This window comes from Vidua chalybeata, chromosome 3 (genome assembly GCF_026979565.1).
Source record: "Vidua chalybeata isolate OUT-0048 chromosome 3, bVidCha1 merged haplotype, whole genome shotgun sequence".
NCBI classification, from domain to species: Eukaryota; Metazoa; Chordata; class Aves; order Passeriformes; family Viduidae; genus Vidua; species Vidua chalybeata.
The window spans coordinates 76,735,720-76,807,808 of record NC_071532.1 but is presented as its reverse complement, the minus strand read 5'-3'; the positions used below and the strand labels follow the sequence as shown (position 1 = coordinate 76,807,808).

The following is a 72,089-nucleotide window of genomic DNA, read 5'->3' as shown; positions in this document are numbered from 1 at the left end:
GTTTGCAGAGATTCCCCTGGGTATCTTTGCATCCTCTTCACATATACTCCACAGCATCAAGGCTGGGGACTAGATGGATCCTATAGGTGAACTTTGCAAAATAGTGAGTATCAGGTATTACTTAAATTCTATCAGGCTGGGGAAGGAGAAACAGGGAATGGAAGAAAAACATGATATGCTTTCCTCAAGAGCGGTAGGGCAGTGACTACAAATGGAAAATGGTGAATTTTCCTTTGCAATGTCCATAAATCTGGACTCCCTTCCTTTACTCCCCACACCCTCTTGGGAGCGTCTGCTGAATTGTAGTTCTCTTGACATGGCCTTCAGAGCAGTGTGTGGCTTTCAGCCACAGTGTTTCTAGCTCTCTTTGGGATACAAACTTTGGGCTTCATTCAAGAAAGCACTTAGGCATGTGTAATTCTTTAAATTTCAATGTGACTATTCATGAGCATAGAGTTAGCACATATTTAATTGCCTTCCTGAATATGAGCCAAAATAGAGAGAATCCCAGGAGTGCAGGGGAAAAAAAACTTAGTTTTCATTGCTTTAATAGAGATGGTTGCTCCACTTAGAAGCATTTGCAAATGGTTTGGGAAGGTTTGGGACTTCCAGCATGCACATCTTTAGAGGGTAAAGCAGGCAACCAACCCTACCACAAATGTGACGAGGATCGCTGGTGTCTGCAACCGCCCCAAAGGGGACGACTCACGTGAGAATTGATACCTTTTCTCATTTTTTTACATGTCTGCCCAACAAGCCTCATGTCCAATGCTCTCCCTATCTATTTTTGAATTTGTCGGTTTTTATTAATGTCCTTTTGGGAAAAGCTCTGGATTTAAAGTATTCAATTGTGTAAGTAAAAATAGAAGAGAAAACTTTTTAAGTGCCTCACTTTTAAGACTCTGCTTTCCATTTTAAAAATAACTCGAAAATGATCAGAAGAAAACTATTCTTTTCATGCTAACTAAAACATGGTAACAAAATAGAGGCACAAGATCAGTAAGGATGGCACATTTCCTCCTAAATCCCACAGACCTCCTCTGCATTCAAATGAAATAGTTATTGAGTGGGAAAACCCATCAAAATCTTTAGTATTTAGCACCAGTTCCTGGCCAAATACCCCTTCTACTTTTCAAAAATGGCTCTAAAACCTGATGAGAATTGTCAGTGAGTAGCAGGAGTTTCCACTTGGCTTTTCAATTGTAAATAGTGAACATCTGAAATGGTGATGAAATTTAAAAGATTAAGCATTTTTCCAAGATCTACATTCATTTATCCACCTATTATGGTGGATACCTCCATACCTACGATGAGGATCATCTGGTCTTACAATAGATGTCTCTTAGATGACTAATTGAAGCTGAGAGATCATTGCTTAATTTTCGGACTCCAGTTTGCAGCACTGGCAGCAAGCAAAAAAAAAAAATCTCCTTTCCTCAGGATCACTTTGAGTGGTAGCTTGGCCCAGGCCAGCTGTGACCCAGAGATTAGCACAGTGACAGCTCCTGGAGGCTCACGGGGTTTGGGGTGGAGTCAGGTGTGGCAAGGCTTCCCCCCCTCATCAGCAGCGTTATTTTCACCGCTCGCAGTGCGAGGTGGCGGAGGAAGGAGCTTAACCAGGACACAGAGCGTGCGTGTCCTGCTTGTGGCAGCATCGGATGTGCCTGCTCAGCACTCTGGGCGGAGGGCGGGTGTCTGGCCTCTGCAGTGGGCTGGAGAGGGCATGTGGTTGATGCCTTGGTAGCGTGAGACTCCTAGGGGGCAAAGTCCTCTTTCTGTGGAGAGAGGCACAGGCTGGGATAGGGCTCTTCCTCTCCTATGGCGCTGCAGGATGCTGGAGGGGACATGTGGAATGGCTGGGATGTGATGGGGTCTTGGCGCAGTGCCTGTGTATCCCCCCTCTCCTGCCCCCTCTGCAGATGTGCTGCTCTTCATAATGTAAAGGCTCCTTCACCTAGAGGATCCCGGGCAATTCCCAATTTTGCAACGGGCAGAGCTCTTTGGGACATAAGGGTGAAAGCCAATAAGCCACGGTCCTTCTCTGTCCTGTAGGAAACGGGGTCAGTGTGCACAGGAGCGTGGGGCTGATGATGCTATGCAGCAAAGCACATTGCTGATTTTGCAATGCACTGCTCTGCCTGAGGTGACACGGGAACGTCTCCCTGATGGAGGCCAGAGGAGTGCTTTTGAAAGACGCATGAGAGAATGCCAAATGTAATTTCTACTTTAGCTGTTTCTGAGGAGGATGGCCCAGAAAGGGCAAAACACAAAGGCGACTCACATTCACACACAAGAACATTTTGTTATGTTGTATGTGAGGATGGTGATCGTGATAGAGAGAGGTAACAGAAAGTTTGCCCAGGAAAATGGCAATTCTAAAGCAAAGCTGTCCTGTGCAAAGGAAATACACTACAACTGAAAGAGCTATTTTCCAATTAGAAAACCTTGATGGTTCACATTGTTTGGTTTTTTTTTTTTTTTTTTTTTTTTAAATCTTATTTCTAAATATAAAGCCGTGCTTATAGTGGCACCTAGTGGCTACTATGCTTATGGAGTTCTCTCCAGGATGGCTGCAAGTGTAGGACAGTTGGCAACACCAACCTTTGTGTCCAAGGTTGACTTTCCAGTATTTTTCTTGTGCTGACACTTTTTATTAGAATATTGTCTGATGGACCAATGAAAAGATCAAGTCAGAGGAGTCCCAGACTTCAGGGTGAATGTTGGGTTAGAGCTCCTTAAAAAAAAAGGTGAAGTCCCTGATTCAGATTTTCATTTTATTTCAGAATTACAAAGGGCAACTTTAAAGAGAAAAAAATTGAGGGTGGTTCATATTGATGAAAGCTGGTGGCAGCTCAGATCCAAGTTCCTATTTTATGTGAATTTTTAATGTGTCAGGAAAGGGAAATCCATGTGGACAGGTTTACTAAAGGGCATGTGAGCTAGCTTCTGGCTGTGACCCTCCTCACATTCCCTAGGGTCCACTCAGTGGGACAGAGTCAGGGCATTTGGTGAGAGAGATGGGCTGTGCCTTCTCCTGATAGTGAACACCCTTAGTAGGACACTGACAGCCAGGCTGCTGATAAAACGACCCAGTAAATGCTCTCAAGAGACAAATCTTGTAGGAGAAATCTTCTCACAAGACAGAAAGAAGGAAGAGAGAGGTCAGTGTGACCCTATGTGTGTGGCCCAGCTGCCTGTCTCCTGTTCCTGTCCTCTTTTTGCAGCCACCTGACATGGAGGGAACACTCTCCTGCCTCTCCTCTTGGCTGTCTGCTGGCCCTGCCACCAGGGCAGCCTGCTCCTGACCCAGCTTCCCTGCTCCTGTCACCCCAGCTCTCCTCAGGCCTCCAGCCTGCCAGCTCCTCACTGCTCACAGCTCCTGGCATTTCTTTACCCCCCTCTCAACCTGCTCCCCAGCTGTGTTTGTCACTTTCTAGTGCTGTGGACATCACCAATAAAATATTAGGGTTTTGATGAGTTTTCCCAGTTTTCCCAGTGCAGGTTCCTCTTCTGGTTTATCTATCTTTGCACTACCTGGTCTCTCCACTTGCCCTGAGACCTACACCAGGAATTTAAGCTCCTCCTTTGGCCGAAGCTTGTCTCTTCCCCTGTGGCACTTCCTGCTGTCCCTTTCTGCAGAGCTCAGCAGGTTTTGCTAAGAAAACCAGTGAGCTCTGCTGTGAGCTACCATCTCTCCTGTTTGACCCACTCTTCCTTTCACACGAGCACAGCTTTGACTGGCACAGATATTCTGGGGATTACAACCTTTCCTCCTGTGAAGGTCAGACACATGTAGCCATGCCTCTGCTACAAAGCTCCAGCAGCCAAGGAACAGGGCCTTGAGCAGGGGCATGTCATGCTCTATATGGTTAATTAGCAAGGTCTTGACACACTAGAACTCTCTCTTCAGTGCTGAGACATACTCCAGGAATATTCCTAGCTGACAGAAACAATTGGACAAGGTTACCCAGGTGCTCTGAGAGGGTGGGTGTTGGACTCTGAAAGCAGTCTCAGGCACATTTTATTTACTAAGGTAGCTGTAATTAGTCTGATCAATGCTGTTATGATGAATGACTCACTCATCAGCCAGAAGATGAAACAATTCCTCACTGAATAGCTCTCTGCTCCTTTCCTCTCAGCAAACAAGGGCTGTACTGGCATGGCTGTGCACCTCCCATGAGACCTGCCCTTCCCTGACATGCCTATCAAAAATATCACACATCTGGGGTTAGCATTGAGACAAACTCACAGCAAAAACACCCACCAAGGAGCTTTAGACTCTTCATTCTTTCTTCAGAGTTTCCCAGGTAACTGTGAGGTGAGAAGACGATCCCCTCATACCTGCTCTGTGTCTGGCATGGTTCCCCAAGCATCCCCCACTGCCCAGTCTCACACTGTGGATGTGCCCTCGATGGCTGCTCCTCTTTGCTTGCCCTGCATGCAGCCACAAAAGCAAGTCCAAGGACAAGAGCACTAAGGGGGATGTTTTCTTTAGTGTGAGGACAGATAGAATTGCACACAAGAAATGTTAATGTTAAAACAAGTCAGACAACAACGTTGGGGAAGACTCAGAGAGCTCATATGCTGCAAAAGCCCAAGGGAGTTTTTTCTTATGTGCATACCTTATATTGTAAAGTATGAAATATTGTAGCTAACGAGTCCCATTTACCTGAGATGTTAATACATCCACATCCTGTGCCACTTTATCTTTTGACATTTTAGAGCTTCCTTTTTTTTTAAATGGAAGCCATAATTTTCTTGAGTATATTATAATGAATTCATTTCAACACCTAAAAGCTCAGCTATACTTTAATTGTGTGACATAGATATTGGCAATATGAAATCTGATTTTGCAATGCAAATGCCTGTCTATTAGCAGAATATTGTAAATTTGAATTGGACTCTGGAACAGCAGCTGTTTATTCAGTTCTCAGGTTTCTTGCGGTTTGTGGTTTCTTGTGGTTTAAACATTTGCAGGGTGTAGACACTAACGAGAGCACTGAATTGTTTATGGTGATCTTTGAAGCAGAATTGCAGATTTGTTATGAATTTTTGCCAGGCCAGCAGAAACATATTAACCTCTCCTTATGCAAAGTCCCACATGCAGAGTAACCTCTCTAATCCAGCACTTTGGGACCATGACATCATGCAGGTCAATGAGAGTTTATGCTGCTACTGTACAGCAGCTGGTCACGTCCTTTCCTCTGATCTCTTATCTGGAGGATGGGCTTTTCCTCAAAATACACCATTCTGGCATTAAGCAAAAAACCCCAACAAACCAACAACTCCCCAAAATTTTTGTAGTGCTCACAGCAGAAACCCATGTAAGAGCGCTGGATAAGGCAGCAGGTTAGTGGTCATCTCAGCAACTCATGATCTAGCTTTGTAAAGCCAGCTTTGCGCTGGGAGTGAATGAAGGGATCCTCCTCACAGGAAACATGTAATTGCCAAAACAATATTGCCCTATGGAGGAACGGGAAAAATATTCTCAAAAGCCTTTTCAACCCAATTCTTGATGACATGCCTTCTTCCTTTAGGTACATAACAAAAGGGAGCCCTCTAGAGTAAGTGTCATATGGAAAGATCTTGGTTTCCAGATGCTTTGCAGTTGTTTTCATTTTGTGCTTCAGCAGCTGTGAAGGTTCATGGAACATGGTGATTTGCGTTGCAACCTCCAGCTCAAGGAAAGCACAAGCTGCTCACATGGGCCTGGGACATCCTGCCAGAAGAAAGATCTCATCATCTGTGCCCTGTTTCTCTAAGCACCCATCAAAGACATCATCCATCAAAGGCTGGAAGGGTTGGGAGACCATTGTACTGCCTCAGACTGGCCATTCTCATGCTCCCTAAAATGAACAGGTGAATGAATGCTAGAGAGTAGACACCCCTCTTACCATTCTAGCTTTCACTTTTTGCACTTCTATGAATCTTTCACAGCTGCTGATGTCCCATGTAAATGCAATGCTTCTCCTTTTCCCATTGTTATCCGTCATCGTGCATTGGCTCCCAGTCCCACTTACCTCTGTGCTGCCAGTACTGCAGCACGGTAGGTGACATGACACAGGTGTTTAATTTCCTTTTTCTGTAATGACCCTTTTCCTCCCCCTGCTCTCAGACTCCTCCAGTAAACCAGCAAACCCAAACTGCTCAGCTTGTGTTAGCTGCAGTGGCGGGGAGGAGCAGAGGGCAGGGAGACAAGAGTTGGCATGGTATCAGTGGTGGGCCAAGGAGAGAGATAGAGGAGGATAAAGGGACAGCTAGAAGGAGTGAGATGAAAATTGAAAGTAGAACTTTGGCCCTAGCAAATCAAGTGGCTTCTGGTATGGTCTCTTCCATGTTGTTGACTGAATGCCAGACTCAGACCTGCTCTGTTCCTGTGACAGCAGCCCCAAGGTCAGGAGGGTGCAACAAGACCCTCAGTGCCCAGTAGAATGGACATCCTCCAAAGGGGACATGGCAGACCTTGGCCAGCTACAGCCCTCCTGAGCTGCCTCACCATCCCACCCATCCCAGAGGCACCACATCTGATGGGCCCCGCAGCCTCCTGACGTCTCCTCAGTACAGAATTACTGCTGTGCCAAGGCTAACAATGCTCCCTCCATTCCCCATGCCATTTGGGCTAAAGCACAGGTAAATTAGAGGCCTGCACCAAAAATTACTGGGTGTAACTCCCTGGCCTGAGTTGAAAGGATGATAGACCTGAGGATTGTGCACCTGGGAAACCATGAATTGCCTTGTGGAGCCTGTGGCTTTTCACAGTATTGCAAAGTTGTCTCTTTTTCCAGTCCCTTTTGTTTACAACCCCAGTGGCAGTGCTTTCACCATCTCAGTCAGCTGCATAGCTAAAGAGTTACACATCTGTGTATTCTCTGGTCTTTCTTTCTAACCCAGAAACACCATAGACAGTAAGAAATTCTTGCTCAGAAATTACTGTCAGGGAGGCAGTGTAATGCATTTTGATTTTAATGGGATTTCCCATTTCTTCTTTTTCAACTCTCACATCAAAGTAACAGAAACAAGCAATTGTTCCTTGGGTGCCAGCCTGTGGTGGCTTCTCCAAAACGTGTGGCAGCTTGGCCTTAGGCTTCCACCAGGACTGAGTTATCTGCACAGTGCCTGGCTGCAGGCTATGGAATATGTGAGAGAGTGAAGTTGTTTGGGTGAGAAAGACACAACAACTTTTGTTATTGCTGTCCTTTTTAATATTGGACTAGAACAAGGGTAGCAACAACAAAATGGATTTCCATTTCTTTCCTAATCAGATGCCATAGCAGAATCAGAGATAGTTATGTGAAAGCTTCTTCTCAGACTTCACTGCTGCCCTGGAGTGGGCTTTAGATTTCCATGTTTTAATTTCTCTAAAATTTTTATCCAGTTTTGTACTGGCTTAACTTGGGAGACATCCCTGTGCCAATATGCCCCTCTGCTCTCTGCAGGAGTGCCTGGTGAGCGTCATGGGCTAAGCCCATCGTGCTTTGTCCTCTGCAGGGATGCATCTCCTGTCACTCCTCACTCTCCCATCTGACTGAATTTCTGAGCTGCATCCTGGTTAACACACAAACACAGAGGGACTCCAGGCATGGGAACACGGCTCACAGGAGCTGGAAGTGCTCCACTGGTAGAGCTTATAATGAGATCCATCTGGAAGAGAAGGCAAAGAGAGCACTGGCTGGCAGGGCAAAACATTTTCAGGAGTTGTCATCTGGCACAGTGCCCTTACCTTCCCCTGATGGGAACAGCCTGTCTTCATTAGAGAGGCATGAAGGCTTCGTCTTGAGTCACCAATGGCATCAGTCTCCAAAAATACCTTCCTGCTGCTGGCACAGCCCTGGTTATTAGGTCAAGCACATTCAATACCCAGTAAGTAATAGAGGAGTTTGGCTGTGACACATACTGATTGCAAAAGGCTTCACCTGATGAAGAATTGCTCAATGAATTAATGAGTTGCTGTGAAGGAGCAGAGAGTGGCAAAAGATCAGATTTTGAGGTATTGGCTGCCACTTCAGGAGTGACACAAATCAGAGTATAAAATGGTGTACACAGACAAGTTAGACTGTTTCCAACCAGTGTCCTTGTCTCTGAACCAGAATGGGGGGGATCAGGTGTGACTGTCTTTTCTTTCAAAAAGGTCTTTCCATCCCAGCAAGCTCTATGTTCCCAACACTTATGCTCATTTTTATCCAAATACTCCTTCTCAGGAGGAAAACACTTTAAAAAAGATTTGGCAAAAACCCATCCAAGAACAATACACCACCAAACAGAAACTTTGGGACCTCACTTAGGACAACATTTCTACTGCTTCTTGAATTTGTGAGACTTGCTTCCCATGGCAGTGGGGCAGCACTGTAATGCCTAGCTAAGTAGGGATGATGGCACTTGCAAATTAGCATCAACCACTGTATTACAAAAATTGGTTTGTCAGATGCTCATACAGATGTTGTAGCTCTAGAGCATTTAAAGAAGCAAAGTGTAACTCAACAGCTCCAAATAGGCTTTTAGAGGAGGAAGCACTGTGCTTAAGGCTCACCAAGAAAAGCAGCATAAGCAACTCTTCTGAACAAGCAATGCTGCTACACCTCGTGATGCTTTAGCCTCCTGTGGTGCCAGATGTAGCTAGTGTTTTACTATTTCTTTCTTCAAATAGCAGTGCTCAGGGGGGATAAACTTTACTTAACCTAATTAATTTTAATCACAGCTTTCAAATCTCATACTGTGCAAAGAATTACAAATTGGAATACATTAATAGAAGCCGTGGTTTATGCTGCAAGCTAATCGGGAAGTATGCATTTATATTTTCTGCATGAGTTTGCAATTACCATTAAAATAAAATTCAGTTATGTCCTTTTAAATTACTAAAATGTGAAGAACAGATTGAGCTGGTCCCATTTGTTGTAGAAAATTACTTGAAAATGGACTAGATTTTGAAGAATTAAATGATTCTTAGTGAATAAGAGGTTTTAGAAAATTATTTCCAGTCGTCTAGAGTTAAGGTGCTTCCAGGCATTCAGGTTTAAACAATCTTTCTTTAAAAAATAATAGATTGTCTACCTACCTCCTGCTTCAGTATAGGTTCATGGAAGGAACAGAGAGAGTTCTCCCATGAAGCCTTGGCTATATCCTCCTTTAGGAGTAAACCAGAGAAACATCACAGCTGACCACATGCAAAATCTAACTCCAAAATACCACAGTACTGAGCACTAGGTTAGGAAATTTTCTTCCCAGTGGGGAGGTTCCTTTTCATCTTGTGAAAGACGGGTGGGTTGGGAATAAAAATATCCCCAAGTACTAAAATGAAGCAGCTCTGCATTATGGTTACAAACATACAACTCCTCCATGTGTCTTTGAAATTGCAATTCTTGTGGGACTGGGCAAAAAATTTTCCATACAACCAATGATTTAAGAGCCTTTGTCTCATTTAAAAAGAATAAATGCATGCACTTGAAGACTGATCCCTCTGGCTGCTGATGGCAACTGGGGCCCATTCCCCAGTGCCTGGCTGCGAGATCATTGGACTACTTTTCAGCAGTGCCCACTCTAGGAGCTGGAAAATTAGGTGTCAAATTTCTGTGGTCTGCGTCACCCCAAGGCCGAGGGCACCAATGACTACAGAAGAAATAATAATAATGAGCCCCTGGCTTTGCTGATACATTTGCCAAAAGACCTGATTTTTTTTTTTTTTTTTTTTTTTTTTTTTTTTTTTATGGGATTGTTGCTCCATATAAAAATGGTTTGGCCAACTGGCACTTGTCTTCAAAAGCAACTTGATCTTTTAGGAATGCAAGTCCCATCCACTTCAGTGAAATGTAAATTTCAGGGGGCCAAACAAAACACTCTGCTGAGCATGAAGCTCAGATCCCTAAGTAATTCAGTTCTTTGAGAAATTGTTATCTCATTAGAAATGGTCTCATTTGCTAGAAAAGTTGAATTGCTCTGACAGGAACTTTGTCCTGAGGAAAGTATAGGGGTGCAGTCTGACAGTGTCCAAAGCTGGTTTTAATATAAAGCTTTATGTCATAGTGATGATGTTCAACAGAGTACATCATATTGTAAAAATAAAATAAAATAAATTGTATTTATTTTCTGGCATAAACATGCTGCTGCAATTTTCTTTTTCTTTAAATTCAAAATCATGTAAAATGAGCAGTGCAAACTCTAGAGGGAAAACCACAGTGTCATCATAGTTTGTACAGACACAGAAACAGTTTATTCTTTTGTATAGCAAAAAGGTCAAAATGCACGGCTTTGAGGAAAACACAAGCAGATATATCTATTATAGATGATAACCTTTAACTAAGTTGTAAGCTCCATGCTTATTAAATAATTGATATTACATCAGAACTTCAGGAAATCCTTGTTTAACATGCTGAGTTTAAATAAAACGGTTTGTCATAATACTTTTTTTCTAAAACATAATAGAAAGAACAAACACTGACACAGAGACCAACAGGATGGAACATTTCCATATTATGAAACAGATCACTGTATGTAAAATAGCACTAAACCTCACTAAAATCTCTGGAAGAGGAAAATTAATCATGTTTTCATGGTGAAATATCACTTCAAACTTGTATTTGCAAGAGAAAGCTTGCCGAGGGTTTATACTCTTTAAAAATGCAGCCTAAATGCTCTGTAGAGTGCTCATAACCACAGAATGATATAAGTAGCTTTAAAGGAAATGATGAGCTGATTCTTAACTGATGTAAATCACCAGAGCTCTGCTAGAGTAAATGGAAATTTATTCAATGGACAATTTTAATTTTAAATAAGATACAGATTGCAGATCCACCAAACTAGTTTCCATATACTTTCTTTAAATTGCAATGAGAAAAGGAAAATTCACTTTTCCACCCTTCCAGTTTTCCGTAGGTGACTGTGAGACTGTGTGCTCATTTGGCAGAACGAAATGTAAAAACACACCTCATTTTCTTCTCTGTCACGCTCCAGTAAATTGCTGGTAAGTTTAAAAAGGTTGCAGTGCTGCAAAAAGGTAGTCAGAGGGAGCATATAGATGCTCTGCATATAAATGCAGAGATGCTTCACCTCCAAGTGATTCATCTGCATCTTTTATGCCAGGTAGGAGGATGAGAGTGGTGCTAAAGTCCCACTTCTGCCCTCTAAAGAGCCCTGCCCACTGCTGAAACAGAAGCTGGACTCCAGCAAGTGCTTTTTGAATTTCTCAGGGTTTAAGGTAAGCAGCCACTATGGATATGGAGGCCTACACCAGGGCTTATGATGGAGCAGGAGAGCCCTGCACTTGTCCTTCTACGCTTTGGCAGCTTCTGCAAGTACTGCAAGAATCCTCTGGTCACGTCAAAGCCTACTCTAGTGATTCATCTTTGGGACTTAGGTACTGTGCTGTGGTTTGGTTGGGTTTGTTTAAATGTGGAATTTTCTAAACCAAAAGAAACACACAAGGTATTTATGAAAATAAATACAGGTTAATTTCAGATACCTCCGAGATTAATGCTTCTTAATGGCTATAATCCAACTTTTTTTTGAGTTCAAGCCTGTCCAGCTATGATCAAGATCAACCTAGATTGTAAGTAGGCTCTTGGTAGTAGCTGCAAAACTTGGCCTCTCCCCAAGAGCACATTTTCCTTGTTGTTACATTATTAACAATGTCTGATTTTAGACACAAAAAACCCCCAAACCATTTTGCACCCATTAGAGATGCTTTGTGCATTAACTAGCCTCCATGTGATGTTCCTTCCCAACAATTCCAGACCATAAGGAGGAAACCACTGCAATTCCCATTTCCAAGTGGTAAAACAGCTTTCAGCACCACCAGCTGACTACTTACTGCATTTTAATTAGCTCCAGAACGTTCCCAGGCCACTGTGTTGAAATGAAATGTGCACACAACTGAAGACTTGCTCATTGGCAATCAGATGTTTAAGTTACCAAGCCTGCCGGGTTCTCTTTGCAGAGCAAAGCCACTTCTTCAGAAGCAGTGATATTCCTCCGGGGGCAAGGAGGAAAAAAAAAGTCCTATTTTTGCATAATCACCATTTTCAGTAGTACAAAATTCACTGCTCTTTGGGAAATGGCAAGACAAAAAGTCTTAGTAAATACGAAATCCTCAGTGCTCTGGCATGTTAATGCAAGGGAAAAGTTGCCTTGCACAAAAGAGATTATGAGGGATATTTGGCACCATTTCTCTGTCCCCAGGTCATTACTCAGGGTCCCATCACTGTTAAAAAGCAGAATTCCATGGTTTGAAGGGCTCTGCGAGCTGCATAGCTCAGAAAAAGGGCTTTGTCCTGCTGCTCAGCTCTCCTTCTGCAGAAGTCTCTCACCTCCAGGAAATCCAGGTTATAGCATGATGTAATTTAGTCCCTGCTGGCAGTCTCAGTATTGTTTAATTAATTTTTTCAAATTTATTGCAATTTCTTGCAGATCCAGCGTAAATGCTGTGTCTTGGCTGCTGCAAAGCTGACACCAAGAAATTTTGCAGAAAAACTACTTGCACTTATGATCACTTACATAGTGAAGTATATTGCTTTTGTGTACTAGTGTGCTCAGTTAAAAAGGAATAGCACATTTTTCTTTTCCCCTTTGCCTGAATTGAAAGGCTAATGTGTGTCTATCATATATTTATCTCTACATATTGGCAAATAAGGTCAATGATTAGGTAGTTTAAAACTCATGTGTGCCCATATCCAGTCTTAAAACAAAGATTACAGATAGAGGGTGACCTAAGACCTCTGTACTCAGCTCAGCTTCAATGATAGAAGAATATGGGAAAAAGAAACCAGAGCTGGGCATGAAGAAGGCATTGATCACAAAATTGACTGATCCTTTCAATCACAGTTAGGGTATAGGTGGCACAGGCTGTGGGCATGTTCTTCTTGGGCAGACATTGGCCTTAGCTGGCTCTCTGGCCAGAAGCCCCGAGGATGGGTAACAGAACCCCAAGCTGAGCAGGCACAGGAATTTCTGCAGGACTCAAAAAGGTTCTCCAGGAGAGGTCAACTCTCCCAGCAAGAGATGATGAATTAGATCTTCACTAACACAGCAATGATACACTGAGAGTAAACCCAGAACTGGATTGTGGCTGTACCTTCCTGAATTCAGCTGTGTGCTTTGGATTATTGCAAGAAATGCTGGCATTAATATTTTATTTTTATTTTTTTCCAAGTAAAGGGAGTTTGACCTGGTTTCTCAAGCCAAGTAGGCCACAGTTCTTTCAAAATGATGGGCCTCCAGGGAACCAAGTGTAACTGAGCTAAGTCAAGAGACTCCCACAATTTACTCTTCTGTAGAGCCCTAAAGGTTTTCTGCAGATGCAAGGGAAACATTTATTTATTTAATTTTGATTTGCTCACTCACAGGCATCACAAGAAAGAATTACATTTTTATTTACAGCTTTGCAATCACTGCTAGATTCATAAAGGAGAGATTATCTTATGTTTCCTGCGTTCTAAATAGCAGAGAAGATAGAATTTGAGCTTGGTGAGAAATTCTTTCTTCTTATGAGCACTGCATGTGGAGATACAGCTTTAGGCACATTCTTTTCTAACTGCACAGCATTTAAATGTAATTAAGCACAGTCACTTGTACCAACCAACATCATGAAGTGTATAACATAAATAGATCTCTGTTAACCTCTTCCATCAACAAAAAACGATAACCTTAATTTTAAAATCATTTCGCAGAATTTTTAACAAGTAATAATGTGTTTGGTTTAGAATAATTTACTCTCTCCTTGAACTATAAAGTTCTTTGAGGCATTACCCAAATGTGGTCTCTTAGGTTTTTTATTTCACTAGCAGTTATGGTCCTGGACAAGATTAGTCACAGTCAGCTAGTTTGTAGCAAGCCCAAAATTCACGGTCTTTTATTAAAGCCTTTTATATGTAGGAGACACCTTATCTCATACTAAGATGTAATTTCATCACCCCCCCTGCTATGCATACCCAAAAGATGTACCCATTCATTCACTGCTATCCCACTTTCACAACGACAGCTGACCTGGTATGTAATTGGTTTATTTCCATTTGCATCACCTTAATCAACTCAGACAGCTGAGAAATTAAAAATGTACCCAATCCTCGCTAGCTAAAAGGATATTTCCTGGATCTAGCTAAACTAGGTCTTATGTTAATGGAATGATAGGCAGGAAAGATGAATCTTATTCCTAAATTCTTACTCCTTTTTGGAAGGTCAGCTGTGCTCCCTTGGGCCTCTATTTTCCTGTAATCATGCATTTTGGAAAGTGATTTGAAGCCTTCAGGTGAGAAATGCTCTGCAAGTGTTATATATCAGTAATAAAATAGGCCTAATGACCACATCTTTTCCCCTTAAAGGCTTCCCATGGAGCCAGCATCACCCATGGAGATGGTTCTGTAGGATTTGCTGGTGTTTTTACCCTAGGAATCATTGCAAGATGGGTTCCAGTTACTGGTTTATCCTTATAAGCCTGTGCTGAGACTTGTACATCTGAATACTGGTAAAAATTCAATCACCAATGTAAATTTCCTTGTTATGCTCTGTGCATTGCCAAACAAGCTTTTGCCTCCTGATTGCTGCAATGACATTTTTTACAAGGCACTGCTGCCTGTGAGACCAGATGACAGCGCTAATGACCCATGTCCTTGTTCTCCACTTCCCCTGCTTACCCCTCTTGTTTCTCCACACTCAATTAAAGAAAAGGAATTGAGGTTAATATTCCCATCCTTGAAATTAAATCTACTCTTGCCCCACAGTGCAATTAATGAAAACAACTTGGATACAGAGCCTTTCATCTCTAGTTCACTGGTTTATTTACTAGGAGTTGACAATGACTCACGCCATTAATTTGTCTGCTGAGTGGCAACCACAGAGTGAATTAGAGATGTTAGCTGGGATTGTAGGCATAAACCTTGCAAAATGAGTGCCATGAGTTAACAATCCTGCTGCTCTTTGAGGTGAGGAGTTGTGGTGATACTGAGACTTCTCCTTGTGTCACAGGTCCTCCTGCAGCCTGCCTGCAGATGCAAAAAGGTTACGCATGTGCTGCTCTTGATAATACTAATTCCAGGGGTAATGAGATAAAAATGGCTATTATACATCAAACATTAGCCTTGGTCCAAATAACAGAGCAAGTTATGCTATGCACTCATAGTATGAGAAGTGTTAGTCAATTATATATTTGGCTATTAAAAGATTTTAAAGTCCAAAATAATGTTCAGCAGCAGAAACACGATAGATGGGTCAAAATGAGCGTAGGTATCATCTCTGATTTTCTTCACTGGCAGATGCTGATAACTGGGGAGTTCTTGAGGTATTTACAAATGCTAAAGGTATTTGAGAGTAATCTCTCCTGTATCCACCTGTGTAGCCTCACTTGTAAAGCAGAGACACTTATTTTCTGCACCATCCACTTCAGGATTCTGAATTAGGCTCAAAGCTTGATTTACCATGGAGGAATACGTGTCTCCCTTGCCTGAAGCAAGTGGGAGGAAGTATCTTTGTGAATACTTCTACCAGCCCTCCAGCTACCTGTTCCAAGGCTGAGTTCTGGGAAAATTGTTGGTATGGGAAGACTAGTCACATACTGAGAAGAGACAACACCATCCTTCTGTGACAGTGAAAAGATCTTGGCCAGCCCTGGTTCTCTGGGAGAGCAACAATATCTCAGACCAATTGACAGAGCAGAACAAAAGCAAATTTTTTGCAACACCATCTCTCTGTACAGGTGTGATGGTAACACGTGATTTACTTCCTTGCCAGCCAGTTTTAGACATCTGGAATAACATGCCAAAATGACTGCAAATTCATTTTCCTCATTGGCATTTTCTTCCATTTTTTCTTGTCAATTTTTGAGATTTCAGTATTTTGTTTGATTTCAGAAATTAACTAACTAGGTTTACTCTCTAAGATCCCAAAGCTCTGCTTTTCCCCAGCAGGTAATTTCAATATCCAGACTAGAAGTAACTGTTCAGGCCAGGGAAGGTTAAAAACTTGCAACATCAACACCAGCCATGAGACTGGTGTTCTACCTGATAAAGATATCCTGAAAATCACTCACTTCTTGTGAAATCTGCCCCCAAATAAATCAAGTAAGGGCTAAACCTCAGTAGAATCATCTTCTTTAAAAATATATTTTGCTATCTTCCTTAGCAACAATCTAAACTCTCTACATAGAATCACAGAATCATAGAATCATGTAAATTGGAAAAGACCTCAAAGATCAAGACCAACCACTAACCCAGCACTGCAGAGTCCAACATTAAATCATGTCCCTAAGTGCCACATCTACACAGCTTTTAAATATCTCCAGGGATGGGGACCCAGCCACTTTTCTGGGCAGCCTGTTCAATGCTTGACAGCCCTTTCAGTGAGGAAATTTCCAATCTAAACCTCCCCTGGCAAAACTGGAGGGCATTTCCTCTTATTACTTGTGAGAAGAGGCTGAACTTGGCTACACCTCCCTTTTCAGGGAGCTGTAGAGAGCAACAAGGTTCCCTATGAACCTCCTTTTCTCCAGGCTAAGCACACGCAGCTCCCTCAGCTGCTCCTCACAGGACTTGTGCTCTAGATACCTCACTGAACCTTGCTGCCAGAAACTAAACTTGTAGGAACTGGATAGAACACAGAAAAACTGCGTGCAATTGGTTATATTTGCATCTTTTCTCACTCTGGGACTGGGCACCAGGGAAGGAAAAAAAAAAAAAATCACCAAAATCTGAGTTTTCATATGGTTAAAACCAAATCAAGTTAGATTCTTAATGTTCATCACTTTTTGTACCTTTTGTGATTTACTGCAATAGGATTTTATTAAAAAGATATCTTTACCTGAGGTCCTCCTCCAGGAATATTTTGATAAAATCTTCTGCTTTATGGAGGGGCAAATTCAGTTGTGAAGGCCAGGTGAAGGCTGAGGTTTATCCAGGAGGTGCACATTACACGGTCCTAAAACCATTGAATTAAGGCAGCTGAGATTGAAAACTCAGTTTCACCTCTAGCGCTTTTTGGGGAGATTATGGCATAATATGCAAAATTATTAATAAACCAGGCACATTCATCTTCCTAACTGTGTTGTTATGGCTTTTCCTTCTTTTTCCTCTCTTCCTTTCAGGTCTGAGAACTCAGAGCCCTCAGGGAAGCAACCATGAAAGCCTTTATCACTTGTTTCACCACATGGCTCTTTTGGTTCACATTCAGAGAAGGGCTTGTGCCAAGGCTACAGGCACACTTCCCTGATCTAGAGATGTGAGATACAGCGCTCTCAATGACCCTCACTCTAATTTTTTTTCTACCCCAAAACAAATAAACAAAATCCCTCCTCAGCCATCTCTTTAGAACTAGGGTTTTTGATAAGCATACAACTATCACCCTAAATTTCACACCTCACAGCAGCTTTGGTGTCTGCCAGCGCGCAAGGACACGCAGAGGGGTGGCTAAAGGCTACTGATGAAAAGCAGCAGCCCTGTTCTCACCCACCAGCCCTGTAACCTCAGCCACGGCACTGTGCTTTGCTGCAAAGCACAGCAGCACTGACCAAAGGGGTTCCTAGTGCTGACTCTTCTTCTGAGGTCCCATCTGAACCCTTCCCTGACAGAAGCAGTTTGTTTCCAGCAGCTCCACAGGCCTCAGACAGCCCTCAGAGGATGAGCTGAATTATCTACACCTCCTACCTGATGAACAATTCCTGGCTGTGCCAGGAATTTGCTAATGATGAAGGCGATGTAAGAAACATGAATAAGAATCTGATTCACATGTGGTGGCTTTGCAAATATGGATATCCCCAAATGACAGGATGATTTATTCCCTCTTTTAGCCTAATCTTTGTAACTTTGCCTGTTTTTGGAAGGGAGTTTGAGTAGTCTCAAGCATCTACTGTATAGATACAGTAGCAAAGCTGCATGAAGTGTTCTTCATTTCTTAAGCACCTTTTTGGCCACCCTTCTTTCCACACTGCAGGAGCTAGCAGGTCAGTCATGTGGCTCTGTACATCACTCAAAGGTGGCCACAGTTGTGACGTCCACACTGCTACTCTTAATGAGAAAGAAAGAACAGACCCAGAGAGAGCTCTTTGCATATACATCTCATCACAGAATGGTTTGGGTTGGAAGGGGCTTTAAAGATTATCAAGTTGCAACCCCCTTGTCATGGGCAGGGACACCTTTCACTAGACTAGGTCGCTCAGAGCCACATCCAGCCTGGCCTTGAATACTGCTGGGAATGGGGCATACACAACTTCTCTGGGCAACCTTCTCCAGTGCCTCATCACCCTCTGATCAGAGAAAATGTAAAGATTATATAATCTCCAAGCTGCCTACAGAGACAAAATTTTTTCTGATTTTCTGGTATAAACTAAGATTTTGTTCCACAGCACATGCTAAGCCCATAGGTTATATGAATGCAAGTCACCACTCCGTCCTTTGCCCAATTACCACAGGAAAGCAGTCTGTGTACGTTTGCTCCATTGCTTTTCCTGTTCAGTATCAGTGGGAGGGAAAAGCATGACCAGGCAAAGGGAAGGCAAATGCATTTCCACCAGCACATCAGTGTTTATAGATTCACAGAATGGGTAAGGTTGGAAGGGATGACAATGGGTCACGTCGTCCAGGCTCCAAAGGTCTCCTAGACCATGCTACATCATTATTGTATTCAAACATCTTTTGAATATTTCCAGCGAAGGAGACTCTTTGCTCTCTCTGGGCAGTCTGTTCCAGTGCTCAGTCAGCCACCACAGTAAAGTTCTTCCTCATGTTCAGGTGGAACTTCCAGTGCATCAGTTTTTGCTATTGTCTCTTGTCCTATTGCTTGGCAGCACCAAGAAGAGCCTGGCTCTTGTCACTCTCCTTCAGATACCAATAGACATTGAGGAGAACCATTCTCAGTCACCTTTTCTCCATATTAAATAGGCCCAGCTACCTCAGCCTTCCCTTGTGAGAGAGATGCTTCAGTCCCATTATCATCTTCATTGCCCTCCACTGGACCAGCTCCAGTAGCCCCATGTTTCTTCTGTACTAGGAGCCCAGAACTGGACACAGCACCTCACCAAGACTGAGCACAGAGGAAGAATCACTTCCATAAACCTGCAATGCTTTTTCTTATGCACCCCAGGACACCATGTGCCTTCTCGGCCACAAGGGCATTGCTGGCTCACAGGCTGTTGTCCACCAAGTCTTTTCCAACCTTAATGATCCTGTGATTCTATGATGTGCTCTTCTCCACCCATTTGTAAAAAGAAATGGTTCCCAAGGGCATGACTCCCTTTATTCAAGTTAGAAGGGGAGTACTAACAAACTATGTGGAATTATGCAGACACAAGCCTGCTGTAACCTTTGGAGTATCTCAAATTTTTAGATACTTAGGGTAAAGCACACAGCTGCGAATAAAAATCTTTTCTTCATTAATGCTTGTTTAGCTAAAGCCCTAGGATTAGCAGTGCTCTAAATATTTTAAGACAGTATTTTATTAATAATTAAAAATTAAAAGTACTTAGTCTAAATTCTGTTTTGCTCTTTCATTAAATACTGCTCCATGACCAGATAGATGTAGGTTCAAAGTTAAAAGACATGTAGTAAACCTCTCCAAGTACAGTGGAAGATGTGAATTGTCCCTGCAAGAAGCAGGAAACTGCTACATGGGCACAGAAAATAACTGATGCACTCTCACACCTCTATTTATCTGCCTCTAAAGAACATGATCGTCACAGGCATAGAATATCACCCATCTAGTGACATTACTGAAGTAAATAAAAACTAAAGAAAGATTTTAAACTCTGATTTTGGAAAAAAAAGGCATCAATTCTGATTTGATATATGCAGCTCTCTACAGAATCATAGAATCAATGAGTTAGGAAAAGATGTCTGAGGTCATCAACCTATGACTGACACCACCACATCAACCAGACCATGGCACCAAGTGCCACCTTCAGTCTTTCCTTAGGCATCTTCAGGGATAGCGACTCCACCACCTCCCTGGGCAGCCCACTCCAACGTCCAATCACCCCTTCTATGAAAAAATTCCTCTTAATGTCTAACCTAAATCTCCCCTGGCATATCTTAAGGCTGTGTCCCCTGTCCTGTTGCTGGCTGCCTGTGAGCAGAGGCTGACCCCCAGCTGGCTGCATCCTCCTTTCAGGTAGGTAAGAACATGCGAGTACGTAACACCGTGTTTATATTTGCATATACATCTACACGCGTCTACTTTTCTAAGATCCTCCTCGTCAACCTGGTCACCAGGGATATCTCTATTCTGAGGGGTTGGGAGTGCCACACCTTTTTTCTTTCCCCTTGTTTTTTCAAACTTTCCCGGCCAGTTACAGCAGGGCACCTGAAAGGATCAAGCTGTTCAGAACACTTCAGAACAGATGTGAAGCACAATTCTGTGATCTTCACAGACAATGACACTTCTGGGGGTCAACTCTGTCTCTGGTATGGCAACAGAACCTCTCAAGCTGTAACATCTATTATGAACAAAAAAGACCAAGTTCCAGGGAAGGAAATTCTTCTGACCTTAACAACAGAAGACAAGCAGTTATCTCTTTGCACTACATCCACAAGGTAGATGCACCATTCTTAAAATATTTTTATACTCAGTTATGAGTAAGGCTATTCATCCTACACCCTAGTTCTGCATACAGGAAGGGACAAGCTCATAGCAGAAGAATTTTTTTCAGCAGTGGGAACAACTGCACGATGATTATCTTCCACCCAGTGTGGGATTCCATGAGAGATCACGGATGCTCTGGCAAGCGTTGGGGCATTACTACATGTTTGTGGAAGGCTCTCAGCTTTTATTAATTAGACTCCTGACAAAGCAGTAAAACCCTGTAACAGAAAGCCACACTGCTCATTCCTGAATCATATGAAATCATTCACCATTTTATGTACAAGTTTTGAATTACAATCTTCAACTCCTCATCAGAAAAAATAACAAACCAAAAAGCCTAAAAAAAGCATTTTTGGAAGAACTGCATAGTATACAGAAGCATACTTCAATTACAAAATATCTTACAGAACACAGACTGTAACAAAAAGCAGAGCCTGTTACCTTTTCTGAGAAGGCAGTGCCCAGCCCAAACTAGATGTTTCACCTCCATTATTAGAGGAACAGCTTTAACTGAACAGAGAGCACATGAAAAAAATTCCTGAACAGTCCAAATAGTTTAACAGAAAAATAAAAGTACATTTGTAAACAACTTTAAAACAAGAGCCTTATGAAAAAAAATAACAGCTAAGCTGTTAAACTCTCAGCCCAAACTGATGTGTTTTACCCTTATAGGTTTTTTCATGATAAACAAATTTGTTCATGTGGAAAACCTCAGTGAGAAATCTGGGCAAGTATTTTTTAAATTTCTGGTAAAATTAAGTAAATGACAATTTGAAGGCAAAAAGTCAAACTTCAGATTTCCTTTGAAGATTAAAAGAGTGATAAAACCAAGCTATTGATTGAAGCCAACAATGCATGGTAGCACTTATTTTATAATCTGACACCCTTTTTAATGTAAACCCTGAAAAATCATAAGCAACTGGTAGAAATTACTTTTGTATTATGTACCATTAATTTATCACTGCATTCACTTTCGTTATTCAAACCTTGCCATAAAGTGACTTTTCACATACAACACTGATTTACCTTAAGCATCTCTTTTACTACACAGCAAAAATGTAAAAACTGTCCTGAGAAATGATTTTGTGTATGTAATTATCAATGCCTCTGAAGTTGAGCATCAGTATTTATGCTGCTCTACTTAATGCTTCAGCATATGTTAAGTGAGCTGCTGATCACTGAGTGTCTCCATTTTGGTAGATAGACAGATGTATGTGAACAGCAATGCTTTGGATAACTTGTGCTATTCCTAATACTAGAGTTATTTTCTCCCCCAATTACATTTTGCTATAAATATGTGTGCCCTTAAGTTGATCCCAATATCAGTTTCAGCTAACTAATCAAATTATCTGTTAAGGTTTTGGGAATGAGAACCCTTCCTTTATTTAAATAAAATGAGGGAAAGGTTTCTAACTCCCAAAGGTTTGCCAACAATAGATTTATTGTCAAGACAGGATGTTCAGTAAGTTGTTTGTCCTCTTTGCTGTTCACAGATAAGCACAACTGTATTAATGGTTTTTATCAAGTAGGCAGGAAGAGAAAGAAAATAGTATGAGGTTTTTCCCCTTAAGGTTTTTCCAAGTTCTGCTCATGGGTATGAGCCACTATTCATTTGAAATAAGTGTATTTCAAATTTCAGATTAGTTCTCTTTTATTGATAAGGCTCAGCAGCTAAAATTCAATTTCCGATTTTAATTTTGCAAACAAGTGTTATTAAAGCCCCACCTGTAACTGAGAACATCAAGAACTTAGGTATGTATGTAAGGAGTAATTTATCATTGTATATAGAAGTGCCTTATTTTTGTACCAGTTAAAAGTTAGTTCATAATCCAAATAATCAATCTGCAATGTAAACAAGTAATTATTTTCTCCTATGTAATAATGGTAAATATCAACACTGAGCATTGCATATTCCACTTGAGTTCATTAAATGCAATTTTTCAGTCATAAAGGCAGCAGGCATTCTGTGATGAACTTCCTTTGAGCTATGTTCAAATGAGTGGAATAGCTGAGATTCCTCATGGAGATCTAAGCTATTTCTCTCATTTTCTGAATAGTTTCCACTATTTGCATACTCAACTCCATTTTATAATTTTCTATTTAAAATAAAGTAATTCCCCCAAACTCTTCTCTCTCTATCTAAAACAAACTTATTTACATTTATGGTAAATGCTTTTCACCAAATAAATTTTAATTAAAAAAACTCCTGAAACAAAATCAATAATGGAGCAAAAATATAAAGGGAGCAAGTATTTCAAGTACTGCATTAATTTTCTTTCTGAATTTCCTTCCAACGATTCTACAGGGACAAAAGTTTTAAAGGTCTGAAACAGGCTTTTACCTATTTTTGATTCTATCTCTTTTATACGAGGGACGAATTGTGTCCAGTGATCACCTTCCTAACTTTTGGCCACTATTTAAATGAAACTGCATGTGATTCACCCCAAGGAAGTAAACAAAATACAGCCTTTTACTTCAAATATTTTATGAATGCAAGATTACATGAAATATATTAGTCAAAATGCAGGGCCATCAAGCACTGAACCAAGAACGCTGGCATCAGTTTGCCTACCATTTTACATGTGGAAAAATACACTATGTCTACAGGTAAAAGGCATCACTAATGCATCATGAATTACTCTGGTCAGCCAACATCACCTCTGCAGCTTGGTGCATGTTTCAGTTTATTATGAAAATAATCTTCATAATAATAGTTTGAGATGAGACACTGGAACAAAACCATTCTTAAACAGGAAAGTCTTTTTTTTTTTTTTGCTCTTACTGAGGCAACACCAAAAACTAAAAATAAGTTCTCACAATTTAGCAGCCTCCTCAACACTTGTTAGACTAGCCTTCACACAAGGAGCATGCAAACAGCCACTCTTCTTGCTTTAAATTGAGGGCTATTGGTTAATTCAAGTCACTGTCATTTCACCCTATTCAATTAACCTGTTGAACGGGATTTCACCTAGAAAAAAGAAAATTAAATGATGTTAAGTGTAGCAGACACGTACAGATCACACCAGGAAGCTAACACTCATGAGCTGTCATAATAAGGGATAATAATAACAATTAAAAAAAAAATCAGTCTTTTCTGTGCATATTTTTCATTTGAAAGGTCCCAGGAAATCATGATGTGCCTGGCCGCTTCTGTTGCTGATTTCTGATGACCTCTAATTGTTTTTTGCATTGCTGATAGTATGTTGAGAGACTTTTGTTTTCATCTAACAGCTTTTTATGTTCTTGTACCAGACGGGATGTGTTTTGCTGGTCTTTTTCATCCTGGTCCAGTTCTGCTATTAGTTCTTGTCTGAAATGAAAAAAATAAAAGTCATTGTCATTTATATTCTATTTTCATTTGTGTGTAGATGACTTCATATGTTTCAAATCAGTATTTGATTATCAATATGAACTCACAGCTGGTGATATTCTGTGCAAAAGAAGTTGACAAAAGAATGTTACTCTTTAATGTAGTCTGGGGAAAATTCCCTTCCAAATCAAATCCACATTTAAACTTTAAAATAGCTGAAAGACTAAGCCTCAGTCTCTAAAAGTGTCCTTTAGACAATGTCTTTCATATGTAGTTTTACAGGTCACAGTAAAATACCTAAGGAGCAACACAAAATTTCATAAATATATTCAACTCTAATTTTAGATATCTATATGTACATTTAAATCACTAAAAGGCAACTTAAAATACAAAATTACAGAAATTTTTGTAGCTTTTTAGTGAAGTACTATTTTCTATCTGGACTTGAACTTACTAAAGCAGTGGAAAAGTAGAATCAAGGAAATTACTTCTGTAACTGGCATTTCACATTATTTATGCTGTAAGTGTTCAACATGTTTTTTTAGCAAGGATTTTAGAGGCCCAAACACACTGATAATCTTACTAAAATTTATTCTGCAAAACTGGTGTGGCAGTTTGTTTTACTATTTTGTTATGAGGTGACAAGAAGGCAAGCTGCCAGCAATATTTTTGCAACAAAATAGCAAAGGATAAAGTTAATTAATTGTTGTCATATGGTTTTTAATTACAGTTAAAGAAAATGTAGTAATTATATGAGGTTGAACTGATCACTACCTTAACCAGCATTCAATTCAGCCCTCACAATATCTTTTTTTGTTTTAACGCCTATGGACAATTACCTTCTGACTAAGAAAAAATAGTTTGGAAGAAATGTGAACACAAACTTCTTAGGAAAAAAAGCAGTAGGAATCTAAAAGTAGAGAATGAACAGTTTTGAAACAAATATATTTTAAATAATTTATTGACCATTGGGGACAACACAAGTAGAATCAAAATTAAGATATTAACCCTAGCATCATTATCTCCTCATCAAATCTAAAAATTCTCATTACATGTGAAAAAAATCAAATTGTTCACAGAATACTAAGCCCAAAGTGAATATGTGATAGAGTTCAATCTTACAGTAACATTCCCCCCCCCCCCATTCTGTATGCTATTTCTACTGTACAAAAGGTTTACACATACATTTTTCTCATTAGCTAATCCACAGATACCAAGGCAAGATCCCTATTAACAGCTGCCAGTGGCTCAGACACTGGTGGGTCACAACCTGATTATTTGGTCCAGTGTGCAACTATGACCTCTGAACTGGCCCCCAGCAACAGGAAACAGAACACAACAGAACTTGTTCTGAACTCAAATTCTGAATCAGCAATCATTTTTTGACCTAATACAACAGTATGTGCAGCTGCTTTACTTATACATGTAAACAATGCAAGAGGAAAGAATTTATTTCCAGTGCACAAGGAGAAGGCACATAACAGCTTTTAAGCATCAGGTCCTCAAGACATGGCAGAAAAATACAAGATGAACGTTGGTAATATTGTTGTAAATGCAGTGCTTGACAAAAGTCAGATACATGATTAAAACTAACTGCAAAATGAGTAACACTGACATATTACCCAAAATTCTACAATCCGTTAACTAAACAATTATCTATAAATTACTACTGAAAATACTTTAATGGAGAGTGTAGTAAAAGGTTCTTCAACAGTTCAGGTGTTTCATTTGAGATGATACTATCAAGCATTACCAGTTTGTAACATACAGAGATTTGCCACGACCTTATGTAGGACTTGTCCAGAAGAAGAATCTTGATATTGATTAGAACTTTCAATTACCTGCTTCTAAATATTTCATCTGTATTGAGCAGCTCAGTATTCCTGAGTTTAAGGTTGCAAAATAATTACACCCTATGAAATGTTACTTCATAAAGCCAGAAATAATAGTCACAGTGACTATTATTTACTTTTTATTTTTGTACTTTATGTATTTTTATTATTATACACAGAATGTGTGTATAGGATACACACAGAAGAAAAGAAAAGGTTAAACACATTTCACTTACTTCCTCTGCAACAGCAATGCGATTTCTGTCTGAACTTTCATATATTCTTGTGCCATTTTGCAGTGCTGTTCAAACACAGCCATAGATTCTTTGGAGTTTGGGCATGGTGCTAGAGGCTGAAAATAAATCAGACATGTTAAAGACTAATGAACTGATATCTTAGTAAATAGTGTGTTAGAATGTCTCTGCAGTGTATTTATAACAGTCTTTTAAAAACCAGTAAGCCTTTAAAAATAAGTGTTAAACCATGCCCTGGAAAATATTACTGCACCGATGTCAAAGTTTACTCAAATCTGAAGTTTTTAATCTGACACTTGTCACAAAAATCAAAGCAAAGTTTAATCCCCCACACAAAAATTAAAGTGTATACAACAATTTGATTCAGTAACGCTCAAGCAAATAATGTCTTATTTTGACAGTCAAACTCAGATTACATTTGGTTTAAGGGATCATGTTTCCCAGGGCTTGTTTTTAATAGCTTCATCAAACCTGAGTCAACTAATCTCAGATTACATAATATATTTTTTTTAGCCTTGGTCAAAAATTAGACAGAACATAAACCCAGGTAAATATGTGGCACTATATTTTGCAGCCCCAAAGTCACATGTTAGAATGAAATGCAAACTTGAGAATCTAATAAACTGTGTATTTATTACCTGTAATTGATGATCTAATGTGAGATATGCCATTGGGATGGAGTTATCTGACCCGTTGGTCTCTGTAAAAATACCAAGAAAACTTTAATGTATTTAAAAATACTTATTTTTTTTCTTACAGGACAAAAACAAGAAGTCTAAGTAATTTCACAATACACAATCTGAATGTGGATAAGCAGATGGAAATAGCAGCGTTCCAATCCCAAGGCAGATGAATCATTTTGTTTTTCTGATAGCTAAGAACATCAAAAGTATGGTCTATCACATCAAGGAAAAAAAAATTATGGTTATCAACCTACATTTCTAGAAGCCATGTAACAGCACACAGATTTGTGTACAGTTTTCTACAGTTTGCGATCATTTCTGTTTATAAAAATTTGCCATTTCATTCTTGTTTATGAAGGATCAGCCAGCCAGCCCATGCATCTAATGATTTTAAAATTAGAAGCTGTGCAAATCAGCTCTGCCAGAATAAAATAAGCACAACCTCCTGCTCAGTTTTGAAACCTGCTCCCAGTGAGGTCTCTAGAGTATCTTCCTCACAGCATGCTCTAGGACATCTTCTCTGCTCCATATAGATACTTTGTGGGTAGCAAGGAACCCAATAATCGGTCTGTCTCCTGGGCATGGCTGCTCTCTTCTTACACTGCACTTGCTCTGGATTTCTCTAGAGCTTTCATTCCAGATTTAGTAAGTTTCTGCATTCTTATCTTTCAGTAGCCCACAATCTGGGGATCACAAGGTTACTCTTAAGCTTTAAGAGACACAGGAGTAAAGACACATGGAGAAACTACTGATTTTACAGCTGCATAATTGCTACTAGAGGATTATATGGAGGAGGGTAGGTGGGAAAAAAAAGGGGCTGCTTACCCATACCCCAAAAGCACCTGCCACAGAGTAGTCGTGGTAGAGAAACTAAGGTGTTGCCCTCAAAGACTATGCTATTTCCAAGAGCAGCTTCAAAAGGAAACAGAAATAAGAGGGTGGGAATGGAGAAAAAGTGGTTAAGTGTATGCTTGTAAGGAAACTGGAAGGTGGTAATAACAAAAAGGAAAAAGAAAACAACCCTAAACCAGAGACTTAATCACCACGGTATCTTAAATGCAATCAACATGAGAAATCCTTCCCTACATTAGACTATTGCCATATATGGATATTGTGACAATGAACTGCAATGCTTCAAAAATACATCAATACATGTAAATGCTTCAGGTGACATTCCCGAGTGTTTCAGCACCATGTCACAGAACTGCAAACTCTCCTTGATTGACCAGATACAGCTGCATCCTTGTTTTATCACCTTGCTTCATTAAATTAAAAGCGTAGCATCTTTTATAGAACACCAAAATTATTTCTCTCCTCAGAAATTTGAACAATTCTTTGTGCATGGCCGACATAAACCTACCAAGAAAAAAATATTCATATGGCACATTATGTATGTACATGAGTATAAGGTGAGCAATTTCTGTGGGCCAGAAAATAGACTTGACTTTTAGCTCCAGTGCTGTGCTGCATTTAAGACCAAAAACTTGGCACAAACTTTTGTTGCACTGGCTTACGATTTGCATCTTTCCCAATGAACTCCTGACTGGGTAAGAGCTTGCTTCCAATGTGAGGCAGCAATTCCCATTAGTGCTCACTGCCTAAAACAACTTGGGGTCCATGCTGCACAAGAGGGCCCAGGGTGGGCTGCAGCAGTGGGCAAGGGCATGAGGAAGTTCTGAGTGACTGTGGTCAAGCAAAGCAACAAAGGACAGAAAGAAAAAAATAGAGAAGCAAAACACAGGAGTGTATTGTCCTCCCACTAACACAGGGCAAAAAAAAAAAGTACATCTTACATAATCACCGTATATTTGGTAAAATGCAAGTGTGCAAATATACATACATATTTATGTATATATACATATGCTTGTGCAAGAGTCAGTCACCACATGAGTTTCCATTTTGCAGTCTGTTACAGGAAAAGAGTCTGATCATCCAGATGAAAAGATCACAAGAAAAAGATTACAGAACCTGAGGTACTGTGAAGTACCACCTTGAGACTAAATTTAAGATTCTACATGTACATTTTGGTAACAAAAACCTAATTTTTATTTATATTCTAAAACGGAATTTATGGGGGTCCATTTTTTCCTGCATTCCAGTACTGGCTCTTTTCGTAACAATGCATTATGACTTTTAAAATCAAACAGAACTATTCAATTATCTTCATTCTTAATCCTATTTCATAACAAAAGAGCAGTGATGCTACAGTAGAAGTATTTACAACGTTTCTACAGACACGTGTTAGTGCATTTAAAACCAGCAATTTTGTGTGCTCATGTACACTCTGCATAAGCAAAATTACAACAGTGATAGTAAACAGAAGTAACCCACTCCAGCTGATACTCACCTACATAACATTTAATTCTAGATGTCAGGGCAAGGAAATCTTTAAATGTGCATTCAAAATACAAATGGACAAGACTAAAATGTTCCAAGATTACTATTCCCCTAGTTCCCCAAAACGACAGTAAAAAACTACTGCTAACAAGATCCTCATTAAGTATTATTATCACATCAATTTACAGTACTTTCTTACAAGCAGAATGTTTACAAGTTTATGTAATTTAACAATCTATAAATAAGTATTCTTAAAGCATATGTGAAAAACAAGGCAGTAATGTAATGACTGGATTTAAGCAGAACTTAAAAAAAAATCATGATCTTCATTGCTTACTTTTATTAATATCTGAGCACACACCTCATACCACAATCAAATAAATATTTTAATTTTTTTACAAGCAAAAAAATTACATAATAAACAAAGGATTACCTGCATCATCTGGTGTCCATGGGTTACGTGTTGGCTTTTCAGAGGTTGGTCCCGAGGTAGTGATCATTCTCACACTAGGACTAGATGATCTACTGCTGTTTCTACTCTCCTGAAATGACAAAATAAAACCAAACGACAATTAAGAGAAGATTTTTTGAGAAGTTCATTAAAAGAAGTTCATTAAGAAGTTAATTAAAATTTGAAGAAATCTGAACCTATAATCCTCCTTAAAAATACTCTCCCTCCCCAAGCTTTTACCCTGAATGCTCTCCTGATGGTTTGGTTAACTTTACATGCATTGCAGGGATAATTTCATCCCTATTTCTTCTTTACTGTGTAAAAGAAATTGATACAATTTTGCTATTCAGCATAACAAAAAGCAATGCTGAACAACGTGTTCAAGATCTTTACAGAAAATCCTGACAATATGTCTAGTGATTTTTGCATCATCATTCAGTGAGATTTAGCAGCTCTGTAATATAAAGAGGAAATAAAGTTTGTTTCCAGTGTTTAATCAATGACTGGAACTACATTCAATGAAAGGAATACAGCTTAGTAGCTGCACTAGACTACCATGTATTAATCTACAGTTTTCTTCTGGTTCTTTTGTTAACTCAGAGGTTTTGTGATTACTCTTCAGAAAATGTGAAAAAAGAGCCTAATCAAAAAGGATCAGTCACTTGAAGCACATCAATCAATAAAGGAGTACATTCTCCCTCATGAAGCAAATTAAGGACTAAACCAAAAGTCTTAAGGTTGTTTTTTCATGTACTGTTTGACTCCTCCAATCTTTTTGTTTACCAAAGCACAAAACCATAATAGATTTCGTTATTCTGCTAAGCTGCTTTTTCAGAAATGTTATTTACAATATATATGTTTCTATTTCACATACCTCCTCAGTGACATTAAATTAACACAGTAAAGGATTTAAGACTATAAGCCCCAGCAAGTTTCTCAGAAAAAAATGAAGTAAAAGGAAAGATGCTATTAAAATACAACTATTTCCAAGATGGTGTATTTATCATGAAATGATTCATTAAATGACTCAATTTTTCAAAATAAGCACTCAAATATACATTAACTAGAACCTATATTTCTTTATGACTTTATTTCCAAATATCCTACTTTAATTTAAGTTTTAGAATTCAAGATTCCAGCCCAGTAACAATCCAAAGAATAGTAAGATTATACACACTGAAATATCCATTATTTCAAATGCATAGTCTTTCTTATGTGATGTTTATTAAGCATTTTGTGTTTTATGTTAATATCTAGAAACAAGAAAATAAATCGTAGTAATAATCTGATGGATCTTATCAAGATGATGGCATCAGACATTTTGAAAAATCTTTTGTGTTGGAGTCTTTGTTGACATTAAGTAAGGTTTAAGTTGATGAGCTTACTGTTAGTGTCCTCAGATATGAATGACAAATACACCCTGCTGATGTAAAAGACCAGAAGATAGAGAAAGCACTTGCAACAGCATAAAAATCCTTTAAGCAAAAAGAGATTTGTTGAGTATCTATAGTGGATAGTGAAGGGCACCTGAGAAATACTCTAGTTACAGTAACTTCTCAGTGCTTTACCAGATTGGTTTGGTTCACCAACCAAAACCACATTTCCTTGGTATCTTTATTTACATGAAATTCAGTAGATATAGAAATGAAGGAATCACATCTGAAGCATATCTAAAAAACACTATGAAGCTGAAAGGAAGTTTCCCAAACTGAACACTGGTTACAGTGTTTGACTGTGTGTTGAGTGAGATGTTTTGAGTGAGAGGGGCATGGCAGCTCCTCTGACAGGTAAAGTGTCTGGACTTTAGCAATGAGTTTCTACTACCCCTTCATCCTTGCTTCCTCCAGATTTGCTAGCAGGTTACTCAAATCATCTTTGCCAGGTGGTCAAACCCAAATGGCATTCTTAGCTTCCATTTCTCAAAGACTTACAGTCTTGAAAAAGCTGGCAAGCTCTGAATAATAATCCTCCCTGAAGTTTAATTTAAACAGGCAACACAATTTGAAGAAATCATTACTAGTCTTGTTTCCTCATCTCATCTGTGAATTTTATCTTTCTGTGAAAGGGGAGAAAAAAACCCGAATGTTCATCTATGACAAATTTCACAATCTCATGGACAGAATGATTCATCTCTGTAATATCAGATCCCCAAATTATCCCACTTAGCTTGCATGCATGTACATGGGCTTGTACATTCTGACCTTGCTTCTCAACTGTTCATATCAGTACATGGCTTTAATATAGTATTTTTTTTCACTTCAAAGTAAACTGTAAAAGTTATGAAGGCCCAGTGGCAGCTATGATACCCCATCTCCCCCAAAAACCAACAATCCCAAAAAATCCCAAAACAAAACAAAAAATGTTTAAAAGAGGAAGTAGGTAGTTTTGGTATTTATGATAGTACTGTTAAAGATGGGTACAAAACAACCAAACCAATAAAAGATACACTAAGGAGATGGATACCACACTGAGAATCAGATCACAACCCATAGATCCTGGGTCATTATGCCAGATATGTTTCTCAGTATCCATATAAAATATTAAATTTTGTAAAGATTGCATGCAGTATAAATAGCAATTTCCTGTGTTCCTTCAAATCCCCAAAAATATTAGTAGCTGCAGTTAAGAGACTGCATGTTTCTGTGTTGCAAAGGTGTTTAGGCAAGAGCAATAGCACTAGAGAGAGGACACACTAAAATGTTCGGAAGTGCATGTACAGGGAAATAGGCAGAAGAAACAATTCCGTTCCAAAAAAAAAAAAAAAAAAAAAAAAGAGAAATCAATGCATATACTGCATCACAGTATATGGACAGAAATAAATGAAAACGTAGCATTTGATTTTAGGGGGGACAGTTGCATCAGTGCTGCTCACGTCACTCGGAAAAGTCAGCAAGTGCTAAAATCTGTGAATATTCAGACCTGAACATGTGTTCTCAACACCAAATCACTCTAACAGCTGATCCAAGGATGGAAAACCCTTGACCTAGCAAATTTCCTATCTAAACTGTTGATGCTGAGTAGTAAAATCCTCTGCATCTGCTGCTGAGAACACCAGTAAGAGCAATACTGTTAAACACCTTAAGTGTCTCAAGAACATAAACATAGTAATCGTCAGCCATACAAGGCACACAAAAAATCTTCCAAGAGCACACAGACATAAAATAGACATACAAGCATAAAACATACAAGGTGGTCAAATGGAAACAGATGACCAGGTACACAGGACCAAGAGTCTTGGACTATCCCTTTCAGGTAAGCACCCAAATTTTGGTATATGTATTATTAAATATTTATTGTGTGTACATATATATTATATTAATTAATATTATATATACATATATTTGATTACTTATATACAAGCCTGGTGTTTTCTTTCACCTTAAGAAAAATTCCATTCTGTGTTGGAAAAACCTTTCTAATTAAAACCCAGTAGTAGTAACAGAACCATTTTCTATTGACACAGCAGCAATTTTCAGGAAAAATACATTCAGTAAAAATACTTCTGATCAGCTTTACCGTGTCAAATAGTTAAAAGCCAGAGAAGAGGCACCATGGCAATCCTTCAGTTTTGAGTGGGATAGAGCCTTTCATGGCCTGGGTGAGGGAGCAGAGGGGCCACGGCTGCTTGGTGAAGAAAGCTGTGCTGTAGAGTGGGTGTAAGGGAGAATGGAATGTGGGGAAGAAGGATGTTTGCAATGAAGGAAGGGAGGGGGAAGGGGATTTTCACATTAGAAGAGATACCCTAGATATGGTATAGTGCATATGGGGAAATTGGATAAACTGACCAGAGATATGCCACTCAGATGTTTTTTCTGCTTTAGCTTGTAGATTGCTTATATGGGCAACAGTTCAAAATTTTTAATAAAAATTCAAGGCACTGGGGTCCAGATGTATAGAAACCCATAGAAATTAATGTCAAGTCTTTAGCCATAATTACATTGTGCTCTGTTTCTTCATTGTTTTCCATTTTTTTTTAATGTATAAGCATGTGTACATCAGAAGTTAGCATTAGTTTCAGCAGACTCTTCTATCTCTCCTCACATCAAAAAGGGGATAAAAATTCAATATTTGTTTATACAGACAGTGGAAAAATATCTTTGAAACTGCATTTTTCATGTGTGCTAAAATATTATGTTTTCCAGGTTTTGCCATGTTTCCAAAGAAACTGCAGGATAGCAACAGACAATTATAATTCTTCCACTTATATTGCCAATATGTGCACTACCAGAAGCAAGAAAGTAAAATATTACTCTGGTACTTCTATAGACCCACAGGTGATATTAGTGAGGTAAACATAACACAAAATTTCTGTATCCTTCTGTTCACAAGGACAATTTAGCTAGAACACCCATAAAAGCAGTAGAACACCTTTCAAAGAAAGATTATTATAATAGTTATTAAGAGATGAAGCAAACGATGATAATCTGAAATATCAACCATTCATTAAAATGAACAGAATGAAAACTTTTAAATAAAAAAGCTGTAATTAAATTGATATGCATACATCAATCAGCACAATTTGGAATAACTGATCTATTGTCAATTTTTCCCCCAAGTCTTGCATAATTTTAATTCTACAATTAAATGAATAGGCTAAATTAGTTCCTAAATTTTGCAGATTAATTTCTTTCAAACAAACCTGTCTTCTCTGAAGATATTAAAATATATCATGTAGACTTGTTATTTTCTGGTAGATGTACACAGTAAATTTACGAATACATACAGGATTTATGAGGTGTCTGTGGCTATCATATTCCATGGAATTAAAGAAAAAATCAAAGGTAATCTTCCTGATAATTACACCCCCCCAAGAATTAACACCTATTTTAGATTATTGCAGTAGGCTGTTTAATAAGGAAACCTGATTAACCTGATCAATATGCTAAGCACCAGTATCCCACACTCAAATAATAGTAGGGATCTCAAAATTGCCAATTCACATTAAGGACCAAATAGCCTTTGTGAATTGTTGAAGCAATTAAAAAGACAAAATAAACATATCTGAATGAAGCATTAGCTATACTTTTCTCATTTAAAACTGAAATGAAACTAGGAGCGTGTTATGTAGCATACCACTGTCTCTGTTACCATGGCATTTACACTACCAGACAAATAGCGATGTTATTATAAAATATCTTTTTGAAACAGTATTTTTTTATACAAAACTTTTTGACAACACCCTGCTATAAACCTTTCACAAGAAATAGAGAGATGTCTCTATAATTTACTATTCAGGATTCAGAGACTGATAATAAACAACACTTATTATACTGATGCACGTGCTTTTTATTTTCAGGAAGAAAGTGAGACTATCTATAACTGTTTTACACAATAAGTAGTAATTACAATCGTTTTCTACATACAGAAAGATGAAAAGGCTTTCCTGTGTAACAAGTGCCCTCAGCCAAATTAAGCAGTACACAAAAAACCGTGAACATAAAAGTGATAAATACTGCATAAGCTATACAGAAAATGCTTCCCATCTAGAGCTCATTCATAGTTACCCTCATGGAATCTCATTTCAATGCAATACAAACAACACTACAGTCTGCCAAGCTTCCACATCATTTCTATGAAAGCATCAAAGGTGATCTAGATCGGTTCCCCAGTACAGATTGGGTGCTGACTTTACTGAAAGGCAAAGAAGAGATGAGAAGGACATTACCTGACTGGACTCTGTTCCAGCAACACTAAGATCTTGAATGGATCTGCGCCTCTGCTGTCCGTTTCCTGCTGGGAAAAAAACAAAACAAAAACAAACCAGTGAAATATATTCAGAACAAAATAAGAAGGGTGCGACTGTTGCAGAGGAGCTTGGAATTTGTACAAATCCACAGAGACAAAGTGAGAGAGGGGGAGAGACAGCTGCAGAATTTTAACTCAAAACATGCTGGCCTGTCAACAAAAAGTATAGCCTAATACAATAACCACTCCTACCACATGAATAGCTGCTGCACTCTACTCCACCATCTTCTGTCACATGTATTTGGTCAGGCTTAGTACTTGGGGCAGGAACTGATGACGACATCTATTTCAAGTGCGTTACGTTATGGGGATTTCTAAAAGCTAAACCACAAAGATAACAGGCTGCCAGCTTTAACCTGCTGCTCTTTGGCTTGCTCAAGGAACACAGCAAGGACTTCTGCCTGTGTGACGCTCCCCTCAAGAAAAGTAAGAAGCGAAAGCGCTTCCTTCTGGTCTCCTGTCTCCTTCAGGGGAACGAAACTGTGTCCTGTTCTCATGCTCTGAGAAGTGTGAAAAGGGGACCGTTCAGCTAAATCACATCTCACCATCAACCTACGAAGCACAATGCTGTAATCTTTTCCTCTTCTCCTTCCACCTGTTCGCAATTATCCACCAGTGACAGCTACATAAAACAGTTTAAATTTTAGCACTGACAAGCAATCAAAGGCATTTTCAGGAAACAAAATCTCCTTAAAAATAAAAGGAGATTATGCAACAGAATCTCCCTGACTACTTTGATTTTTATTACAGTGATTGTTTATATTATCTCTTGAGAGCAGGTCAGCTGTCCAAAAGGAAACACCAAAATGTCCTGAGTAACAGCTGACAATGCTCAAAATTCTTGCTCTTAGCTCTGCATTACGTAACTCTGCTACTGGAGGGGAGCATCTGAAACATGTACTGCAGCCATGGCAGCCCCTCGCCCAGCAGCCCCACACTCAGCCACCAACACAGCTCACTCAAAGCCTTGCAAAAGGCATCACATTGCTGACCTTTTAGATACTTCTCATTCAGCATAATTCCCACGACTCCAAGCCTATCCTGACACGTGTTTTGAATTACAACAGTTACTACAAAAATGTAAGACTGTTTAATATTGATTGATATATTTAATAAGCCTTTAAGGTTTTAAATATATGCATTATTACATATAAGAACACACTACCACAAAACAGCAATACGAAATGCTTATAGTCACTTTATCAATTTTTCATAATGTTTTAAAATTTATAGAAGGTACTTTAAGAAACAAGCATATAAGAAAGTCAAGCAGGATTCTAAAACAGGAATATACTTTTTGCTCTGACTACAAATGGATTTCAATTGCAACTGTTCTGTGGTCTTGGTATTTTGCTTCTGAAATTCAGGGAAAGTATATACTTACCTAAGCAACAATAGCTAAGTTTGTTTAATACTTTCATATGGGGATCTTGTGAATTATAAACTCTGTCAAAATGTCTGAACTTGTTCATTTGCAGTGAACTTTTTCTCTATGTAATTGTTTAACAAACAAGATTATACATTTAATAGAATTCTGTGCTGTGGATACTTCATCTGGCTGCTACAGCTCATCTCAATATTCAACATATGTGCAATCCACCCACGACTGATACAAAATTATGTGCACATTTCATTCAACAACATTGTTATAAAATTAGCTCAGCTGAAATAGGCTTGCAAAAATATCTGAAATTCTCATTTCAGATTAGCAACATTTGTGAATTTAAAGAACCCAGCACATGTGTTGCTGAAATATTAGAACATGGCTGCCAAAATGTTAAAATAATCAGGGTGGGGTGCAAGAAAGAAAAGAAAATGCCTTGCGGGAAGTGAAGGGGTGGGGGGGAAAGAGGGGCCAAAAATACTGTTGTAAAAAATGAACACCTTTAAATGAAATATTTTCAAGTTAGTAGCATGAGGGAAGAGCAAGCTCAACTAGGCAATGCCATTTTAATTAGTATAATACTGCAGACATCTGGCAAATAGCTTCAACAAGGCAGAAACAGACTACGAATCAACAAATACTTATTGCTCCAGATTCAAGACAAATTTCAATTGAAAAATATGCTATACAACACAACAAAAAAGACTGATTTGAAAAGATAATGTGTACTTCCTTATGCTTTCCTCTTCCAGTTTTGATCTTGTTCTTACCTCTATGTCCATTTAAAAATATTTTTTCCTCATTATAAAACTAAGAGATTTGTATACGGATAGAAGTTAATCCACAGTAACTTGATGCACAATGTCAGGCTTTTGGTGGTTTACAGGATTTTAAGATTAAAAAGCAAATGTCACAAATGTACTTCATGGTCTCAGAACAACCCATTTCACATACTGTTGTTTATTTTCTAAAATTAAATTCTAAAGGAACAGGAAACTTCCATCACGTCCTGCCCCACATACTCTAGGCAAAAATAAATTGTACAACTTATTAAGCTTTTGATCACCACCCCCACCAAGCCGCCAAATATCCAGACCAGCTATGACCTCTTCTCCCTGCCCTTTAGCAGATACTTGCATCTCCTTTTACACTTTCTTATTTACTCACAGTCCTCTCTCTTCCTTACACACCTACAAGGCTCAAGCCTCTCTCACAGTGCAGGATGATTAGTGACTGCAACAGTGCTATGAGACATTCTGACGAAGTTAAAATATTGACCTGAATTCCAGAAGAATTAAGTGATCTGGGAAGACAAGGGTGAGGTTTCTCGCATACATTGATTTTAAAAGTAGATAGAAATACTACAGACCTGCAACATCCATAATTCCTATCTACCTTCTAAAGACCTTGAACAAAGTGTGTCTATCTTGAGTAATCATTTATGCAGTGTCAATGCTATAAAAATTGTAACGCTGTGGCACAGTTTCAGATGACAAAATTACAAAGCCAAATGCACACATGCTAAATGCATGAGATGTCTAGTGAACATTGCTAGTGAAGAGAAGGCTGTACTTGTAGGTATATTTGCTAGATGCTGTTTGAATGGTTTCTACCAAAAAAGTATACGGACTTCAGAATTCAGATTTTTTTTTTTGTTTCTTTAAACATAAAGATACTTAAACCTTTTGTACTTGCTAGGATTTTTAGTTTTTATATATAATATGTATATAAAAATAAAGTTGGTGCTTATAACCTGTACTATACATACTGTATATGAAAAAAAAGAACGGATACATGGTTATATGGTTACAGGAGACCACCACTGCAAACTCATTTGCTAAGCTGTTAAACAAAGGAGGAATTTTTTGAGCCATTTTTCAGTTTTTAAGTTTTGTAAGCTAGTAACACAAAATACCATCTTAAATGAACAAACAGCTCTCTTCACCTTATAGTACTTAGAAAGAAGAGCAAATATATTCTAAAAACTTCCCCTTCTGACAATATTTTACCTTTATTGATAAAGTATGTATTTTACGACCTTGGAAGCATAATCAGTTCATGGACGAAATGCAGTTGAGGCAACACATTACGAAAACCCCCAATGATAGCAGATGTAGTACTCATAGTTCCAAAATAGCCCTGCCCAAAGCAGCTGACTCACGGTAACATGCCTGCCTGGTGCTTCCCCTCTCTGGGCAGCAGCTGCTCTGCCATGTGCTCAGCACAGCTCCAGGCAGCAGCACAGACCGGCACTTGTGCGGCTCCAAGGACAGGGACGAGCTGCTCGCCCCACCAAGGGATGTGCCCAGGGAAGTCCGGAGGAGCTGGGTCTAAGGCAGAAGTAGTATGGAATATAACTGGGTGGGATTTAGGTGGTGGTGACAGTCTGGGGGTCTTGGAAGCTTGGGGGTCTAGAAAGTGAAAAGTGTGTTCAGAGGCCAGAACTGAGAGCCTTGTGCTGAAAGAGTAAAGAAAGGAAAGAAGTGAGAAATATACAGCTGAGTATAATTAGTTTACTGGGCAGATGATCATGTTCTGTCATGTAATGACTAATCTCACTTTTTTCTGGCTTTGGGCTTATTACTGGAAAGCTGTTCTGACAACCAGAAAACTTTCAATATGAAGCCCAGATTTATTTGCAGACAATTTACATGTTGTTTTTGTAGTGCCAATACTGTCTTTTAGCTTAAGTAGCTCTCTCTTCCTAGTTTTTAGCAGCAGATTCATCTATAGAAAATAATTATTCATTCTCAGATTTCACTTTGTGGGCTAAAAAAAGCCATGCTTTCAGATCTGTTTTTATACTCTCTATACCCCTCTTATCCTAGTAACTCTTCTTCATATTATTTGAGTGCATGTATGCTTCTTTTATATGGCTGACCAGAACAGTATGTTCAGAACGGTATTCCTGATTCAAACTCAACACGGGCCAGTAATAGTAGCAGTGCTTCTTTATCTTTCCTAGAAATTAACCTTAAGAATTCACAGTTTGTCACATCTACATTAGATTGGTGGCTCATACTACCTGAGATTAACCTGCATGCATGTACTATGATCCCATGTCATCTTATCAACAGAAAATGTTGTTAGTGCATGACCCTGGATTTTACCCTATTTCTATTCAGTAACATCAAAATTCTCCCTACATGACAGTCTAATTCTCCTCTTAATGAATAGCTGCTTCTGATAAAGCATTAACTCAAGCTCATTTCACTTAAATACCTTAGGAGTAAATGTTGAGAAAACTCATTAATATGCTTGCTCCAACTCTATACCTTTTTTTCTTTTTTAATTTCTACAGATTTCTATTTCTTTCATATGTCTTCCAAATTATCTTGAAATTCTCATCCTGTCAAGTTCAATTAAAAGAGACCAGGTGAAGAATTTTTAATGACTGCCTAACTAAGAAACCAACAGACTGGTACAGTACAATCTGTTTTGTGAAAAGAATATGATATTTTATTTCACTGACTTCTTCATTATTGCCTAAAAGTTTCAAGGTTTCTTGGAAGCCTCAATGTTGTATGGACAGACAGTGTATAGAGACAAGAGGCACTCTTTAGCTTCTAGAGCTTATTTACCAGGCTCTCATCATGAGTTAGCACTGAAACTGGACAGATGTCTTCACATTCGCTTTCCTTGTTTTCTCAGGATTTCATTTACATCAGTGCAGGCCAGGACTGCTTGAAAGTTAGACTGGAAAGCTACTCTAGTAAACTTTTTTGCCAATTTGTTAGCCTCAATGTCCATGAGGTTTTCTGTTTTATGGGTGTTATTGCTCTTTGGAATCTACTTTCTCATATTCTGTATTTTTACTGTAACCGTCAATAAAGTTATTTGAAAGAAACGTTTGTACAAAAATATCTTTTGCATTCAACTTTTTAGTACTTAACAATATCAAGATTTACAAGGAAACTTCCTCAGATGACAGAAATTTAGAATAGGAGGGCCACAGTTTTTAGTGGATTCCTAGGTACTATCACATGCATTTTCTGATTCTCTGCTCCTGACATATCATTCTGAAGTGACTTGCATACTGTTAATGGGATGCCTATCACAGTTTGGGATTGATTGTACTTATCTTTAGACTTTGAGAAGTATGAAATGAAAAAAAGAAAAATGTCATTCTACTACCTAAAAAAAGACTTGGGATTAATGAATAATTCTCATGTAAGTCCCAAATGATATTCCCATCCATGGTGCCTGATTAATTTTTTTCCTATCAAAAGCCTCTCCTAGTAATTTTAGTTTGCATTAACTTTAACACAACAGCAATACCTCATGCACACACATTTTAGCCCTAGAAAAGTGTATTCAAATATAAGAATTACACAGACTAAGTGTTAATGTTTTAATCACAAGTATCACATGGATTTAAAGTTCTGTACATCATTTATCTTAGTCTTCTGTTCTACTATTATTTGATTAAAAATGGGAGCCTAAACACTTCAAAGATCAGGGTAAAACGGTTACCTAGACAGCAATTTTTAGTTCCATTTTCACCAAATTAAGTACTCTAACATAAGACTGCATATGTAATTTTCCTCTATAAGAAGACTGAACATCAAGATCGTAAGGAAAAAGTCCTTTATCAGTAGAAGCAAATTTGAAGATTGAACACTTTACTGATAAAAGTAAATTTGCAATAAAATATCATGCTCTTTACTGAAGCATTATGAAAAATTTAGTGGGATAATTTCTGGGCCTGTCCTAAAGCAACTGGAGCAAGAAGTATTTTAGCAGTCTGATCATTATTCTGGCATCTTAACCAATTGACCCGTTCACCTGGTCTGCGATACCTGGTATGATGATCTCAGGGACATCCAGAATGTTGCCAAATGAAGCAGTTTTACGATGGCCTCGTTTAGGCTTGGAATAGGCTGAAAAAATACACATATACAATACACATGCAAAACACTAAAATGGCAAGAGCAAAATTATTAAATTTCTAATACTGCATTGTTCATATACTTGGTTAAACTAGAGTACATGCAAAAATGTGTCATGCAGAATAAACTGCATTGCCTTCCACTCATGCTTACACAAAGTAAAGCAACTGTTAAAAAGCAAAAAATGCAGAACTAGCCATCATTACAACACAGTGTAATTAGTCATAGTTAGCAACACAAAAGTCAAACACAGAAAGCAGCATGGCAACACAGAAGGGAAAACCAAATGTAATTATCCAAACAGAAAACAAATTATATTATTTCAATTCACCTATACATTCAGAAAAAAAACTTGATTGCCTGAACTTAACTAACATTTTCTCTTTAGTGTTAGATACAAACTATTTTATTAAAAAGTCTAATAACTAGGTACTTCTGCTTCTTTAAATCACCTCCTTTCAAAGCAAATCTCATCTATCTCTGAAAAAATATTGACTTTTACTACGTTTAACAATCATTCCTGCCAGCTACTCTTTTGTCCTACCAGTGAAGATTTTTTGTTTTGAAAACTGGATATAACTACCAGCTTTTTAATTTTTGAATAATATTCCACAAACATTATACACCTTGAAATAAAATCGAATCATACTTTTTTTTTAATTTTATCGCTTCTGTAGTTTAAGATAAATAGTTCCTATTTAGAGAAAAATCTGAATGTATCTCCAAAAGGCAGAACATTGTAGCATACTCATCTCAGTAATGGTGATGTGCATTACATGATTTACTCTTACAATTAATCTACAGGACGATGGAACAAGATTAAATAATTTTCAACTTGATTTAACAACAGCCTAATCCTCACCCAGCCATGCAAATTTTTTTCAGGTTCACAGCATATTATTTCTGTCACACAGTTACAAGATTAAAAAAAGAAACCTACAGAGTGCTTAAGTTTCACCTCTTTTTGAAAAAGTTATGGTCAGATGTGCTTGACCTCATTTCTCATAGTCCACTACTGCATGAAGTGATCTCGCAAAAAAATATCCAAAGAACCCCAAACCAAAAATAGTATGTTCAATATGTACTTTCATTTCAAGAAAAAGAAACCCTACAGTCATAACAAAAAGCCACCAAAAAACCCTTAGACTATTCTGAATAGTAGCTATTATTTCAGAGCAATGTACTTAAAGAAGATAAATTAGGAAAATTAAAAACTTGTACAAAGGAGGGCCAGGTTAACTCTGATAATGTCAAAAAGTTACATTAAGAACGTCAGTGACCAAAGTGAGTCCTGACACGTTCTAAAATAAAACCAGCACAGTGTTATTACCAGGTAAGTACACAGCTGCCTTCTGTGTTAAGAAACCTTTATAGATATTCAGGGTGAGATGTGCTACACCATCATCCAGTCAAAGACTGACAATACAAAAGACAGATTTTGGAATAAAGCTTTAAAATAAAAACATTCAAATAAAAAGAATTTAGGGCAAGATAAATATTATTTCAGTACCTCAGTATTTAATAAACAAGATCCTGGAGTAATCATAACACAATGAAGAACAAAAATGAAATAGCCATGGTGCACAAGAAAGCCAGAATTTTGATGTGTAATTCCTTATTAATTGCAGCTACTCGACTAGTCTAATTTTAATATTGGTATAAAATACTCAAACAGCTAAATAACCCCGAACTAACCAATTTTGTTTAATTATTTAAATCTGTAGTTATATACCATAGCACAAAAAACTTTCACATATGGAACTTAAGACCTGAAGTTTACATATACTAACAAACAGTATCTTTGATGAAGAAAAGAGACAAGAAAGTGTTTGCCAAGTGTATGCATTTTTATTAATTCACTCTTCTGGGATGAATCATGATTGCTTTCACCATAAAATTATGTATTTATACTTACAGATAAATTCTAATTCTCTCAAAGATTTAAGGTTTAGAGATGACAGTTTATATCTGAAGGAAACCTGGCAAAACACCTGTAGCTTTTTTTTAAACAAAAGACAATGCTTTCTTAATCTGGTGAATAAATCTAATTATGTTTCTCATTCTGAAATCTGTCACAGTGGATGTTTAAACTTATTTGGGAACATGAACTTTAAACCTACCTTTTAATTTCAAAAGTATTATAGAGACAACCATGAAGAAAATGTTATTATAAATATATTTACTATGTTATTATATATATATTTACTATATTTGCTAGGTGAGATGTAGTAACACTATTTCAGATAAAAAGGAGGAAGTTGTGCATTTGGAATAGGACCGATATTTAGAAATCTCATAACGCATTTTTTAAAAAGGTAAAAATCTAATTCAACAAAATATCTAAAACCTTTAATATACGCGATTACAATACTCAGTCTTGCTGAGTGTATAACCATAAATAAAGGCATTTCCCCCCACAATTAATAAAGGACAATCAAGACTACAGGAAAGGTATTTGCATATAGCTACTGTTGTCAACTTTCTGTAAGACTATGCATGTTTTACATTTTCCATCCTCCTTTATTTCTTTCCAGTTCTTTAGTCTACTCCCCAAACATCATTAAATTTTACCTGTGATGGAAGCTATTCTTGCTTCTATTTCAGACATGTCAGCACTCATCCTTTTGGCTTCTCCGGAAACAAGGGCTGACGGTGGTCGTGCGCGAACATCTGACAAGCTCTCAACACTGCTCCCACGAGATGGGGGCAAACTCAAACGGCCAGGGTCACCCTGTTTAACAGTCACATTTTGTGAAAAGAAAATTCTGCCCAAGCCCCTCCATATTATGAACCAGTATGTTTCGACAATATGCATTTTCAAAGGGACAAAATTTAAAATTTATAACATAACATAATAAATGGCAATAATTTAACTATTATTGGTATACACAAATAAAATATATGCAGCTTTGAAAATAATCTAACTTCACACAGATAAACAAATCAACAGAGTTAGGCCAATATTGTCATAAGAGAATCTTTGTCTTTTTGCATTCTACTTGAAATAAACCAAGGTATTTTCAAAATTCACCTAAAAGTTTAATCCCTTCATGTCATACTAGTATTTGGTTATAAATTAAGGCAGCAATTTTCAAACATATTTTTTAATCTAATAAATCCCTTTAAATACAATGAACTATTTTTCACATTTCACTGGAGATCTTATTAGAGCCTTCCAGTTTACCTTTTTGGAATTATACAATGTTTTTCTGCCCCTTTTCTTCTGTATTCTTCTCCTATAACTAACTGGATCCAATTTTGCACTATTTTGAATGAGGACACACACTTCAGAGCAGACACAACACTTATGTCTACCCACATCCATTTTGTTACTATGGTTCAAAATTACACACATTAGCTTACCGGCTGCTTGACTGTATTTTTGATTTGCTGTGCCAATTTTGATTCTAAACGTTTAATAGTGTCATTGGTAGAAGCTCCTTGGAAGTCACTTGGCTCCATGTTAGCATCGCTCTTGTTACTTGTGTTTGTAGAAGTGATGTCCATGAATGAACCTAGAAACCAGTAACAAGGAAAAGCATTTGAGAATGTCCTCTAAAAATACTGAAGTGCATCTCTTCACAGCAAAGCTCTCAGATGTCTAACTTGCCTTTAAAGCAGCACTTTTGAAAACTTTTTATGAAAGACAAGTAGCAAGACTGCTACAGATCAGTTAGTATAAGAAGCAAGAGGAGTGAAGAAACAGTACGTATCTAAATACTGTGATAACATTCTGAAGTCAATCTTTACCTCTCTTTGAAATTCTTAGGGTAGCTGTTATATTAACAACACAACAGCAACCTCATGCACAATTAATGACAAAGACCATCATTAACCACAGAGCAGCACAAATACTTGAACACTACCAGCCAATTCATAGTTTGAAGCGATAAATTCACTTAAAATCATGTGCTGAGAGGTGGAGAAAAACTAGCAAAGTCAGTGAAATGCTAAATCTGCAAATATTTTTTTACTATAAAGGTCACTAAGCTGCAAAGTAGACAGTGAAGCTTTATCCAAAGTAGCAGCAATTTCTTTGGTGATAGAAAATAATTCAACCAAGCAGAGAAAGCCAAAGACATGTAAAATTAGAAACTACTTAAGTGGAAAAAAATGTACTCTAAACAATGAGGAAACTAAATGACCTTTTTTATTATTATTAAAAGGATTTCTTTGAGGGCAAAACTACCTGAAAGTCTAACCCACATTTTGTTCCATCCACCTTTCTAGTGATTTTTCTTGCACTTATTTTAAATTACTGTATTTACTGCAACTTATCATAAAACAAATGCAAGTTTAAATTGTGGAGATTGCAACTTAAAGCAGGTGCAGCTTTCAAGAATAGTGAAAAATTTTCAATTGACAACTCCTAAACATTACATAGAAGTAAAAGGGTGTCAATTGCTAGTTATGGGGAAAAAATGGAGACGTTAAGCCCGGGCATTTGGAGACAGTTCTTATTATAAAGCTTTTTCTTCATTACAAGTACACTTCAGCAAAACCACTTGACTGAGAACACTAAATATGATGTGGCATGAGGTATTAACAAAATATATGGGGTCTGCTGATGCTTAAGATTTTGGCAGTCTTTTCCATTTTGAGTTCAAAATCAATGTAAGAATGTGCTTTATAATCTATATGCATCATTTCATGTTGCTACTCTTTTTCTCTAAGTTATACAAATGTACCTGTGCTAGTGGCAGAGTTGCTTTGGCCTTCATCTGAATACTGGCAAGGATACTGCAGTGGTTCATCAGCTCCTGGAAAGTACTGTGAAAAAACAGTAATTATTTAATAGAAACAGTATTTGACAATTGTTTTAAATTATTTAAATAGTACCTCATAATTTATGATTGTAAATGATGTATTACATTTATAATAATTTATTTAGAAAATAAATGCATGCAATTTGTTTTAAAAATTTAATACATTAGATATACCTATGACTTTGCTTATTTTCTAAAATTTATTATGAGTTATTATACCCCTCCAAAGAGGGAATATATATATATATATTTATACATATACATATATATATATAAAAGACAAATTATTTCCCTTCTCTACCACAATAATTTGATAATTTTTGTCAAAAAGAGAGGGGCAAAAGAAAACACGCAAGCCCATCTTTGGAGTGAGATAAAAGGCATACCTTCTGTAAATCAATTTCCCAGCTTAATAGTTCAAGAAATGATTAAAATACTTAAATAAATTTTTATACCCGCATCAAGTGTGTCATTATTTTAACTATTTCCTCCATGGATGGTCGTTGTGAGGGATCCTTGGACCAACAACGAGTCATTAAACTCTCAATTGGTTTAGGTAAATTTTTGATCAGTGGTGGCCGAGTACCTGCAATTGAAATTAGAAAACACCCTTAAAATTCTTAAACAGACTCTAAAACAACTGAGTGTCTCATCTCTCTCCAGTATTTTGCTAAATAAATAAAGGAAGATGCAGAATTAAATGTAATCTCGATGAATTGGCTTGTACTTAATTTTCTCTCACAAATAAAAACTGACAAGAAAAGTTCCTTTGCACTACACAGCAGAAGTAGAAAAAAATTTAAACTTTTCCCTCAGTACAGGTTTGAATACATTCACTGACTGACCAAATATTACAGCATATTACAAAAGCTAATGAAAGGTTACTTTTTTCTGAAGAATAAAGTTCTAGGCCAAGTAAGGAAGCAAATAATAACAGTTTTTGGTTCCTAATGTTGTATTCACAAGAAAAAAAATTAAAAAAACAAACAAAACAACCCCCCCCAAAAAAAAACAAAACAAAAAAAAAAAAAAAACAAACCAAACCAAAACAAAAAAAAACCCCAAAAAACCGAACAAACTAAAACCAAAATAAAAAAGACAAACAGAAAAACCCAAAAGACTCTAAGTATTTTTGAAAGGTGATTTTACTCCTAAGAACCTGAAAAATTATCAGGCACTGGAACTACCAATTTTTTGTGACTTTTTCATGGTCTATACTAATTTTAATAACATTTTACTTCAACTATTGTATAACTATTCACCTGGTTTTTGCTTCAAGTTCCTCCTCTTACTACAATTTCAATGAAGACAATTAATGGACAACCAGTTGTGTTGGATATATGAGACACAGTGATGGTTTGCAAAGAAAGCAGTAAGTATTTAAGAATATATTAAACAGAACAAGTAATACATGAAGTAAGAATGCCAGAATAGTTTCAAGTGAGATGAAGTGTACTAACTCTTCCTTCTTGAGAAAAAGCAGAAGGAAAATTGAAAAAGGTAAAGAAGCCAAAATTTTAAAGCAAAAGTAGGTACAGATAGTGAATTTTAAAGTATACTCCCACAGCTTACTGAGGTTTCCTAATTTAGTACTAGATTTACACTTAGTTTTACCGCTAATGCTTTTATGCAGGGCACTTATCACTCCTAATCTCAATGTCCAGTGTCCTTGAAAAACTGGAGAATCTCTTTCTTCATTCAAAAATGGCATTTGCAAACATGTCTCTTTGTCATATGCTAATATTCATTGATTCTATCACTGTCTTCCCCATTCTTTTCTTTGAATAGGATATGCCTGTGCTCACCTTATGCTTCTATCATTTACTACTGAAGCAATGATACTCAGGCAGAGTACCAGCCTTCATTGCTTCTTTCTTAATTTTTTCTTCAAAAAGTTGGTGCTTGCTTTGATGTTGTCTCTCACAAATTGCAGAAACTCTTTGCAGACATTCACTGAACTACTTCACTATCATTACTTTATTATTCAAAAAATTGTTTTGCCATGGTACCTAAAAACACAGCAGTAAAAAAGTTACACCCCTGGCATGAAGATACTACAGTCTACTCTACTGCACTGAGCAATGTTACACCACTGCTTTAAAGAAAGCAGTCCATTTGAACACAACAACTGTGTCCTGCTCATAGTCTAACCTCCTGGAAATCTCTTCTGCATAGTGGAGTGCTGCTCCATGAGTGCACATACCTAGGCATAAAGGTAAAACCTTTCAAGCAGCAGAATAAAAAAAAACAAACCCCCAAAAACCACAGATGAAAAACAGAAGTAACATTTTTAATGTCTAATGGTCCTTGAGGAGGTTTCATAGTTTCTAAGATGTCTAAACACAGGTTAAGTTACTTGAAGTTACACTTTTCTTGTAGATGTCCAATTAAAAACAAAAAGATAAAAGAAAAACAGTGTAGCTAATAAAATCATCATTCAGGCAGGTAAGAGTTTTTTCTCAGATCACTTTTAAAATGGAATGTTCTAATAATGAGGACATTACTCTTTATCCTTTGTTCATACACCAGTTACATGTAGCAAGCACTGTAGCAGCCAAGTAACTCAAAACCCACACTGACACACTGACCAACTGTTTAGCCTTTGTGACAAAAATGCATATTTAATGAAGCACAAAATGGAAATACAAGTAATTTAAAGCTGTACAGTTAAGAGTGTTTAGCAAATTTACAGGTCATATACACAACTTCAAATGCAATAAAGTAATTTCAACTCACCATTGTGAACGGCCCACATTATCCGGAAAGCTGGACCACCAATCTCATCAAAAGGTTTCCTACGGGTGATTACCTCCCAGAGAATAATACCCCAACTGAAAACGTCACATTTTTCACTGTAATTGCTACCTGGAAGAAAGACATCAATATAATTTGACTCTTCTATGTAACACGTCAAAAAGATATATGGTTTGAGCAGATCATAGAATCAGGCTGGAAAAGAGCTCCAAGATCACTGAATCCAACCTTTCACTAAACACCATAATGTCAACTAAACCACGGCACTAAGTGTCATGCTGAGTCACTTCTTCAATGCTTCCAGGGATGGTGACTCCACCACTCCCCTGGGCAGCTTGCTCCAATAAATAAATAGCTTTACATACTTACTTTCACTTCACATTTATTTTGCTGAGAAAAAACAGTTTTCTAAAGCTGGCTGATTCATGCTAACTTAAGTCTGAAATCACTTGACAGTGACTGTTAAGAATGCCTCTCTCTGGGAATGAGTCCTTTTCATTTGGAGTCATCTTGAAATGATAAAATGCATCAATTTTCTTACATAATTGCAAATTATTAGGTTTTAAAAATCTCTTGCATTCAAGGTTTAATTGATTATGTTTGCTTCCTCTAAATATTCTTCAATTCACTTCTTCCAATCATAGTCACAATATGCCAGCCAATAACACCTGTCATATCCATTACTCTTAATAAATTACAGGTCTTCAGAAGAACTACTAAGTTACCACATGAACAAAACAGGAGAGTCCTCAATTCCTCACCATCTTATTTCCTCCTTGTTTATTATTCTTATTTTTTTTGTAATGTCATTACTTAATTAAAAGTCTTTGACAATAAGTTCAGTATTTCTAAGACTCCTAAGGTACTGAAGACAGGTTGGTGGCATAGAATAATAAATGAAAACGTTCAGAGGCTACAAAGAAAGAATGTATGCTTTGTAACCATAACAAGGATTAAAACTGGCATATAGTGGCCAAGAGATTTTTTTTTGTTTATACCTAATCAGAAAGCTTTATTCAGACTAATCATTTCAGTAACAGTGGAATTAAAGAAGTCTAGTTCCACGTGAATACCCAGCATATAGCAATAGTTGCAACAGGCTCCATTCACTACCTGTGAGCCAACTTCCTCTGCCCCCATACCTCTGACAAACTGCAAGGCAAACAGCCTGTTCTCTGGTCAGTTCTTCCAGTCCAGCCAGTTTACAAGGCAAACACAAGAAACAGGCTGCAGCATGAACCACAAGCCCTCTTTAAGTGAAGGCACTAATTTGGACTTTACAAAACTCTCTTAAGAATGTGGATCTCAAGAACTCTTTACACCTGTATCAAAGTAGCTGAATGTGGCTAATAAGTTCAAAAGGTACGAAGAAGAAAAAGCCAGCTTTATCAGTCAGCTTATTTCCAAAGATACTTGGGAAAAAAAGTCATGTAAACAACGGCAGATCACTAAGGAAAGCAAAACAGTCTCATCTATGCAGTCACAGAACTTCTGTAACACACAGCCTATAAAACTAAAGTAGTACTATTCCCCTAGGAATTCTACTTTGTGGCTGAGAAGTCTTGGACTAATTCTGAAAAGTGAGAGTCTAAAAGAAGTGAGAAAGTATTCTGTATTGTTTCCTTATTATCCCAAAGCAATTTAATTTTTTTAAAATAGTTTCTTCTAATGGGAATTCTTATATTGGAATTACTCTCTTTTACTTCATACTTTAGGTGCCCTAAAGCCTTAGGTTTAAAATGGGAGAAAAATTCTTAATATTACAGTAACTAGTTCACAAAGCACCATGCTCTGCAACAGATGCTTTCCATGCCTTTATTGTTCTCCCCTAGAAACCTTAGTACTAGAACAGCATCAAATTAATATTAGCCTTTATTCCATTGTTGAATTCTGATGCAGTAACACAAGCAAAGAAATTTTTAACAATTTTGCCATTTAAAGTGGTTATTTTGAATAGTTTAATGACTCTTTCAAGAGTCATTTGATATGCTGCATTGTAAAAGATGCATCATACTAGATTCTTTCCCCTCCTTGATACTAGTGTTTTTATAATGATTTGTCTATTTATCAGTAAATGCTTTCAGTTAAAAGTGCATAAAAACAACAGAATGCTTCTTGCACTGTTCAATAATAACTGCAATAGAAGGTTTCTTTCTACCTTGCTGGATTCATACGCTAGAGGAACTAGGCTATGAACTGCAAATCCCTTCTACAATACACTTATTTATAGCCATTTTATATTAAGATTTTTTCACCAAAGAAATCTACCTTTAACACTGATGGCTCAATTGCTTATTTCTAAAAGAAAAAAAAATCTCCTATCTATACAATTTAATTTAATAGCAAACAAGTGTTAAGAAAAGCAGTCCTGGCTAAAAAAATAGAGGAAGTGCCTGAATATAAAATAACATAATGGAAAATTTTCAGGCATCAGAGTGAAACAAATAATCCTTCTGTTGGTGCTCTAAGCAATCTCTGCAACAAAATGGTACCTTCAGAATAAAAGTTCCAAAGGTGATGTTTGGGAGGAATCCTAAAACTGTATATGGACAGTCTCTGGAATAAGGACAGTAAAATGAAAAGAGGCCACCTGGATCCAGAATTTGGGAAACCACTGCTGCACAAAGGCACTTGCCAAATATATCAAATCAAGGACACCTGCTTGCTAAAGCAGGAGGATGACTTTTCCAGACCATTGCTAAATTGCATTGATAATTAAGGTACAGATAGATTAAAAGGCGTTTAATCTGCAATTTGATATCTGTGAGTTTATTTCTTTGATAATCATGCAGCAATTATAGGCATCTAATTATCAAGTATCATCAGTCTTCCCCAATTACACTCCAAGAAATAGCTTGTTTTTCTACTTAACCAAATTAACTGATATTAACAAGTTCCTCAGTATGTAGGAAAGAGGAAGTACATCAAATCTCTAGATTACACAAAAAGCAGATGAAGATGGCAGTTACAAGAAAGTGGGGGATGAAAAAAGAAAGCAATTATGTTCAATTTAGAGACTATAACAGGGAAATTCTAAAGTTAAAAGCTAATCAGAGTAGGGAGTGAAAGTAGTGACAGTGTATTCAAATGACAGAAGAGTTTGAAATGATTTAAGAGTCTTAGAAACAGCAAAATTGTGGGGAAGGAGCCCTCTGGCTGTATTTTAATGACTTACAAAATAAGGAACTGCAGCTGTCTAAAGGTACTCCTTATATAAATCTCAGCAATGACAAATAAAGGTTCTACATCTTTACATAATTAAATATCTAATAATAACGTCAGAGAATTGGTTCAGTGCTGTTCTTCAAACCTCTGCACAATTATTTGACAACATACACTTGTAGAGATTTTTATGATGATGCTCTTATTCTTACACCACATTAATTCACAGTTGCATCCCTATAAAGAAAATGTAATATTAACACTGAATTTTCATTACCTTCAAAAACTTCAGGTGCCATCCAAGCAGCACTTCCTTTGTTGTTGGTCATGTGTGTTTGAATATCACAGGCTGTACCAAAGTCACAGATTTTTAGAACTGTCCCCCCAGCTACCAAGAGCAAACTGTCAAAGAAGAAAAAGGATATTAAAATTGTACAGTATAATAGTCTGATAACAAACCCACTTTTTTTTTTTTTATCCCAACAACTATCTTTCTAATATAGGTGAATATCTTAGGCTTTGTATCTCAGGCCTTTGTTTTATAATTTGAGAAATATGGAAAGTCATTTGTGTCTAATGTGAACATATTACATATTTTAAAGTAACCCAATGTATGTTGTAATTTATTAATATTTCTACATGCTAGACCTTAAAAAAATATCTTTAGCCATAGTAAAGTACTAAGCATATACTGACAAAAGTAGACTCTCAGATGCCAGGGGCTGAAAACCAACAAGTGCTGTAACAATTTTACCAAAAGAAGAATCAATGTCAGTCAATGTAGCTATTTATTTAAATGGAAGCACTCGAAGTTACATGTGAACAACTCTCTAAATCAAAACTGGGGAATACAAGAAAGAACTGAAGATTTAACTTGTGGCTTCATGTTATAATTTTACCTGCAGATAATATAAATAACTGCAGATTACCACCCAAAAAGGGATGATTCTGCTGATCCTCAAATATCTATCTAATCTGTGGAGCCAGATCTGAAGCCATAAAATGAGCTGGATAACAAACTGACTGGGTAGGAAACTATTAAATTGTGTTTCGGTGGAACGTGATGGGAGCTTCTGGCAGGGGTAGTGGAACAGGCAGAAGGAAGGGATAAAGGAGGATGGCCATGAGGCGAAAGAGCTCTAATGCAACAGATTAAACATGACATTAGAACCAATCAACCCCCCCACAATGTTCTCTTCTTGAACATCACAACCATTCCAAAACTGCAAGATTTTAAATGCCTCTGATTAGAAGCCCTAGTCCTAATAAAAACCTCTTCCATGGTGCAGGGCAGGAGCAGGGTATTTTTCCAGTTGAACAGAAAGTAACTGAATACAGTTGACTTTCTGTATCACAAACCATCATTCTGTAACTAAAGTTTCACATGCACAGCTTTCATTTGGAATACAGTACATCCAAAAGTTAGTACCAATTAAAGGTAGCTCCTTTAAATGCAATAAAATTAGTATAAATTATCTTAAATACCAATTGTAAGAAAATATGAAAAATGAACTCTCAACCTACTTTGGTGGTTTCAGGTCTCTGTGAATTAGAGCCTTTGGTTTCATGCTGTGGAGATATGCCACTCCTTGGGAACACTGTAAACACCAACTCATGGCATGTGCAGCAGTATAATGAGGCAGAGGTTCAGCACCATGCAGCACTGCAAAACAAAGGCACAAACTAAAAAGAACTTTATTGCATATTACAACATATACAGTGGAGTTAACAAAATACCAGTCAGGAAGCTCTATGGAATCTAAGTAATCACCAACACCTCATTACTGCAACTAAATATACCCTTGTGCAGACTGTTTAAATAACAGAAATGTCAAAATATTTTCCATTTTTTAGTACATTTTCCATAATCATTTATGTTAAGACTCAGTATAAAAAGTGTTGCTTGTTCTCAGCTATCCCTGGTAAAGTCTGTGTTAAACAAATACCCAGGGAGTTTACAAAATAAGGAAGAATGTTTTCAGATGTTCCACTGGAAAACCTTACATTACTTGTATAAAATATAAGAAACTGCTATCAAGGACAAACCAGTGAACTGAAAAGAGGTTTTAAAAGGCACACTCCCTTCTCCTTAAAATTATTTTAAGAATTTCAAAGACCCACAAAACAGTTGGAAGAGACCTCTGGAAGTCCACCAAGCAGGTCAAGCAGGCCAGCTCCAGCTGGTTGCCCTGGACTGTGTTCAGGTGGCTTCTGAATAGCTCCAAGAATGGAGACATATTTATGAAACAACTTGTAGTTTAGGTGATGTTTACCCTAATACTAGCACTTTAACTGCAGGAAGTTGAAATGATACTCACCATTGTAGAGAGAACCTCCTTCAGCATACTCCATAACAAGACACACCTTTGAGGGGAAGGGGACAAAAATTAGGCATATTTTCAATGCAGAGGCAGAAAACAGCTTTGGTAAACTGAAAAGGAAGTTCTTTGAGAGCAACTGCAAAGCTTCCATATCTAAGCTAATGGAAAATACATCAGTCAGTTTGAAACATATGTATTTGCATGTAAGAAAAATCAGTTTTACACTTAGTTCTCACTGGATGCTAGAAAATAAAAAATAATGACCTCCCTCCTCCTCTTCAGACTTAAAAAGCAAATACTGTCTTCCAACTGCAGTTCATTGTTCTTTACTTTATTCCTTTAGTGGCTTACAAAAAAATTAGTTAAATACCACGCCAGAAAAATTTCACTAGTACTAAGAAAGAAAAGGGATGAAGCACTATTTTAAGCAATTAAATAGCCCATACAAGAATTTGCTAAGGATACATCTGTCCTGTCACAGTACCCTCTTTTCTGCTCAGAGAATTTGTGAGACTGTTTGCAGCTATGGCAGAAAGTAAGCAAATCCTGAAAATTACATGTATGAAAATAGGAGCTGATTTACAAGACACAATCATGTCTTGACTCTTGACACTGCATTTCCTTTTTGTATTGATTTGCAATTAATAGAATTGTAGATATATATTTAACTACATTATGTAATACACTAGATGCCATTTTGACTAACTGAAGTATAACTGGTGTTTAGAAACAGATTTGGGGTGTTCTTGAAAGAATTAATTTTTATAGCAGCAGAAAGAAAAAACAAATATCAGAAAATATCAACCAACCTACACATCTATATATTTTCTTATTATGGCTAGAACATGAAAAATATATAAAATAGACATTTTAATATAAAATACATGTTCTGTGCATTGATGGTTGCATATGTTAAGCTAGTTACCTTTTTTCATACTGACATAAGGTATAACTTACTGGGTTTAGACAGGCTCCATATAACTTGACAATATTGGGATGGTTTACCCGTGACAGTTGTCGAAGCTGCAATACAAATCACACAGTTTCAAACCATGGGAAAAAAAGGCTAATGCTTTATTTTCATAGCTATAAATACCACAACAGCAAGTACAGTTCTCTATGTCTGCATAACCCCAGATGGTGATTTTACAAATTACAAGACTTATGTCACTCTTTGCATTTTCATTTATGTAATCAGGTTTGTGTCAAACTGGACCTGTATTTTAAAAGAAAGTTTGATGAAATTACATTTAAAGAAAGTATTTTTGTCAGGATATAGTAAAGTCACTCAAGACAAAAGCACAGTGCAACTATGAAGTCTATAGATTTGGTACTCTTCCTGGAGCCTTCAATTTTGGGACTACATAAAAATTGTCTGATTAAATAAAAAAAAAAAATCAGAATCATACTGTCTGTTTTAACAATATAGAGGACAGAAGTTCTAATATCCCCAAGCCCACAATCCTATAAAATAATTTAATATTAAGATGACACAGTTCCAAGGACCTATTACTATTTGTACTGACAATTGCGTTATTTAGCGTTGTTTTTTTTACCAGTACACAGTAGAAGCAAGCAAAAAGGAATTTTTTTCCCTGCACACAGACTGCTGAAGTAGTTTACGCCGTCTTCAGAGCAAATGCTATTTTTTTCTATACACTTCAGAAGATCTAAAAAAATCAGAATGAACTGATGCTTGCACTGTGCAGGGTTTCCTGAATAGCAGTAACTACTGAAGCATTTCTGGGATTATGTACTCAGATCTCTTTTGAACACAAAAATCCCAAGAGACTGATCGGATTTACTCAGTGTTAAACCAGAGTCAGATTAATAAACTTTAAAACTTTTCATTGTAGTGAACAACATATAAATATTTACAGAAAGGCCTATCACAAACATGCTTTTTTCAGCCCTTTAGTGTGTCCCTTTTACTAGAGTTAGTTCTAAATTTAAGAGTTTTATTTTTAACATATTTTGTGTATCCTGAACATTCTAATTTATACCTGAATAAATACTAAGCAGCATGCCACAATATATGTCATTTAAATTAAACTTTTGATACTAGACAATATTATGTATCTTGGGAAGTTTATCAGTGTATCTGAATTACTCAAGACATTTTAAAATAAGAAGACATTGAATGAAAACAATGATTGCCTTTAAGGTAGCAATGTACTTGCACAGAAGAAAAAAATTAATCAAATTATTAGAACTGCTGAAAAAACTCAGAAACAGTTTCAAATATCAACCTGATTGTACTGGAGAACCTATGCTGTGGCCCCTGGAAGTGTTAATCAGCTTCAAGGCTTTGGTGGGTATTCCAGTTGCGCCCTGACTTCAGACTGGGACAGAATCTAAGAATTGTGCGCCCTTGTCTCTCCCACGCTCTTGCTTTTCACTTTTTATGAGAAGCAAACTAAAGGAGCTGCAATGTGCTCTAACAGGTCTCCTGTTCTGCAAGACAAGGGCCAGGCCTGAACTGGGTACCGCAGGCAGCATTTATCTTGTGATAAAGACATAGCTTTTAGTACACTAAATGAACCCATGAATTTCAGGAAACAAGCTCTACCAAACCCCATATTTTCCATCAAATGTACTGTACCTCTACAATGAAGGCTTTTCTTTCAGATTCACTTTCTATTTGCTTAATGGCTACATCTTTAGCTCGCCATTTTGCCTTGCAGACCACACCAAAGGCTCCTCTTCCAACAACCTAGAACAAAATATAGAACACTAGAGTTAAAACTTGAAATAGTTTCATTTGCTGTGCAGGACTTCAGAAAGAGAAAAGAAATTTAATTTAGAAAATTGAAGATACACAGGCTCAAGTTTTGCAGTAGCAATTGAATAGTATGCCATCAAAGCATAACTGGTCTTAGCTAAGCTTGCTCAAGAGATCATTTAGAGAAGAACTGGAAAACACACATACAAAAAATTGTATTACTAATGTGCAGTGACAGTATTTCAGAAAATTATAATTTCAATTGTCTAGAACAAGCTTTACTCAGAAGAAAATTAAAGGAATGAGACCAATTTTTTTTTTTTAGGTTTCACCCATGAAATGACATCTATCTGCTGTATTTGTTTATTCTTGCTAAAAAACAGGAATGAAGACTTCTGAAATTTAAATGCACACACAGCTGCACAGGACCATGATGAAATTGGGACAAGATGTTCAGTGTGGTCAAAGTAATCCCATCATTTTCTCATAGATTACTCAAGAGTGTGATAGCAGTAAATTATCCTACAAGTCCTCCAAAAAAAGTGTCTATAAATGAAGTTTTCCCTATTTCTGTTGAAGTTTGCTTTCTAGCTTATTTAGAGTTAACAGTGCCTAAAACAATGAAAAAACCCTACCCCAGACAAGAGTCGTAAGTCTTTACTGTAACTTTGCAAAAGCAGTAGTAGCAGCTTCTGTATACTACAGTGTTCAAGTAATCTTTAACCTTTAATTTGAAGAAGCTTTAAAACCACCATTATTTAGAGTAGCTCTTTGAAACCAAGCATATAAATGAAAGCAGGATAGAAAGAAGGTCACTTTCAGTTACTGTTTCATGTGAATTACACATGATGTTTAATTGAAAATTCACTTCTTTTAATTGTTCCTCAGAGGAAAAATGGCAACAAAGAGGAATAATGACAAAACATCCACGTGAGATGTAAAATTGAAATGAAGGTGTTGCCAAAACAGTGACTGCAGCCACTACAGGAAAGCACAGACAAGTGCATTGTTACTCATATGCCCAAAAGAAAATGTTGAGGAGAAGCAAACCTAAGGCACACACAGGCACAGAAGGAAAAGGAATTTCTCAAAATCCAAAAAATGCAAGGCAGGCAAGATGAGAAGTAGGAGAGGGGAGAAGAAATAAGGGGCTGACTACCATTTATGTAATCCATTCTTGGGTTAGGTTCTTACTATGTGCTTTCCAAATAAATAGTGAAACTGATTTTCCCAGGGAATGGGATGGAAAAGGCTGCAGATGTGTAACTCAACACCTGCTAAACTGTCACGATGGATATGAGAAAGTCTGCAATCAAGACCTCGGTTTGAAGGGATGAAAAATGTAAATTAAAAAAAAACCTATCAAGATCTTCCATTAAGAAAGATTAAAAAAGGAAATTATACTTAGTAGTTCTTATAAGTTTCATGAGGATATAAGAGACAGCTGCCCCTGACAGCCATGGTGATAGATGGCACTTTCTTCTTCTGCTTTCCTTATTACTACAAGAAATATTTTTCTCTTCTACATTACAGCATGCACTTAGCCTTTCCGGAGTTCCTGCCATCTCACGTTTACCTTCCACAACAGTGGTTCACAGACTGAGTCTGTGATAAGATATGCACAGGAGATGCACAGAACATGCCCAATTCTGCTCCATTAAAGAACAGAACCTGTTGATTGTAACCTCATCCCCCAGCCAAAGTGCCTTGCACTTTGCATTGCCTTGTTACATCTTGTCCCGATGTAACACACGCTAACTATTTTCTTGCATTCCACAAGTGAGGTTGGAAACACCAAGCCGTGAATGATAGATGAGCAGCCTACAAAAATAGTACATATAAACAAATTGGAAACAATGAGTCACTGGAAGACATAAAAGTCCCAAACAGTCTTCCTTGTTATTTCCTTTTCTCTCAAACCATTTTTGAATAAAACTGCCCATTTTCTTGGGGTTGGCAGGCCCCCCACCTTCTACTGCCACAAAAATTGTCCATTACAAAGACCCTACCCACCTTGCACAGCACATGACCAGAGCTACAGAATAAGGAAAGTCTCATCAAGTTGGTGCGCTCTAACTCTGCATTTTGCAGAAATGGTGATTAGTGAGCACATAAAAAAATCGTCCGTGCAAGCACCTGGGAGATACTAAGGACAGTTAATGAGAGAAGGATGCCACAGAGCAGCTTGTGACAGATGAAGTGTATTGGCAGCAGCAATACCGTTAATTCCACATCTGCTGTTCCCCTATGCTGCGAAGGAATCCAAACAGGGTTACCCAAGAGAGTGGGAAGAACCCTCTCTTCCACTTAGGGAAAAGGAGATGGGCATATAAAAAATTCTCCTAGGTGGATACAATTGGCCTTACGGTACAAGCCTCTGTGAGACTCCTTTTAGAAGGTTCCTTTTCTTAATATACCTTTTCTCATACTCTTTCACAGTTTTCAACTACAACTCTGTTACACTGAATCCGCTGACAGAAACAAAAAAAGTGATTTGAAAGCAGCGCATATATGTCAGCTAAAAGATTGGTCTCAAAATTTAACGAAGTAACTTTTTTTTTTTTTTTACTTAGCCTGAATCACTTACAACAGTTTGCGATGGGTCAGGCTTACTTTTTTTCTGGCGAGTTGTATCTTTACCTGCTGAAAAGATATGTACATATGTGTGTCCATATGTACAAATACACGATACGTATTATGTATATGATTTTAATATTAGCCCTATGCAATATATCCTACATATCCATCAATTATATTTATTTTTCAGATGCATAACAAAAAAAAAAAAAAAAAAAAGCCCGTGTATCTCTTTCAATTGATTCCACATGGTTAAATTCAGCTCATAAGTCTATATAAATGCATTCTGTTCCCCTGTAGATAAATCCATGACTATTTGCAAGTTTCATCTTGAGAACTGGTACATATTTTTCCAGTTCATATACTAAAGAAGTCATAATTATTTCAATACTGTTGTATTTTTTAACAATGTTTCTACTGAATGAAGAAATTTACAGAAACAAGTATACTGTCCAATGTAGTATTTTACATTGAGCCATGACTGTCACAATTAATTCCTTGGAAGAATTAATTTATTTGGGTTTTAGCTGAAAAGTGGAATAATTCCAAGAATTAGATGAACTTTAGGAAGTCCCACTGATGACTGGAAAAAAATAATAATGAAAAATAAAATCAGTGTTGAGCACCAAGAGGAAGAGTTTACCAGGCAATCTAAATCTTAATTACGTAATAGAAAGCTGTGAGGCCATCAGGTATGTACATTTTATTGTTGGTGAAAATAGTTTGATAAATGATCATGCAGTCAAGGTTTCATAACAATTTATTAGTGACTTGGTGCCTGCTTAGGCAGAAGGTTGAACTTGAGAAGAGGACATGACTGCAGTGAATATTTACCTAGGATACAGGGAAAACAGAAGAGCCAATCCTCCATTAAAACAGCTCAGGCTCTTGGATGGCACATGAAAGGAGCAACCATCAGAAACAATGACGGATCTGATACAAATTGAAGTTTCCCATATGTGAAAACTCCATGTGTTTTTTCCTATATAATCTGGAAAAAACCCTTACTCATAGCAAAAACCCCTTTATAATCAACAGAATGCAGCTTGTGGTGGAGTCCATTTACATATAATTTTCTTCCTTTAAATTTATTCTTTAAAGGAGTAAGTCTTAGATATTGTCAGAACCGTTTAAACACTATGTGGTTTCCTTCAGCACCTCGTGCTGGAACTAAGTAACATAATATCACAGGAGGGAGGCACTGCCTGAACTTTAGTTTCTTCATGCTCACTCCTTGTCCCCTGCTGTTGGTGCCACACCATGTGTCTGGGCAATAGCGCATATTTGGAATTATATGAAGCACAGTTAATGGAATTATTGACACAACAAATCAATAAACAGCAGTTGATCTGTAGCACTGTGTATATTTGGAAAATGATCTAAAAATAAACATATTCTTTTCATAAAAGATTCTGTTCCTTTAAATATCTTCTAGGAGAAAAAAGGAAGATAGAGGGTAGATGAGACATTTAGGAATAGAGTAAGAACAAGTCTGCTTCTACCTCTCTCACAGAAGACAATTAAGTTTGTCAAAAACCACTCGGTACATGACACAAAACCACTTTAAAGTGGAAGTAATATTTAAAGAGATTCAAAGATTGAAAAGTGTATTAAAATCTATTATTCTACCTGTAAAATACATACCAGTAAAAAGTTACATTTTACTGTGTGACGAAGTGACATGGTGAAGGACAGTGCCACTTGCATGTTTTCCAGATAATGTATTTAGAGTCTTATTTAAAGAATATGAAGCATACAAGAACCCTGGAACAAGCATTACCTCTGTCTCTGTGTACAAATAGTATCAAATGCTGTACATAAACAAAGATACATGATACTTACTTGTAAGTATGTAGACTATACTGACTGGTTAGTTATGTAGACTAGAAATCATGCAGGAAATAGAGACTGCAGATATGTTAAGAGCTTAAGGATGTATTTTATTCTAAGGGATGTGACCAAAAATTTCCCCTCCCCCAGTAAAACGAGAAAAATACATCTCTATTCAGACGCACTATAATCCCCTAACAAATGTCAAAATTTTGGAAAAATTAATTTCAACTTTGCATTAACTCCACAACTTTTCTATTAACTCAAAAACATAAAAATGCTAAGTTTTTCTGTCTGTCCATAAAGTTTCCATGTAAGGTAGTTCTGCATGCTGGATACCTAGTGCTTTTCTTTCTATAAAAAACTTGCTGGATATATAAGACAGCAATAAAATATAATATCTCCCTGGTTAGCAGACATAGTATTCTTTAGAGAACTGTCTTCATAATTTGCAGTATCTACTGCATGACATGCTCATTTATGATTTTGGGAAGCAAGATAAGCAGTTACAAAAATCCAACAACAGAAACCCAACAAAACCCATGCTTCCAAAATGACAACAGGCTTTAAGTTATCTTTAATATCTACATTGCTTTGTTTACTGGTATATTTGCTAATGAAATGGGATGTATGCAAACTGAATGTTTGGATCTCCAGACACTACACCAGACAGAGTGGAAAAAAATATGTTCTATAATGTGTTCTAAAAAACACAAAAAAGAATCACATTTTAAAATTCAGTTGTTTCTACTTTCTCTACCAGAGCTCCAGCAGTACCAATGAAGTATACTAATATTTTCAGTTTTTCACATACGTGAAATGTATGGCACACTCAGCACAAATTAAAAAAAAAAAAAGTGCCAAAAGAAGCCATGAACAATAGTTTAGAGCTTCCAAAATTATATTCCTACACTTTCTATCATTCATTCAACCAGCGTCAAATTCCAGCTTTGGTTCCTCTGTGTGTGCTATGCTTTATTAAGTAGGTTGAAGCAAATCGGCCCCATGCCACAAATGACTGTGGCCAATACCCTGGCAGCACTTTTAGGAAGGAGTTCAGATCTATCTGCCAATTCTTACAGCTATGTTCTTTGACTGGTTAAGTTTATTTGTACTAGTGTCAGCGCAACTCTAAATGTTGCTTTTCCTTTCTGGGATTCATACAGCAATGAAGAAACCTCCAAATCATCTCCACTCCCCCACCCCCAAAACCCCTGAAAGCAATCCTACTAATTTGAAGTAAACTAAGTAATTTAGTTTAGATTTAGTTTCCAAGTTTGAACTTAGAAGTTATGCAAAACACTGTAGGAAAAAAAATATTTCTTCCTGAAAGAAACTGATTATTAAAATCAACTTAGATTCTTAATAAATATAGGCAAGCTCTGTTTCACAAACTCATACAGTTGGTCCCTAGATAGGGTTTTTCATCTGTTAAGAGATGTATAGCACTGTACAGTTTTTGCTTGTCTGCCTGAATTTAGTTCTGTTGTAAGAACTAATTCTCTTTTCAGCTTCTTTGGAACATGTTTATGAAGAATCAAAGTATCATCATACATGTTCTTGAAATTACAGAATCACAGAATGGTTTGGGTTGGAAGGGACCTCAAACATCATCTAGTTCCAACCCCTCATCATGGGCAGGGACACCTTCCACTAGACCAGGACACTCAGTTCCCCATTCAGCCTGCTCTTGAAAACTATGTTTCCAGAAATTCTTTGCTCTGAACATGCAACCAACCCTCCCTGCATTTTGATAGCTCAAGTAATTCCAAGAAATGCATGCATCTCAAAGATAACAGTTTATCAAGTTATACTTTCATTCCGGCTTAACACATATTGAAAAGCTTTTATGCACTGATAGGGTCTTATACATCTGTCTCAAGAACTGAACGCACTTTAATTAACAGCAATTTAAATACATTAACAAAACAACTGTCTGATGCTCTAGTATGAATCAATTTGTTCTGTTAGAGCAGCCCAGAGAGTGAATTATTGTTTTAGAAACAAGATGTTGGATAATGAGGCACTCAGAGTGCAGGACTCTAACATGAGCTCTCTAGGCCGGCACTGTCTAAAATTACTGGTTTTTGGAAAAAAAAAAACAAACCAGAAAACAAACAAGTACTCTGCAACCAGTAAAATACTGGTAACAATCCACTGGGTGGAACAAATAAGGGACGTGTGAAACTTGCTCTGTTGTTTTAGTTTTTTTCTTAGGGAAAGGTATTAGATATAGAACTCTATTATCATCTCAGAAATATGGATCTTGCTTTCATCACTGGAACTGGAAGATCTGTGAGGTTTCCTTCCCATGTATTCTTTATGAAGTGAAGTGTTTAAGTCTCTTTTACAGGACACAAACTAATTCACTGAATGTATCTGCACCTGTAGAAATGAATGTGAAGTGTCACATTAAGAGTTTAACTAGCTTATTAGCTATCTTCTAACTCACTGCACAGTAAATTTCACCCACATGGAATAGGTGTTGCATAACTTCTGCTATAAATTCACACTCCAGCTGACACTTCAGCTATTTTCTTATATAAATGAATGAAGAGAATCTTCTATTGGTGTAACTAAACTATATTTAAGTAGTTATTTGAATTAATTCAGAAATGTATTTAGAGTAAAATCAGAGAAAATACTGGCATATGTTTTCACCATGTACTTATTTTTTGCCTTTGTTTTTGAATACCCAGATTTGTACCTTGAAGCCTTACTGAAAAAGGCTGAGAAATCTGACTGAATTCAAATGGATTTCTAACTACCACCCTTGGTTCTTGAGAACCAATTCCTCTGTACTCATGTCAGATATCAAATAACGCTGTTCAGATCTCAAATCACATCTGATTCTTCTCCAAATTTCTTCCAATTTTTCAGATTGGTATTCTACAAATGGGGATGTTCCCCCAGGACACAGAAACAATGGAAGCAGTAACAGCTCCACGTTCAACAGCAGCTCACACAAATCTGCTTTACCTTGTAATGGACATAATCAGTCACTGCAACACACTAACTTTTAAGAAGTTAACTATATATAGGGGAGCAAAACCCAGTTGCCTACTGTATTGCTCATTCTCTTGCCTCTGAACTGCTTTGCTCCAGAATTGGAAGGAACACATGTAGTTCTCAGCACACTACTCAGTTAATGAAATTAGTCAACTATTTCAAAAATATCTAGATAGGTGGATATACTATAAATTGCATCTCCTTAGTTGCTGGGACCTTAAGTAAATTTTCTAAAATAAATATTTATAAAGCTTACCTCTTCATCTCAAAGAAAACATTGCCCTAATTTTCTTAGAATTAACTACTGCCCAAATAGATTCTTGAAAATAAACTTCACTGTAAACTGCATTATACCAGTAGAGCATTAAACAACAGCTTTCAAATAATTTACATTTCAGACCATCCAAAAGTAACTTGCAACTATGCAAATATGGCATTAGTTTTTTAACTTGTCTCCATCAGGCAGTGACTGGGCAGGGTTGCAATATTCATGACCAGACATGTACCTTTGGCTGTGCAATCCAAGCATACGTACATCATGTGATGAAGAGGTCTATGTTTTGGTCGTGTATGGGACTGTTACCCAGATACCTGGTGGAGGAAAGCCTGTGGAATTTTCAGGAAAGAGTGGCAGGGAGTTGGCTGCCAGAACAATTAAAAACCAAAGTCTGCTTGTTGCTTAGATGTGGAAACTCCCCTGGGAAGAAACAACCAGAGTGTTGTTCTAGATTTAAATATGAGATTTTAAAAGAAGGCTATTAGGCTTTTTATTGTAGACTTGATTTCACTTATATTAGATTTTAATTTTTCAGTTTCTAATGATTTGTCTATCCAATGCTAAAAACTTAAAATGGCCATTTTCACAATTGAAAACTTGCATAGTAAAATAGAGAGCACTTCTGTTGAACTAAAGTTTTGTGTTGTTTTCCTCGTTCTAGTTTTGAAGATGCTCCTGCTGTGTCACATCAATTTTGATATGACTCCAACTCCTTCATAATTATTGTCTCTATGGTTTACTTCATTTTTAGCACTTGAAATAACAAAAAGGCATTATGAAGTGGAGATGTGTTTGACTGGTGGGAAGTAACACTACAGCTGGTCATGTGCATGGTAGCTAAAGCGAAATATGGTATATTCTTTTTTTTAATCTTAGTAGAGTTCAGACAAACCTAAATGAAAGTGTACTTATAGATTCCACGTTTATTAGCAAGGTCTCTGGGCCTGCAAGTATTCCAGAACTTCAATATCTATTAATAAACCAGTGGCAGAGTGGGACTGCTATCTGCTGACAAGACAGCCTTGATAATACAACAGCAAAGCTATGATTATAAAAGCAGTTGATCTCTTAACACTCCATTTTGAAACATTTGAAATTTGCCAAGCATAAATATGACCATTTTGAGATATTACAGCCACTTTAAGTCCTTGAAAACCTCTGAGCCTAAAGTGAGAGCACAGAAAATCCTCAGCAAAGATGTGTGTTTTGTTATGACTACAAAGTTGACTATTTGTGCTGAAACTGCATCATGAGTAAGAGGTCAATACCCACAGCTCAGAAAAGCAGGGCCTAAGTATGATCTCCAATCCATCTGTTTTCTTGTCAAGTAGGTCTTATTTCTTCCTCTGTGCAATGACATTTGACTGTGTTCAACACTAGGGTATTCCCGTTGCCTAGAAGAACTTCTGGGAGGACAGGTACACTCAAAATGCTATGCCAGCTGTGACCAGATTTTTTTATGGAGACAACACTATCAAAGTTCTCTTGCTTGTATCACATGAGTTTATATCACTGTGTTGAGAATAACACAACAACTGCATTAAACAAATGTCTACTTAAGCATTGTCTCTAGATACATTTTTGTACTGACAGTTCTGTTTCTGCCAGTGCCAGGCACATGTGTGGGACACTGTCAAGCTCTGAGCACTAAACCTTAGAATACTAAACTCTAGTTACACCAATTACACACTATGCAGCTCCACGTTTCCTACATGTAAAACAGCAATACAATCCTTGCTAACAACCTCCCCAAGGGTGTTGTGAGGATTAAAGATTTGTACAGCACTTTATTAATTCAAAGGGCTATGTCTAACACAGCAGATGTGGCACTCACTTCTGTGAGCCATCACTGGGCACCTTTTTACAATGGATAACCTGCTTAAACTTTCTTCATTGGGTGAGAAATGCTATTTCTCCCAAAACATGTGATCTGATCTCCAGCTATTAGTAAGTGTTGCAAAAACAACAAAAACATCTTCATTTCAGAATAGTTAAATACATAAAAGGAGGCGGAACACCTAGACTTACAGAAAGAAAAATCTTTATGGTTGCCAAATTCACAGAAAGAGATAAAGGCAATCTTTTGAAATATACTGTCTTCTGAAAATCTCCAGTGCCCAGTGCCTGCTATGGTGAAAGCCAAAGTTACCACAACACTACCTGAATACAGCAGAAGGTGCCCTGGTAGATTTTAAGGTCTCTGAATTATCCCCAGGAGACCCAAGCCCAGTAGGATAATTATGAACAAACCAGTATCTAGCAAACTACTCTAAAAATCTGAGACACAGGTTGTCATACCTATAAAAGCTACTACACAAAACTCCACTTCCACACAAACTTTTTAAGGAAAACAGGGTCATTATTACTTTAAGAGAAAAATATTAATCTACAAAAAAAGCACAGAGACTGTTTCAGCAGTCTTGGATGCCTGTTAGGTCCAGACTCTACAAGCTGGCCTCATCAAATTCGTTATGGATCTGCATGAAGAGACTTCATTCCTGTAGAGAATTTAGCAGGTGACAGGAAAAAACAGCAGAAATATTTTTGTGTAATTCTGAGAGTCAAACAACACTGTAGTATACAGAGACTACTGAGCCTGTTATTAAAGCATACCCACTTTCACAGGAACCCCAGACAGATGAAAGGTACACCTGAAATAATTTCACTATGTGAATTTCACAGAAGAAAAACTTCCAACTTTGTTATAAAATTACTGAATGTCACTTTCTGTGTAACAGGCACAGATCATAAATGAAATGTTAAATATCCATAAGTGCAATATCACTAGCCTATGTTAAGAAAAAAACCCTTGTTTATCCTAACAGCTCACAGAGCTGTAAATTTAGTAAATCATTAAGAGCAGTATGATCATTATATACACAATGGCTCAGTTTGGTGGCAGAAGGTGAAAGCAGGGCCACAGAGAAATAGAGATCTAAAAGAAACATTAGAATTAACAGTTCCCTCTTGACAACTATGTTTGCCACCCATACTAAAGTGGATGGCAAAACGGGAGGCGAAACTTTAAAGTCCTGAATAAATCTATCCCGTTTAAACAAAACTCCACAGTAAGGCATCCAGCAGCAGGGCCGGCAGAAGTCAGCTGGCACCTCCGCTCTCAGCCAGACCGCTTTTGTTCGCTGGTGCCAGCCGCTGTAGCATCCACGGGAGCACAGAACCCCCGGTCAGGTACACTGGGGGGTCCCGGCATCCCAGCGCGCCCGCGAAGCCTCCGCGGACCCTCCCGCAGCCGAGGGCCGGCGCCAGGGAGGGGAACCCCGGGGGCGCTCGGGGTCTGCGTGGTGGGGGCCGGGCTGGCCGCGCCCGGGAAGCGAGGGGGACGGCAGGACCCTCACTCACCTCTTCCACCTCGATCTCTTTGTAGTCGATTTCTTCGAAGTTGAGGACCGGGGAGGTTTCAATCATTTCAGCGGAGGCGGCAGCAGACATGCCTCCTCTTTTACCGCAGGGAGGAGAGGGGGCAGGGGCTACGCGAGGGTCCGGCACCAGGCAGCCGGGGGCCGGAGCCGGGGCTACGCGGGGCTCGGCGGCGGTTCCTGGCGCAGGTCGGGGCGGGCCTGGCCGAGGCGCCGCCGGGGCCGCATCCGCGGCGGCCTCGGGCCTCACTGGCGGCGGGCACAGGCCCCGGCGCCGCCGCTGCGCATCCCGAGCGCGCCCGCACCCCCGCGGGGCGCCGCGCCGACTCCCCTAGGCCGCGGCCTCTGCGCAGCTCGGGACCGCTTCGGCCGCGCGTCCCCGGGTGAGAGAGGGCGGCGCCCCCGGGGCCGCAGCCAGGCTCCTCCGCCAGCCCCAGCGGCGGCAGCGGGAGAGGGGGCCGCGGCGGGGGTGGGGGAGCCGCTCAGAGCCGCGCCGCGGCCGCCGCCGCTGACATCAGAGCCGCTTCCTGCTGCCCCGGCCGAGGAGGGAGGGACGGAGTGAAAGAGTAAGGAAGGGAGGGGGGGAGCGCTAGGCGGCGGCGGGCGGGGAAGCGCCGGCACCAGCGGCCTCTCGGTCGGCCGCGGCGGGGCCACGGCCTGGAGGCGGCACCGCCCCCGCCCCGCCCCGCCCCGCTGCCCGCTACCGCCAGGGGGAGCAGCCGCGGTCCCGGGTCGGCCCCGCTTCCTGTTCCTGCCGCCAGCCGGGAGCCGCCGGACGGGCGCGGAGCGGCGGCAGGGCTCCGGCCGCGCGTCTCGGCTGGGCTGGGGGACAGAGGCCGGCGGGGCTCCCCGGGTTCTGGGCAGCTGCCAGGCATGGCCCCATCCCGGGGCTGCGTGTTACCGCCATGCGAGTGCTGGGGGCGCAGGCCTTTTCCCTAATATGTGTATATATATATATATATATATATATATATATATATGTGCACATGCCTTTTTCTTGTATACGTGCCTATATTTCTCCAGGGCAGGAGGTGTTGTACGGGATCTTGGGACGAGGGCAGGCCTTGTGCTCTTCAGCGGCGCTTTCTCAGGGGAAACCTGTGTGTAGGAGAGTAGCTGTGGAGTGCAGGGTAATGGAGCGATTGATGTAAACACACAGTAATAAAGGGATAGGGAATGAGTGTGTACCTTAACGCTCCCTCTCCAAGGGAGTCTTGACCAGGGCTGTCTCCTGCTCCTGCTTTGGCTGGAGCACCCACCCCATTAGTGTTTTGGTGGTAAATGTCTCAGATTGACGCTTCAGGGCAGTCCATGGTGTGAAATCAGTGCTGAGATGAGTGAATAGAGCTGCTGTGTTCCCCTGAAACAGCTGTGCTTCATTTTGATATGTTTAACCTTTGGGCTATATATAAAAAGTTATGTTATTGTACAATACTATTAATAGTATGTAATTTTAGTAGATCTAGTAATCTTTCCTAGATCTTCTGCTGCTAGTGAATTCATGTTAGTGAATGTCTGTACCTCACAAGTGTCATAAATGTAGAGAGATCTGGTTTACAGACCTACCCTGAGAAAGCCATTTAAACAGTTAACTAGGAAAAAAAAAATCAAGGATGAACATGGGAAGTGACCTAACCTTATGGTGGCTCAGCTGTTGTTAAAAAAGCCAAAGTACCTCTATCAGAGCCACTGCACTTTGTGACAGGTTGCCATTATAGGTTATTTGCTCCCATCTTGTATTTTTCTGTCAGCTTTTGTAATTTGTCCAGGATTTTCAGATGTACACCAATCCAGAAATCCCAGCCAAGCAGTCACAGTACCTGTTGACTCTGTTGCATGCAAGATGAAACTTGTATGCAGGGCTGGCTGGGTTGGTGCAATTATATTGCCCAAACAATCTGTGTGCGTGGGGAGCAGACTCATATGCTGAATGTACTGAGTTTCTGCTGTTGATTTTTGATTTTCTGATATGGTTTGGTGTAGAAAGATCTAAAGAATCTTCTGTTAGTCCAAGTACCACAAAATCTGGCTAATATCTGCTTCATCCAGCAGCGGGGTTATTCAGAGCCCCTGCTTTCTCAGGTTGTTTATAGGTTTGGATGTTGATACAGACCCTGGCACCACCTTACACCCAGTGAAGGATTTGGTTTTCATTTTTTCAAAAGCACTATTAGTGCACATCTTGGTCATGCTGTGACACAGTCATAAAGAACCATGTTTATACCTGGACCTCACAACTTTTTGCAGGAAAGTGTATCACTTGTGTAAGCAGTTGCTGCTGTCTCAGCTGCTGGAGTGTGCAATATATTGATTATTGAAAGATGAAGAAAATGGATTTCTGAGGTACTGAGAAAACTGCAAGTCCAATGAAAACCAGACTCCTTTCAGTCTGGTTCATACTGGCTTCATATTGCTGGATGGATTGCTTCAGTTCTCTATACACTTGTAGATCAAGACAAGGAACACCTGAAGTCAACTGAGGCCAAGGAAAAGGTGTGAATGAAAAGAAAGGGAGGTATGAAAATCCATCACTGGATACTTGAAATCCATACTCTTGATAGTTAGTTGCAATCATGAACATGCTCTCAGGCCAAAAGCTTAACATTTTATTTATTTTTTGGGCACATATGCATCGGGAAAGGTGAACTATATCAGTACTTTTTAGAAAGATGGCCAAGTGGGTGGTTGTACTTCAGGGGGTGGCAGTTGGTGATCTCTGGTAAATGTAACTGAATATTTGGTTTTTTGCTATGTTTCACAGACCTCTCTTGAGGGTATGTATCAAACAAATGGCAGTTGCAGTCTTCTGTTTTTCAGTGGAGAGATTTTTCTGTTACCTTTGTTATATTTTGTTGATGGGTATAAGACAGCAGAAGAGAGCATTCCAATTATAGTTGCTTGTAAGGTTCATTTCCTTTCAGAAACTGATGTGGAAATATGTATCTCAAAAATAATGAGCTCTTTCTTTGTGAAGGCAGAGTCATAATCATTATCAAAATGTCACTGCTGTGAAAATCAGGAGGGGTTTTAAGGATGTGGTAATTTTGATATTACCTGGTTTTTTTTCTTCTTTCCTGACTGACACAATCTTAATTAGTTACAATTAGCTATTTTGTGGACTGGGTATTGGTTGTACAGCCCCAAAATATTTATTCAACAAATACAGGAGAAAAAGGAAAAGAAAAGCTATACCTGTTGTGTTTTTCTTGGACAAAAACTGCTCTTGTGTTTAGGAGTAAAACCTAGAACCTGAGACATCCACATTCTGGGTCTCAGTAGCCTCTCTATAACATGGGAAAGTACTTACACTGCCTGGAAGGTGATCACTTGAAGACTGTCGGAAACATCTGGGTACCATGGCCAGAATGTGCACAAACACTCAAACCTGAGACACTTGCTATGGAGCTCTTTGTCACACCTGTCCTAGAGTGTATGGCTCTGGTTTGTCTGAATCTCCAAGGATTTAATCCCGAAGTGGGGGCAGACCAAGTGAACCAAATCCGAACCTGAAGGGGCTACTTTTATAGGGATGGGGGAACACGGGGAGGACACAGCCTTTGCCCAATAGGAGGGCAGCAGGGGAGGGGTGCAGGGTAAGGGCTCCCCAACAGAAGCCAACACGGGGAGGGAGCAATCCTTACAATCCAATTCTGCTTCGAGGAAGGGATGAAAGACAGGGAACACTCCAGAGCCAAAGGAGTGTGCTGTCTTTGACAGACAGGGGTGAGACAAGGGAACGAGGGAGGCATACAGGTGGATTGACATGTGGATTGACACATTTTGGTGGGGAAAACTGTGGCGAACAACTCAGGACTGAACCATTAGGGAAGCCAAATGGGGTATATAGACTGAACCATTACAA

The 72,089-nt window shown here is 38.2% G+C and overlaps 1 protein-coding gene across 5 annotated transcripts; it reads right to left on the bottom strand.

Annotated features, from left to right (window-relative positions):
• Window positions 1–20,798: 20,798 nt before the first annotated feature.
• On the bottom strand, window positions 20,799–68,705 carry MAP3K7 (mitogen-activated protein kinase kinase kinase 7). Of its 5 annotated transcripts, XM_053937043.1 has the most exons (18): window positions 68,211–68,705; window positions 57,038–57,148; window positions 55,393–55,458; window positions 54,433–54,478; window positions 53,639–53,777; window positions 52,392–52,516; window positions 48,935–49,063; window positions 46,654–46,784; window positions 46,121–46,202; window positions 44,796–44,947; window positions 44,004–44,163; window positions 41,343–41,423; window positions 35,080–35,147; window positions 29,397–29,505; window positions 27,452–27,538; window positions 26,582–26,643; window positions 25,926–26,041; window positions 20,799–23,857 (listed from the first exon to the last, which is right to left on the bottom strand). In XM_053937043.1, the coding sequence occupies exons 1-18, from the start codon at window positions 68,298–68,300 to the stop codon at window positions 23,677–23,679; spliced, it is 1,935 nt and encodes a 644-aa protein (XP_053793018.1). In that variant the 5' UTR covers window positions 68,301–68,705; the 3' UTR covers window positions 20,799–23,676. The 5 variants fall into 5 exon arrangements, with proteins under 5 accessions (XP_053793018.1, XP_053793014.1, XP_053793015.1 ...); XM_053937039.1 differs by lacking the exon at window positions 27,452–27,538; XM_053937040.1 differs by lacking the exon at window positions 27,452–27,538 and having other exon boundaries at window positions 35,080–35,144.
• Window positions 68,706–72,089: the final 3,384 nt, after the last annotated feature.

Bases quoted from the DNA above. Each gene is read 5' to 3' on its own strand.
- MAP3K7 (XM_053937043.1), bottom strand. From the start codon at position 68,300: ATGTCTGCTGCCGCCTCCGCTGAAATGATTGAAACCTCCCCGGTCCTC. The intron at 27,539-29,396 runs GTAATCCTTTGT...TTCCTTTTGAAG, and splicing joins ATGGACACCAGATGATGCAG to CTGCTCTTGGAAATAGCATA. The intron at 26,042-26,581 runs GTAATAAATACA...ATTTATTTTCAG, and splicing joins CATTAGATCATCAATTACAG to CCTCTAGCACCATGCCCAAA.